General features: G+C 37.2%; 1 protein-coding gene across 5 annotated transcripts; it reads right to left on the bottom strand.

Moving 5' to 3' along the window:
- Nucleotides 1–7842: 7842 nt before the first annotated feature.
- Nucleotides 7843–21006, bottom strand: LOC102301507. 5 transcript variants are annotated; one of them, XM_042213284.1, is made up of 11 exons: nucleotides 20755–21006; nucleotides 17870–18166; nucleotides 11976–12290; nucleotides 11469–11762; nucleotides 11073–11387; nucleotides 10674–10958; nucleotides 10177–10509; nucleotides 9766–10083; nucleotides 9365–9652; nucleotides 9048–9196; nucleotides 7843–8088 (listed from the first exon to the last, which is right to left on the bottom strand). In XM_042213284.1, the coding sequence occupies exons 2-11, from the start codon at nucleotides 18105–18107 to the stop codon at nucleotides 8077–8079; spliced, it is 2547 nt and encodes an 848-aa protein (XP_042069218.1). In that variant the 5' UTR covers nucleotides 18108–18166; nucleotides 20755–21006; the 3' UTR covers nucleotides 7843–8076. The 5 variants fall into 5 exon arrangements, with proteins under 5 accessions (XP_042069218.1, XP_042069214.1, XP_042069215.1 ...); XM_042213280.1 differs by lacking the exon at nucleotides 20755–21006 and adding an exon at nucleotides 20580–20748; XM_042213281.1 differs by lacking the exon at nucleotides 20755–21006 and adding an exon at nucleotides 20374–20568.
- Nucleotides 21007–55805: the final 34799 nt, after the last annotated feature.

The following is a 55805-nucleotide window of genomic DNA, read 5'->3' as shown; positions in this document are numbered from 1 at the left end:
ACACAGAGTGATTTCATCTTCAGGCTAAAATTGGTCAGTGTGCAGCTGTGAGAGGATGTGGATTGTCACCGCTGGCTCTGTCCCATCAGGAATTGATACTCAGCTAAACAGGGAGATTTTGTATAAGTTTAAAGTCAAGACATGAGATACAATTATGTATATATGACGACATATGTATGTGTACGCATGTGTGTGTATTGTAACGTACTGTTTTTCAGATCTGTGGTTGTGGAAAAATCTGATGAGGAGAAAAAAAAATTATGTATTATGTGTTGTACCTCAATTTATTGGCTATTAGTTCTCGTCAAACTTTATCTTTATTTTTTTTTTTTTATTATTTTTAAATTCCTCCAAAAGTTGAAGCTGTTGAAATGACTAGCACTTTCATATCAGTACATTAGAAGTTAAAGAAACTACTCAAAACAAATTCTATATGACTTAGCATAAGGCTTACCTGGTTTTATGGTTTTATTTTGATTTATTACAAAATCATAGAGCAAAAAAACATTTTTTGGTTTTTTTTCTCACCTAGTGTGTTGTCTATCTCGCTTTTATTCAAAGATCTACTTTGCCCTCCTGTAAACACAAGTGAATTCAGTATCTTCATTCACATCACTGGAATTTACTGTGTGAAAACTTGCTGTGTTGTACACTTGATTCAGAAACTGTAGTGATCAGATCTATTTTGCTGGTGACGTCTGCTCCATTTTTCAGCCATTTGATATCATGTTTCTTTGGTGCAAACTCTTTGGCAAAGCAGGAGGCAGAATAGGTACTGTCCTCATCAGGAGAGGAAATCACTTTATGAGTTGGATTCCTCTTAAACAGCACTGAAAAAAAAAGATGTACACAAATGTATGTATGCAAAAGCATTGAATTATTAATTTCAATGAACATACTATTCATAAATATAGAAATCCATCCATCCATTTTCTTGCGCTGGGTCAACACAGTGGGTCGACTTGAAGTGGCTAAGAAAGGGGAAACAATAATAATTAATATACCACAATGGCAAAACAATAATAAAGCACACATTTTCACCTAAGATTAGTTAAAGATAGATAATAATTAGACATAGATAGATAAAGATAGACTTTAGCCTTTAAATGTTTATCATTTCAAATGCCCCGAATCCCAATTTGTTCATCAGCCTCTGTCAGTGCTATTATATATATTACTGTTGTTATAAGTTCCAGATTTTGTTAGTGTATAGATCATTTTTCTAAATTATTTTAAATGCAGAATGTGGACAAAAAAACAATAAAAAAAAATGAAATAAATAAAAGAATAACATAAAGTTAGTAAACTTCGTTTCACAGTGTTGATGGCAAACTCTTTTAAGAACACATTAAATTTGATTCCACTTCAGCATTGATATTTGGCTGAAATGGTTTACTTACCTGATGAAACAGTGACTGTTGTCCCCTTTCCCCAATAGTCTACAGCACCGTATCATAATACTGAATATACTTAGTACTGATGATACACAGAAGCAATTACTTCTGGGACTAATTAATTATTATATTATATTAATTATAATATATTATAAAATCCTATCAAATCACCCAAAATACGCTATCTGTTAATAATAATGGATTTCGAGACCCTTAAAGCACTTTACAATTCCACTATTCATTCACTTTCACATTTACAGACTGGTGGAGGCAGCCACAGTTGTAGCCACAGCTGCGCTGGAGCAGACTGACAGAAGCAGGGTTGCCATATCGCACCATCGGCCACTCTGGCCAACACCAGTAGACGGTGAAGTAGGTAGGTGAAGTAACACAATGACCAAGACAGACAGAGCTGGGGATCGAACCAGCAACCTTCCAGTTACAAGATGAGCTTCCCAACCCCCTGAACCACGGTCACCCCACAAGACCATTTCGACGATATCGCATTTTTATAGCAAATGTATATGAACACAATTCACATTTGAAGTGACACTGACAAAAGGTCTGTGAAGGTTCTCAGTCATCCAGGTCATCGTAATGTAAGGAACTTGGAAAGAAAAGTGTCTGGACTTCTTTATGTTGCTTGAACTTGAACAAAAGTAACTTGAACAAGAAATTTTTCGCTTTTCTTTCCAAGCTCCTTAGACCACACTGACAAAAAGTAAAATTAGAACTTGCATCCAATGGAGACATATCTTAACTGATGACGCTGTAACTGGAGAGCCATTTTATAAGTCTTAAAGCCATTTGAAATAGTTAATGGATACTTTTCTTACTTCTCACAAAATTGGTCTGAAATTCTTTTTTTTTTTAACATATTCTGTAACAAACTACAACAATTGTTGAAATAAGTACTTAATTTATCAAATTTATCATTATAGTTGTAAACAAATGAAAATGAATACATTGTATCGTACCGGGGGATCAGGAATTTCTCTCTTTAGCAAGAAAGATAACAATTCATACCTGATGTGACAGTGACTGTCGTGCCCTTTCCCCAGGAGTCATAAGCGTAGTCACAGTCTAACAACTTACTGACAACTGCATACAAAAACCTTACGCCCCATCTAATAAATTCTACAATCTGATATATTCTCCAGTTAATATAAAGAGATTCAAAAGACTGAACAAAACCTGATTTTCACCACCAACATTTAAACCAAGTCTGTAAATTCTAAGCCATTTATCCCTCAGTAGTCCACAAATGATGGTATTGAATTTTCTCACAACCACAACATTTCTTTAAAAAAAAAAAATCACAATTTAAATTAGAATCATGAATTAAAATGAAAGAATTAGATCACCTTACCTGATGTTACTGTAACTTTTCTCTTTATCAGATTTCATATAATTAAGCAGGAAAAAAAAGTTAGTTATAAGAATAACGTTAGAATTCATACCTGAACTGATAGTGACCATTGTGCCCTTTCCCCAGTAATCAAACGAATGGCCACAATCTAAATAATTATTTACAGCTCAAAACAAAAACCTGTTTGCACATTTCTGTGTGTTTCCATATTATTTTATGATAAGAAAATTATGTGGAATACTACTGCAAATTGAGATTTTGAATTGTTAAAAACAACAACACAGTCTTTAAATTTAAATCTTAACATTAAGGAAAAAAAACTGACTCATTTTCCCTGATCTAACCGTAACCATTGTGCCTTTCCCCCAGGGGTCAAAAGCGTTGTCATACAGGGAGTGCAGAATTATTAGGCAAGTTGTAATTTTGAGGAATAATTTTATTATTGAACAACAACCATGTTCTCAATGAACCCAAAAAACTCATTAATATCAAAGCTTTTGGAAGTATTGTTAGTTTGTTTTTAGTTTTAGCTTTTTTAGGGGGATATCTGTGTGTGCAGGTGACTATTACTGTGCATAATTATTAGGCAACTTAACAAAAAACAAATATATACCCATTTCAATTATTTATTTTTACCAGTGAAACCAATATAACATCTCCACATTCACAAATATACATTTCTGACATTCAAAAACAAAACAAAAACAAACCAGCGACCAATATAGCCACCTTTCTTTGCAAGGACACTCAAAAGCCTGCGATCCATGGATTCTGTCTCATTACAGAGATGCACATCACCTAATATGCTTAATTGGTAGTAGGCTTTCGAGCCTATAGAGCTTGGAGTAAGACAACATGCATGAAGAGGATGATGTGGACAAAATACTCATTTGCCTAATAATTCTGCACTCCCTGTAGTGTAATATTTCAACATATCCAATGTACAAAAATAACTAGCTCCAAGTTCTAAATATGCCCAATTATACAGTGAAAGTTCACTTCAATTCACTGACAGACTGTCTTCAGTTTTTCTTGAGCCTTGTGTTGACCTTGTTGCCACCTTCTTAGACTCATGATGCACCTTCATGTCTAATTCTGTCTCAGATTGGTGTCCTGGGGTGCCTGATGTGCTCACTGGATCACGGATTTAAAGTGAGAACAAAGTTAGCTAGGTAGTTAGCTTTCAGCAAGCCAAAATATATGTCAAAGATATACATAAAAAGTAATAATTTTAAAACCAAACCAGTTAATATTTTGTTTAATATTTTGTTTTCTCCTGGCATTTTTTCTATTCAAGGTTGAAATGTTATTTCTAGAAAATAAAAGTTCAGCTAAAGGATTATTAATGCTTTTCATCACCACAACAATCTGGCATTTTTCTTTTTCTTTTTCATTTTAATTTTTTTTTAATTTTCTTTTTTGGTCTGCGGGTCAAGTCTGTGCCCTCCAGCAATAACTTTTAACTATTATTTATAATTTTCCCAAATAAAAGGATCTGGCTTGCATTAGTCACATGATGACCATTAGCCAATGCTCACCCTTGACAGCAGAGCGTTCTTGTTACAAGCTCGCAATGAGCACATGCATGTTTTTTTGCTGCCTGGACGGTGTGGAGCTGTAGGGGAAACACACAAATTAACATGGAGACGCAGATGCAACCAAATCCAGTAGGAAGGGTGTACAGCATATATACCCTATAGCTCACAGGAGTATTAGTTTATTATGTACACAAGGCAACAGCCATTAAGATACCATAATAGAAATACAATATATCAGACATTTTCACTTAGAACTGATTAAAGTGAATACAATAGAAAAGACATTTCAAGTGCCCAAATCATTCCCTGCAAAATTTTTTTAGAGGCAGTTTGCCCATCAGCCTCCTCCAATATAAGTTTACTCTTCTGTTAGTCGACACATACATCAGAACATTATTTTAAATGAGGAACATGAACAAAAGTCATTGCATGTAAACAATAGTGTAAAGTTGTTGAATGTCCTTTCACAGAGTTGAGGGCAAATTCTTACAAAAACACAATACATTTCATCCAACTTAAGTAGTGATCTCTGAAATGAAATTGTATTCTTACCTGATGAAACAGCAACTGCTGTCTCCTTTCCTTCTCAAAGGTAATGCCATCTAAGGTAAGTATCTGATTAGACATGATGTTTCTAAGATTTTTATGTCAGCAGGTCTTCAAAAGATTTTTGTGGTTTAACTAGTTCACCTGTGTCATCTTACTTCATAGATGAATAGAGCTGGGTATCATCTGCATAACAATAAAAATGTTTGCGCTCTTTTCTAATAATATTAACTTAATAAAGTTTAGGAAAGCATAATAATGTGTGCATGATGTGAAAAATTATTGAATCATTGCACAGACCTGGAGGAAATCCATGAAAAACTTTTGTGTCTGAGAAAGACTCCTCATTATCATGCTAAAACTGGAATCTATCAGATAGGTATGATTCAAATCACAGCAGCAGAGTGCCTTTAATACTTACATTGTGTTCTAATTTCTGGAGTAAAATATTGTGGTCAGTGTTATGGACTGCTGCACAAAAGTCTAGCAGGACAAGCATAAAGATGAGTCCACAGTCAGAGCATATAAGAAGATCATTCATAATTTGCTGTTGCGATGAATTCTGAATCCTGACTTAAACTTTTCAAATAAATCCTGATGATTAGTTTTCTGTTTTACAACTACTCTTTCAAGATTTTCTTCTTCTTCTTCTTCTTTTTTTTTTTTTTTACATAAAAGGAAGGTTGGAGATTGGCCTGTAATTAGATAAGACAGTTGAATCAAGTAAGAGCTTTTTAAGTAATGGTTTAGTTACCACCACTTTAAAAGCCTGTGGTATCTACTCTTTTAATACAGACAGATTATTCCCATTTAAACATTATTAATCATCAATTTATTTGAGCAGTCTTGTAGGAATGGAGTCTAAATGGCATAATCATGGTTTCGAGGTAGAAATGATTGAAGTTAACTCAGAATGATTAATACGAGAGAAATAGTCTAAACTTCAGAAGTCATTAAAGAAAACATGAAACACTACAACTATAAAAGCTAATTAATTCACACCAGGGAGCCCTGCTGTCAAAAAACGGACATAGATTTAACACTGTCTGTGAAGCTCAAGTTAAGAGATAAGTGTTAAAAGTTTTTAGAACATATTTAGCGCCATCTTGTGTCAGTGTAGAACATTACATCACTGTGTTGGTCGGTTGCTGGTTATAGACTTACATTAGTTTATGTTAGCTAACTCATAATATAACAAATAACTATTAAATAGAAAAGGAGACTAAAACTAAAAATCTGTTTTTGTTCTTCATATTTGGATGAACACTCATTCAAGAAATTCATGAAATCCTTGCAAGTTAAAGTTAAAGACATATGTGACCTGGAACTTTGACTCTTTGTCAGCGTGACTACAGCGGTCAAGATAAACCTGTTGTTGTTTCTGTTTTCTATGACCAGTGTTTAATAGTGCTAGCTTTTAGGAAGGCATTTTTTAAATTCTTTTTTTAGACTAAAAAGGTATTTTCTCCCTTTTGGACACTGGGACCTTCACACATGTTACTACGATTTGATAATAACTGTGACTTAAACAGATACCTGGAAACTCTCAGCAATTAGTAATTTGTTCCTACATGACCTTAAAAAACTGAAATGCAAAAATCAGAAGCAGACTTGATTATGAGGCAAAGCCATGTTGAATATCAGTTTGAAGTGGAAAATGTCCTGTGATATGATTTTTATTTCATTTATTTATTTATTGTGTTTCTAAACCCCAATCATCCGTACTAACCACTTTTCTGTGCAGACAATGGGACTCATTGTGATGTCTTATTTTGCAGTATATTTTTTCCCATGTCATAATTACTACATCCACTAGAGTGCAGTGGTACACTGTTGTTAGACCCTCATTTCTGCTTCCTCCAGTAAATGATCCAGTCATGTTTTAATGGGAGAAAGGTCCCTGGCATGATGCAGTTTTCATGGTTGGATTGTGTTTGCCTCTGAATTCATAATTTTTGTCACTGTGATGTTTTGAGGTATGAAATTACTTTATTTACTGTAGTTCATCATTTGTTTTCATAAGAGAAAACACTCAGTGGGATTTCTTGAATAAAGACAAAGCTGTAGCATCAATAACAAGGGCAGATAAAATACTGAGACACAGAGACTTCAGGATAAAGGGAAGTGGTTTGGGTAATATTGGGGGTACATTCCCTCACAGCGTCTGCAAATTGGCGCTTTAAGAATCCATCCTACAATCCAATTTAATATATACATGTATACATTGTACTGGTGGATTATTAGCTCACGTAGGATGTTTGGTTTAAATTCATCATTGGTATGTAAGGAAACAGGGAAGGGTTCAGGTAAGCACCTGGGGGGAGGGTGTTTGGTGGGGGTGTCAGACATGGAGACACTGTCAGGCATTCTGCTGGGCATGGTGCCCTGCTTCCTTGCTGCTGGGCCCTTGCCACTTAGACTGGCAGCAGCATGTTGTTCATTAGCAACAGCTTCAAAGATTAGGGCTGGCTGCCACAGGGTCTTCAGCCAATTGGGGCAACACACTGCCAGATCATTTCAGAGGCAGCCAATAGTAAGGCTTAATTTGTTTTGTGTCATCCCTCCCAAATGTGAATTCCTCCAAACCCACAAGGTACACAAATGCACATGGAAACACACTCTAAGCTTTTACTTAAAGACAGAGTTCACAGATTTACACTGACTCTGTGTATGTCTGGAAAGAGGAAGAGTTACATAAACATTCTTTGTGGTTGGAAATGAATGCACCTCTTCATAGCACAACTGCCTTCCCATGCCTTTCTGTCAGTATTTTTAAATTATGATCAGCATAGGTTTTCACATAGAGGCTGCACCCACATTGCTGCTACTGCACATGGAGCTTTGTCTCACTCTTGTGGAAAATCAAAGTAATACAACATGATGGTGCACAACACAATTTTTCAAAAGATAAACAGTTTTATATTAGTATGTGTCATTACTTGTATTCTGTAAGGCAAGTTAGCATTTTTCTTAATTCAAGAAGAACTGAAGATAGTTAGTTATTTGTTTTCTTTATTGATTTTTAATGCATTTTCTCACTTGTCTTACATACATGTCGCATCTAGCACAAAACTAAAACACAAATGCCAAAAATTGTAAAGCATAAACAATGTCATCAATAACAATGGAAAAACAAAGCATTACATGTTCAAACTAGTCAGGACAGGTGCTGTTCAACCCCCCAGAACTTAGACATTTCAGTCATAATACATGAACCGTCCTGTGAACATCATGGTTTAGTCTGAAAGAAAAAATGAGAGAGAAAATGTAATCCTTTAGTGACAACTTTGTATTGTTTTCTCTTGAAATAAAAAGTGTATTAAAGTGTAATAGAAACAACAACATTTTATTATTGTTATAATATACATTTATATATTTGTCATATTTGAAAGTTCAACTAAGCACCCAATGGAATGTCATAATACAGACTTAGAAGCTGAGAAAGAAAGTAACTGGACTCCTTTAGGTTTTGTGAAGATGTTTCACCTCTCCTTCAAATGACTTCTTGAGTTCTTAAACTAGATGGTGGGGAGTTCCAGGTCCTTAAACACTAGTGAGTGTTGTCTCTTAAAGGGGTCATTGACTGATATTAGCCATGTGCTTCATCATTTGATCCAATGAATGAAAAAAGTAATTATCACCATAGCTTTTTGATAAACCACTGTGAGACCTCACCCAGTCATATGACCTATTGAGGTCACCTGAGGGAAGATGTGAGTGGGGGTTTAGGCACTTGGTGTGATCCCAACACTGCCAAGAGTGATCTTTATCCTTTAGGTGTTGATTTAAAGCTAACTCTTGCAATGCTGGTAAAGGACAACCTGTGCTAAGGTTTAAATACCGGGGACTCTCCATCGTTTGGTTTTAGAACTGAAAAAACGTCTTGGATGACAGGCGAAACCTCTTCATATAACTTAAAAAAAGTCAAGCTGCTTTCTTTCCAATCTCCTTAGACTATCATGACATGGATGACTGGAAGCCTACATAGACATAATACAGACTGGAATGTCAGATTAGAATGGTGTGTCACAATATAAATCATCACAACATCATACTGTAATGACAGTGCATGTACATATTTTTATGCTCCCTGTCTCCCTTGTACAGATAATAATAACAATAATTATAATAATCTTCATGGTTCAAATGAGAAGCTAGACGTGAATCTTACTTTTAAACAATCAAATGACAAGTGCTTACCTTAAATAATGTAACTATGATACCATATATGGTGGCGATGATGAAAAAACCAGTGAGGGTGAAAGCCACATTCCAGCTTTCCTCAGCTGTGTCTTCATTCACATCAGCATGCACAATGTTGTCAAATAAATTACAATATTTCATCGTATCTGTGAATAATGTATACATTTGGTTATTTATCACTTACTTGACATTATTATACTAACAAAGAAGCTGAAAAGAGATTGGAAAAATAATGGACTTTACATGTCCTTCACATTACTTAATAGGACCTTATATGTGCAAGAAAAAAAATCAATCAGTGAATGATGCAGTACCTGGTTTCGATATATTCCGGGACAGGGTGGTGTTGGCATGGATCACCCGGCAGGTGAAGACCACCCCAGGTAAGAATATTTCTTGGGACAGGTAAAGGTGGCTCTTGACACTGAACTTTCCATCTGGGCCTCTGTGGGGCTCACTAGTGTTGTAGTTCAGCGGTTCTGTGCCTCCATTTTGAAACCAAGTGATGTTAATGGATACAGGGCTGAAGCCAAAGACCAGGCACACAAGTTCATTAGAGCCCTGAAACAAGTAGACTGATGGCTGGCTGTAGATCACTGAGGCTGGAAAGATGTGCATTACCGTTTTAGTAATCAGTCAATCAATTTTAATCAGTTTGTTAAAATGAATATAATGGAAATAATAGGTAAATATTAAATGCTAAATGGCAGCTCACCAAACACATCAGTTATATTGTCTTTAACAGGCGCTTCAGATGACTCATGTGTGACAACACAGGAATACGTAGACCTTTTGGCTTCAGTTTTGGATATGTTTAGCCAGCTGCTCATAGAGTAAGAGCTGCTCCCTGAGTATTTCCATGGAGGACTGTTTACGTAATGTGAGGGTGGGAGAGTCTGGCCATCTTCTTCCCAGTGCACTATGATGTTAGCAGGGAAATATTCAGACACTAGGCAAACAAGCGTTAGGTTGTCAGACTTAGAAAGTTCAGAGGCAGTTGGTTGTATTATCTTCACTGTTGGCTCAAGGAAGACTTGAAAAACACAAAAGGAAGAGAACCATAAAAATACAGTCACAACCAGAGGAACATGAAGTTTAGAAAGATTTGTTACATTTCTAATATTACCTTTGCTTTTGCTTATATGGTCTTCATTCCCATGATTGGAACATGGACGTTTTCCTTCACAAGAAATGTTTGTATGTGCATCCCAATCCACTGCTGACATATTAAGGAAGCTCTGTCGAGTCTCTGTTCCATTGTTATGACTCACTGGGGGATTAGTTAGGACATCATAACTCTCGGGAATATTGCTGCCACCTACTCTCCAGGTGATGGCGAAATCATTAAGATTAGGGCCGACCAGAAGACAGGTAATAGTCACATATCCTTTGTTCTCAGTCAGCTGTGGCGGTGGTCCCTGGACATAAACCTCAACTAGCTGTGATGATGATGGAGTTTCTATAAAAAATAAAATTAATTTAAAAAATGAATATATAAATAAATAAAAATAATATGCAACAACCATGGAGCAGTTATAAAATGTCTCATATCCAAATTTCTAATTTAAAAATAGTTTTATTGCATTCTTAATGATTATCACAATAAGAGAATTTTCACTGTACCTGAACAGAGATTGATTGTTTTTGTGATATGTGAGTTCAGAGACCTGTCAGACACTTCACAGGTGAAATTATTCCCTTTTTTCCACTCAGATTGATCAATTACAAGTTGACTCGTTACTCTAACACGTCCATCTACACTCATGCTGATATTAGTGGAATTTGGAGACCTTTCCTGAGACTCAGACAACCATTTAATGTGAGGGTTGAAGCTCCATCCAGAGCATGAAAGAGTCTGTGATTCTGAACCTTTACTGGGAACCAGAAGAAGCTCCATGGATGGGTCCACTAAAGGGGCATAAATCAATGCATCTATTAGTCTATTTAATAGAAACCATGTAACTATAAAACAACAAAGATAAATCAGCTTCTACAAAGGGAAAAAAAGGGAAATCTCCTCACCAAAAATATTGCTGATGGAGTTTGAGTGAAAGGTTTTAGAAGAGCCTTGAATCACTTTGCAGGTAAAGGTTTGGTCTGTCTTCCAGTACTTCTGAGGGACAATGAATTGACTACTGATTGAAAGTTTGGCTACTGAGCCTTCAGCAAAATTATAATGTTTTTTTTCAAGAATTTCACCACGATTGACTTCTAAGGCGATGAAGAGGTCACATGAGGACAGTTGTTTGATGTCACACTCGAACACTGCACTGTCTCTCTTCGGCAGATCTGTGAGAGATCGCCTGATCTCCACCAAAGGAGTATTAACTGGACAACCTGGATGATCATGCAAAAACATTATTTTAATTGCTCTTTGGTCATAACATGTCTGATTTTCCTATTGTCGTATCATCTTACCTGCAATATTTATGGTCTTCTCAGCAGATGTGAAGCACTTATGCTCTGCTTTGCATGTTACATACTTCATGTTCTCCCATTGAGTCGAGGAAACTGAAAGATTGCTGATTATATGAGTTGCGTTTTTCTCTCGGGTCGCTGTTTTAGTCACGGCTTTGCCATCAATCAGCCAGGTGATCGTGGCATCAAAATAAGTGTGGACCAAACACGTTGCTTGCATGTCAGTATTTGAGGTAATTACAGTCTTGAAGCTGGGAATCTCCACTTGAATGAAGGGAGAGGACCTTGGAAGAGCTGTTAATAGGAAAGTAAAAAACAAACAAACAAACAGAGTCTGACATTGTTACAATAAAGGTGAATTTCTGTGGATTATAAGAAAAATTGCTTATTAATATGGCAAGCTAATAAAACAAACTTTTAACTAAAGACTGATCTTAATTTGTTTCACATACTAAGAATTTGTGCATGATAAATGTGTTCTTTGAGTCAGTAACTCTACATACTTACTGTGACAAATGTTTATTGTTCTGTTATATTGATCACCATTGGTCTTGCAGGTAAAAGTTGAGCCTTTTGCCCACAATGTCATATTTGGCCTAAGCTCACTGCTCAGGCTGAAGGTTGTCTTTTCTCCCCCTGCACTTTGTAGCTTCCTTGTGCTTGCCTCATTGATTTGACCCTGTTGGTCATCCAGGATCCACCCCAAACTCAGGTTGTCTGGATAGAAGCCACTCAATGTGCAGATGAGCCTTACTGTTGAGATTCCAACTTCCCCATCCCAGACTGAGTACAATGTGATGTTTGCTGAGACAATCCGAGGCACTGAGAAAGAGCAAATATTAGTTTGACTTTACATGCATAATTATAAATTCTATGTGTTAACGCAGCAAGAAAAAAAAGTTAATGTCATCTCAGTTATACATACCTTCAGATTTTGGTAAATGAGGAACTGTTTCAGTTTTAAGTGTAGTGTGTTTGTCTTTAGGCTAGATGGCAGAGTTATAATTTGACATTGTTTGGTGTTACTGTGTCAGGTGAAGATAGGGCAGGAAGTCTGTTGCACAGTTGTTATGCATGATAGGGCAGAGTGGTCAGGGCAAGCAGCAAGCAGAAGCATTGAGTAACACCCAGGTCTCAAAAAAGTACCAAAATACAGAAGTGAGAGAATGCAAAGAGCAACGGAGCATCACAAACAGCAGGTGTGAGGTGTGGTTATGCCAGTAAGAGAAACAATTTGCACATTTACATTTCTCATGTCAGTTTGCATGTGTACCACATGTATTTTATTTCACATCTCATGACTTTGCCAAAGGTTTTAGTTCTCAAATCCTCTAATAATAGAGTAAAACGCAACCGACTGTAAAATCTACCACTTTGCATATTTGGTATAGCATGGGCTGCTGATTCCAGATGCTGTGGATGTGATGAACAGAACTGTATATTAGAGTTTAAAAAAAGGACAAAATATTAAATACATATAAATAATCTTTAAAATGCATTAAACTTTTACAGATCAACCTTCAAATAATGTAAACAATTTCAAAATAAAGCAAGAGAAAGACAAAATTTAATCTTAATTAAAACATTTATTTTTAAAGACAGATAAAGCTTTTGCAGTTTAAAAAAGGCAGTTGTGATTACTTACATGATAGTATGAGATTATATGAAAAAAAAATGTTTGAGAAATATTTTTTTCACCACACTCAAAGGTCCTTTCACAGTCCATTTGTTTTATTTGACCTGTTAAAAGAATAAAAAAATAGTGAACTTGGAGCAAAAGGATTTATTTCATACTGCTCACCACTACTTCATTATAAATAGTGTTTATGCATGAAGTTACGTTGCTACACATATATCAAAAAATGTATCAATACACAGGAAACTTATAATGCTGTGCGTTTCTTTTGTAGTTGGTTAAATATAGTTGCTGAATAAACTTAGAAGGAACACTACTTTAATATCAGCTGAAATTCACTTAGGAGGTCAAACTAACAGTTGCAGACAAAGCTGCTTATAAGAGATTGTTACACAGTATTAAGACAATTTCTAAATTAATTTACTTTCAATAATACGCATTCAATAGATTAAGGCATTCAGAAACTTGCCATCTGGACATAAAGCACTGGGATATACATGCTACACTGGGATATAAAGAAAAATGAATTCAAATAGTAACATTATGTAGTGTAATTATCTTTTAACTTACACATATAAAATTGGTTTAAATCAGCGATATGAACATATTTTTATTTTTGCCATTGGCATAGATTATTCCACACAATATCACACAATTTAATGAGTTTGATAATCACTTTTGTCACCATATCTTAATTATTGTAATCAACCACACATGCCACACTGATTTTGAAAGAGCTTCATTTTGATCTGACACGATTTTGTCTTTATGGTCTTCCAACATGCAGTGTAATAGAAATTACACTTGCTGCTTCTGACTTAAAACCCTTGTCTTTGTCCATACAGCTAGATCTTTGAGTAGGGCGATATCAGTATGATATCAGTTGGCCCTTGAACATTCAACTATTAAATTATGTTTTTATACAATTTCAGCACTCTAAGTGAATTTTAGCTGATTAATATTGTTTATATGATATTAGCAATAACTGTATAAAGATAATTAAATTCACAACAACAGCTGAATTGTGAAGTAGGTAATCCCTCACTGGGATAACGTGAACCTTTTTCTTCCTTTTTTAATTGTATTAACTAAATATTACATTGGTTTATTAAACTGACATAATCCTAAATGCTTCGAATGTGCATAGATACAATTTTTTCTGTAATCTGCATTTTTTTTGTTGTTTTTACAATAATTGAGTTATTCTGACTCATGGTTAAAATGCAGAATGCTAAATGAGTTTTAGTTTTTTCTATCATGGCTACGTGCTTGATGAATGTAATCTGTCATATTGCTCATTGCTGAGTTAAATCTACACACAATGTCAGCACATTAATTTCTGATTACCTTGATAACAGTTGTTCCAAAGATTAACAGCAGAGTGATGAGGAAGAGAAGGATGAAGACGATGGCTACGCTTGCTATGTTATCGTCTCCAGATAGTCCAGGGTGATCAAGCTCCAGATAGTCACCGATGAGAAGACCTAGATGAACAAACGTTATTGTGTCAAATAACTGGACATTTCACAACCCACTTTGAAACACACATTGTACGATGGGAACTTATAGATTTTATTTATTTCTGTTGTGGGTTAAATACATATGTTTTGACTCTATATGCTATAGCAGATTCATAGTCAGTCAACTCAGCTGGAAGTTATAATGACAGAAAAGAAAAAAAAATAAGCTGACAGATGTCGAGTGAGTGTCCCATGAAGATGAATAGAATTTCATGCCCTTTCAGACCTACAATCCTGACTTCTGACTTGCTTTAGAAAGACTCCAGTATTGTTTATTTGCCTGGGAGATTTAAAGGGTTGTATTGAGCAGTCATCTGTTTTTAAGGGGTGCAAGACTCAGTAGATGACACACAGGCACACAAAGACAAGTCACAGAAGCAGTGTTACTGAACTATCTGCATATTAAATAAACATAGACTGTTCCCTAAATACCTCATTTAGTACTGTTGTATTATTCTAGTAGAAATTAGATATTACATTTTTTTTATATTATTATTTTGTATTATTTTATAATTATTGTGTAAATAACCCAAACATGCTACTGTCTACATTAGGATAGCACTGTGACTGTACAATAAACATAAAGCTCAAAATATGATTTAAATGAAGACATGAACTGCATACAATAAACATCAACAGAGTTGCAAACTGTTTTTTTTTTTATTTTGAATCTGCATTGAAACACACAAACACAATGTCATATCACAAGCAACAGACATTAAACAACAAACAGCAGACGACAGAGACATGAGAAACATCTACTGGGCCGAGCACTTTGAGTCTTGGTTGATGTTCATGTTGAGGTCAATGCGGTTTTTGTCAAATGTTCTGTACCCAATGGACCTGACAATAGCTCTAGTTGTGTTAACCACAGATTCGTGGTACACTACACAGCTATAGACAGCTTCATTGTTTTTCCACTCGTGAAGGTTGACAAACAACTGGCCATACGCAGAATAGAATCCATTGTTTTCAATGGGTTCTGTGGTATTAAAAGCATAACTTGAGTCTGCTTCCTCGTCATCCACAAGCCAAGACACAAAAACTTCCTTAGGGAGGAAGTCTTTCACAAAGCAAGTCAGGGTCACCTCTGCTTTGTTAGTTTGTTCTAAAGGAGGGAGCATAAACACTGACGGACGCTGAGGGCTTCCTCCTGTAAGCATGAAACAACATGAGACTTTGTACCACACATACATTAACCAAAATAATACAGGAAGTCAAATCCACACACACACACACACACACACACAGGCATACACACACACATACAGACTGAAAAGCAACAGTTATGATGTCTTTGATATCAAGATGTCAATAAGGACTAAACACTGTTTCAGAGTATTTTTCTTACCGAATTCCCTTTCATAAGGTTCCCTCGAAGGTGTGAGTAAATCTGAGTGGTGAACAACACAATAGCGCTTTACCCCCCTGCTCCATTCGTCATAGGTGATGTCAAGTTTAGACAAGTATGTCATCCCATTTTCTTTAATCATTGGTTTACTTGCTATCTCCTCTTTATTCTCATCCTCCCACATTATTTGAGGTTTATCTTTTTGTACTGTGACTCGACATGTTAGAGTTCCTTTTTTATGTAAAAGCATGTCCTCAGTTGCGGGGCCAGTGATTTCTACTTTCACATTAGATGTAACACAATCAGGACCTGAGTAATGAAGCAAAAAACAGTTAGTGAGCAAAATTATTACAGAACCATATTTAAAAAAATAAATGTATATTTTTTTAAAAGAAAACAAATCTGTTACTCACACTGTGGTTTTACTTTGTAAGGCACAGTTTTATTCAAAGATCCATCTTCTCCTCCAGTAAACAGACATGTAAATGTAGTCTTATCATTCAGGTCACTGGAATTTACTGTGAGAAAACTTGTTGCAGAGTACAGTATTTTTCCAGCTGCATTTTTTGAGTCACAAACTGTTTCGGTCAGATCTATTTGGCTGGTGATATCTGCTCCGTTTTTCAGCCATTTTATGCCATGTTTCTTTGGTGCAAACTCTTTGGCAAAGCAGGAGGCAGTATAGGTACCGTCCTCATCAGGAGAGGAGGAAAACACTTTAAGAGTTGGATTCTGCTTAAACACCGCTGAAAAACAAAGATATACACAAATATGTGTATGCAGAAGCAGGGAATAATATATATATATACGTATTTATATATATGCAGAAGCTGAGATAAATAATTTGCTACACTGTTCATACTATATTGTTTTTCTATATAAACAAGTTAGTTATGCTAACTTTTTTTTTAGCACTTTCACTTTGCACAGTGTCCAAAAGAAAACTGGATTTGTGTAGTCACCAATAACTGAACTGCAGAGCTTCACTGCTCACTTCTGCATATACATTGACTGGCAAGCAAACACAGATTTAATATTAATGTTAATTATGTTAATTATCAATGCACAGTGAAAGTGGAGGGAGACAGGCAGAGATCAGAAAGGATGAGGATTATTTAGACAGATGGAAAGAAGCACAACATGCTGCAATACTGTTTTTCAGACGGGCGCAGAGCACATGAGTATATGAGTGAAGAATTAAAAAAAGACAATGTACCAAAACTTAATACTGCTTGGATATATTCTTTTTCTCATTCCACCTTACAATGTGTGTGTGTGTGTGTGTGTGTGTGTGTGTGTGTGTGTGTGTGTGTGTGTGTGTGTGTGTTTCCACAAAGTCCATTAAGAAATTATGAATTTTGAAATATTTCATGTTATTTAATGAGGTGAAATATTTGCTTCTATGTTGATTATGATTTTTTTTTAAAAATGAATAAGTTCCCGTTTTTGTTGTAAGTTGTGTGTTCAGATTAATTGTAAACATAAGCAGCTTGGGGCGCATTTACGATAAAGTCAGCCTCTACTATATTTCTTCAGTAAACAAAAACTGGAGATTAACTCGATAACTGACTCTTATCCTTATTAGAAGTAACAATCACTAGATGTGGCCCAGTAATAGTTTATAAGAAATATTGCCTCAGAAAATGTGCACTGAAGTTTACTGTAGCAATGTATTATGTATGTGATGTATCAAGAGTTCAAATAACCTAAGAAAAGGAAATTAAATGACTTAACAAAAATCTTACAGACTATAACAATATCAGCCTGTGCATTTATGTGCAAATTCATTCAAATTGTTTAGTTTTGTATATATTCACAGAGCTTTCATGTAAACTTGTTATAAGTCAAATAGAATAAGATAAACTGATTAAATGTGAATTAGCATAAGGCTTACGTGTAGGTATGACAGGAGTCTGTGCATTCCCAGCAGCATGATTCACAACACATTGGAAATTCTGTTGTGTATCCCAGTCCTGTTTCCTCACTCGGACTTGACTGACTCCAGTATAAACATCGCCTTTCTGTACTGCAGGGTACTGGATGAAGTCTGTCAAGGCAGTGCTGCCTTTGTTCCACGAGAAAGTCACTGCAGGAGGGTTAAAACCGGTGGCAAGGCAGCCAAGAGTGATCATATCTCCGCTCTCAGTGCCACATGGTACCAGAGGAAACACAGTGGGTGGACTTGAAGTGGCTAAGAAAGGGGAGACAACAGTAATTAAGATACCAGAATAGAAATACAATAATATACCACACGTTTTCACTTAGAATTGTTTAAAGAAAAAACGAGATGATTGTGATGTATAATAAAGTCCATTGTGAAAGACCTTACATTTTAAATGTTTAGCATTTCAAATGCCCCGAATCCTATTTTGTTAAATACTCTCCATTAGTGTTATATAACAATATTATATATTAATAAGTGTCACTTCTTTAGTAGTCTACACCACACCTTTTTGTAAATTATTTTAAATGCATAATATGGACAAAAATCAATCACAAGAAAACAGAAATAAAATAAAAGAATAACATAAAGTCGGTAAACTTCCTTTCACAGTGCTGATGGCAAATTATTTTAAGAACACATTAAATTTGATTCCACTTTAGCATTGATGTTTGAGATGAAATGGTTTACTTACCTGATGAAACAGTGACTGTTGTCCCCTTTCCCCAATAGTCAAAAGCACCGTAGCACAGTACTGAATATACTTAGTTCTTAGTATAAAAAGGCTAAACTATTAATGATACACAAAAGGTCTACTTCAACAGTCATTAAGAAGAAGATTATAAAATCCTATCAAATCACCCAAAATACGCTATCTGTTAAAGCCAATTTTGACAATATCACATTTTTTTTTAGCAAATGTATATGAACACAATTCACTGAGAAAATATTACGTTAAATTATAACTTGTATCCAATGGAGACATATCTTAATTGATGATGCTGTAACTGGAGAGCCATTTTCTAAGTCTAAAAACCATTTGAAATACTTAATAGATAGTTTTCATACTTCACACAAAACATTTGATACTCTTACTTAAGGATTTTTATTACTCACAATTGGTCTGAAATTCTTTTTTTTACATATTCTGTAACAAACTACAAAATTTTTTTGATGTAAGTACTTATTTTATCAAATTTATCATTATAGTTGTAAACAAATGAAAATGAATACATTGTATTGTAACGGGGGATCAGGAATTTCTCTCTTTAGCAAGAAATATAACAATTCGTACCTGATGTGACGGTGACTGTCGTGCCTTTTCCCCAGTAGTCAAAAGCGTAGTCACAGTTTAACAACTTACTGACAACTGCATACAAAAACCTCACACTCCATCTTATAACAATCTACAATCTGATATATTTTCCTTATAGTTAATATAAAGAGATTCAAAAGACTGTACAAAACCTGATTTTCACCACCATTTAAACCAAGTCTGTAAACTATAAGACATTTGTCTCTCAGTCTACAAATGACGGTATTGAATTTTCTCACAACCACAACATTTCTTTAAAAAAAATCAAAATTTAAATGAAAATCTTAAAATTAAACTGAAAGAATTAGATCACCTTACCTGATGTTACTGTAACCATTGTACCTTTCCCCCAGTAGTCAAAAGCCCAGTTATCACAGTTAACAGAGTCTTTTTACACCTCTCACAAAAACTAACTTCTGTGATATGGCATTACTTGGTGACATAATTTAACTTTGGAAATAATTTGAATCACTCTCAACTAAATAACTGCTTATATAATTATTTTCTAATCAAATTAAAGAGAAAGAAATACAAGGTTCTTTCTTTTTGTGCCAATTCTTTGTCAGATTTTATATAATTAAGAAGGAAAAACAAGTTAGTTATAAGAATAATGTTAAAATTCATACCTGAACCGACAGTGACCATTGTGCCGTTTCCCCAGTAGTCAAAAGAATGGCAACAATCTAAATAATTATTTACCACTCAATACAAAAACCTGTTCACATTTTTCTGCGTTTTTCCATATTATTTTACGATAACCAAAAAATCTGGAATACTCTCATTTTTTGCAAATTGAGATTCTGAATTCTTAAAAATAATACCATCAAAGATTAAACTGAGAGTACAAATTATAGGCTTGTAATACTATAGAAATTAGTTTGAAAAACATTTTTTCTTTGAAAGAACAACAACACAGTCTTTAAATTTAAATCTTAACATTATGAGAAAGAAATGAATCATTTTACCTGATGTAACCGTGACCATTGTGCCTTTCCCCCAGTAGTCAAAAGCGTGGTCACAGTGTAAAATTTCATCATATCCGACATACAAAAACAACCACCTACAAGTTCTAAATATGCCAAATTAACAGTGAAAGTTTTGTATTTTTAGTATTAGAATTAAGTCAGAAAGCTCATCTTACCTGTTGTGACAGTGACCATTGTGCCTTTTCCCCAGTAGTCAAAAGCATTGTCACAGTATAAGACATTAACACATTGAACATACAAAAACAAGCACCTTAAAGACTCTCATGGTCCCACTAATGTCGAAAAACCAACCAAACAAAAAAACCCAAAAATGCCTCTAAAAGAACCACATTTATAATATGAAGACAAAAGCCTTTTTTACCTGTTGTGACAGTGACCGTGGTTCCTTTTCCCCAGTAATCAAAAGCAGCGTTCACAGTATAATAACTCAACATATCCAACATACAAAAACATGTGCCTCTAAAACCCTAAATACAACGATTTAAAAAGTGTTATTAAATTTTTCATAGAACGGAAAAAATACATATATTTTTTACCTGTTGTGACAGTCACAGTTGTTCCTTTTCCCCAGTAGTCAAAGTAGTCATCACAGTGACAGATTTCAATTGCACTTTAGTGCAAAAAATATTTTGCCAGCTACTTGTGTCATTTCAAAGGTGATTACACTAAACCGAGAAACTATTACCTATCATTTACACAGATATTACACTATAACATTAGATGCAAAATATAACCAAGATTTTATTTAATACTCTAAATAATCAGCTAAATATAGGATTTCACTAACTCAAACTACATGATATGATCACTTACCAGAAGTTACTGTGACTTGTGTTCCTTTCCCCCAGTAGTCAAAGTAGCCATAGCTGTCACAGTGATCTGTTAGAGTCTGTTTCCAATACACATACTTATTTAATTTAAACCAAAGGAATCAGGTTTCACAGACAAACCAATTCCCAGTGTACTCTTTATTAGCAGTTTCCGTTGAGACATCCATTTCCTGTGGTCTAGGTTATATAAAATTAGGTATCCTGCCAACAGTTTGTAAACACTTCCTCTTTATCAGACCCTTTGGCAGCTCCTGCTTTTACAGCAACCAACCAGCACAAAGTCAGAAGGAGTTAATGTTACTGATAGAGCTTTGTTGGCCTAAAGGCCTTGTATATATGTTAATACTGAACAGTCAGTGCTTGTTTTTGGTTCAACTCAAACATGATTGATGTAGGTAAACATTCTCCACTGCAATAGTGAAGAAATTTGAATAACAGAATTTAGCTTTCAATGTTGAGTTAGGTGATTGTTTTTTTATTTACTGTTTCATAGCAGAAATGGCAAATAAGTTTGCCTCAAGGTGTCATCAAAATAAAGAACTATGTGTCTTGAAGAAGTTCGAAGAAACTTGTGGGCACCCTGGACAGGTGTTGATGAGATGTCCATGTTGCCCACAGTAAAACCACTCACTCCTTCTTTCCTCTGAAGTCAGCTCGGTCCTGCTGATCTGCATCGGCTACAACTCCAGTTTGCTCTCATCACTTCCTGTTTCCTCTTTTGCCCCCCTGAAGTTTTGCACCTGAAGTGGAGTGAGAGTTTAGTTTTAGTTGACAAGAGAGTCAAGTAAGTGTTTAACAGCCAAGTCTTTCTTCATATAAATAACTGAACTGTTAAAAAAAACCTTGATGCTACACCATTGGTCCCCAGCCAGTCTCCTTCACTAGGATCCAAATATCCAAAAATCAACTGAATAGTCAGCCACACTCCACACCCCCTGTTACACATTAAACATATTTTGAGCTGCTGTGTCTCAATTGGACTCTTTGACAAAAACACAAACTAGTAAACAAACTCTGCATCATTTCCATTTATCACAGCTTGTCCCTATTTTAAGACCCTGCCCCGAGGAAGTTTAACTAACCTTGACATGATCTGAAAAATATGTATGCAGAGTAGTTTGACATTGAGTTAAAAATAATCATGGACATACCATGAAAAGCTTCACGACAAGGACGTGTTCTTTCATGGAGATTGTGTTGAGTTTTGATTGTGGATCAAGAGTTGAAGTTACTGTGGAATGGGCTTTGGTTTTTAAGCATATAACTTTAATCTTAACTTCTGACATCAAGAGCCGGACACAGGGAGAAAGTGTTACAAGTTTTATCAACAGCAAATACTTAAGAGAATGGAGGCTTAGAGCGACAGGTGGTTAGCAGGCTGGTCTGGCATAGAAAAACACAGAGAGTTTAGTGAATCCACAGACAAGGTGAGCTGGGTTGCCTAAGAGAAATGTCCAGGGACCTAGAACTGTCTGCACGGAGGGAAACCGAACATGTAATTTGTAGGAGACCACAAAGGTGTTCCTGCAGACAGTGGGCAGCATGTGGTTTGGAGATGACTGCATGTCCTAAGAAACATAACATAACATGATAATTTTTTCATCTGGTTGGTTAGGGGCTGCAACACAAAAATTAACCACAACAATAAAGAAACACATTTTTGTCCTACTGAAAAAAATAAATGGAAAAATGCTACTGATGTCAACTCTGCACAGCAACACACCTGTAGGCACAAGGGAGGACAAGAAAGTTCAGGGAATATTGGATTTTTATTTACACTGTTAGCTCCAGTTTGGGGATAAGTTTCTTTGGACCCAAATAGAATGTTCACTTTTGACTGGGAACACAAAAGTTGTAACTTTATCTGACAGTATTTATGAGAGTTCAGAAAAAGAAGAATGACTTTCAAACCCTTGCTTAAATATCACTCTCTATCACCGGGTGTCTCAAGACAAAGACAGTGAGTGTTTTCACATTATGCAGTAGTGTAAATCATCTAATATGCTGTGTCTTTTGATATATATGCATATATATGTATTCATTGAACAAAAACATTCTGAGTAGTCATGAATTATCAATGAATGAGTGACTGGTTAGTACAAAATCACTATAAGATAAGATAAGATAAGATAATTCAATTCAATTCAATTCAATTTTATTTATATAGCGCCAAATCACAACATAAGTCGCCTCAAGGCGCTTCATAGATACAGAGAAAAAACCCAACAATCATATGACCCCCTATGAGCAAGCACTTTGGCAACAGTGGGAAGGAAAAACTCCCTTTTAACAGGAAGAAACCTCCGGCAGAACCAGGCTCAGGGAGGGGCGGCCATCTGCTGCGACCGGTTGGGGTGAGAGAAGGAAGACAGGATAAAAGACATGCTGTGGAAGAGAGACAGAGGTTAATAACAGATATGATTTAATGCAGAGAGGTCTGTTAATACATAGTGAGTGAGAAAGGTGACTGGAAAGGAAAAACTCAATGCATCATGGGAATCCCCCGGCAGCCTATGTCTATTGCAGCATAACTAAGGGAGGATTCAGGGTCACCTGGTCCAGCCCTAACTATATGCTTTAGCAAAAAGGAAAGTTTTAAGCCTAATCTTAAAAGTAGAGATAGTGTCTGTCTCCCGAATCCAAACTGGAAGCTGGTTCCATAGAAGAGGGGCCTGAAAACTGAAGGCTCTCCCTCCCATTCTACTTTTAAATACTCTAGGAACAACAAGTAGGCCTGCAGAGCAAGAGCGAAGTGCTCTAATAGGGTGATATGGTACTACAAGGTCATTGAGATAAGATGGGGCCTGATTATTTAAGACCTTGTATGTGAGGAGCAGGATTTTGAATTCAATTCTGGATTTAACAGGAAGCCAATGAAGGGAAGCCAAAACAGGAGAAATATGCTCTCTCTTTCTAGTCCCTGTCAGTACTCTTGCTGCAGCGTTTTGGATTAGCTGAAGGCTTTTCAGTGAGTTTTTTGGACATCCTGATAATAATGAATTACAGTAGTCCAGCCTGGAAGTAATAAATGCATGAACTAGTTTTTCAGCGTCACTCTGAGACAGGATATTTCTAATTTTAGAGATGTTGCGCAAATGGAAGAACGCAGTCTTACATATTTGTTTAATATGTGCATTGAAGGACATGTCCTGGTCAAAAATGACTCCAAGGTTCCTCACAGCGTTACTGGAGGCCAAGGTAATGCCATCCAGAGTAAGAATCTGGTTAGATACCATATTTCTAGGCTTTTCAGGGCCGAGTACAATAACCTCAGTTTTATCTGAATTAAGAAGCAGAAAGTTAGCGGCCATCCAGGTCTTTATGTCTTTAAGACATTCCTGCAGTTTAACTAATTGGTGTGTGTTATCTGGCTTCATGGACAGATAGAGCTGGGTGTCATCTGCATAGCAGTGAAAATGTATGCTATGTCTTCTAATGATACTGCCTAAGGGAAGCATGTATAATGTAAACAGAATTGGTCCTAGCACTGAACCCTGTGGAACTCCATAATTAACCTCAGTGTGTGAAGAGGACTCTCCATTTACATGCACAAACTGGAGTCTATTAGATAGATATGATACAAACCACTGCAGTGCAGTACCTGTAATACCTACAGCATGTTCTAATCGCTCTAATAGGATATTATGGTGACAGTATCGAATGCTGCACTAGGTCTAGCAGGACAAGCAAGAGATGACATGTAGAGATAAGATGATACCTTTACTAGTCCCACACGTGGGAAATTTGTTTTGTCATAGCAGGAAGTGGACAGTGCAAAGGTTATTAGCAAAAATTAGAATATAACTAGAAAAAGGTGCATTTCCTGCAGAAATGCAGTGTGAGTGCTGTATTTGAAAGACTACACTGAAGAGTGTCATGAAAGCAGATTACATGCAAGCAGGGAAGATGTGCAGCATCTGTCCCATGTAGTACTTGAACCCTTGCCATGGGATCTCACAGCAGCTGCGCATCCCACTGCGCCAAACCAGTTCCAGTACCAAACAGAGATATGATGAGAGCACTGTGCAGAAGAAGCTAATTTGTGCTGAAAAGAGGTGAAAAGGCTGAAAACTGTGCTGATAAGAGCAGAAGAGGATGAAAATTGTGCTAAGAAGAGGTGAAAAAGCTGAAAATTGTACTGAAAAGAGGTGAATCAGCAGACTTTCTGCTGAAAAGAGGAAAATAAACTGAAGTTTGTGCTAAAAACAGCTTAACCCTTTAAGACCTACCATAGAACCAAGTCCGCCAGAGCTTATATTATATTTTTACATGCTGTGGAGCCATTTTTGGGAGCATTTCAAGTTGCTATACATCAATACAACCATTATAGCCCAGATTTTAATAATATGTATTCATTAAGTGCATAGTAATTACATAAATTGCAAAAAAGTGCAATAAACTACAAAAAAATTGAAAATCGTTTTTGCTTTTTTAACATATATTTCGTAGTTAGAGAAATTTAAGAGGCTTATACTCGGAGCCCCCCAGGGGACATGGGAGAAAAAAAAATTAGGGAGGAAAAAAAAAAAAATTAGGGAGGAAAAAAAAAATTAGGAGAAAAAAAAATAAGACGGACTTTTGCGAGATCTCGCAAAAGTATTGCGAGCGCTCGCAAAAGTATTGCGAGATCTCGCAAAAGTATTGCGAGCGCTCGCAAAAGTATTGCGAGATCTCGCAATAAGTATTGCGAGCGCTCGCAAAAGTATTGCGAGATCTCGCAAAAGTTTTAGCCGCATTCTTCGGAGGCCGCCAGCTCGAAGCCGACCGGGAGGTCGAGGCACGATGTGCCGGGAAAGCGGTGTTCCTCCCGGCTGTAGTAGGTCTCGACTTCCCGTTAGCTTCGAGCTAGTGGCCGCCAGCTCGAAGCCGACCGGGAGGTCGAGGCACGATGTGCCGGGAAAGCGGTGTTCCTCCCGGCTGTAGTAGGTCTCGACCTCCCGTTAGCTTCGAGCTAGTGGGTGTCAGATCTCCAAAAACCTCGGAGCTCTTTTGCAAATATGTGATGTCTTGTAAACCGAGCAGGTATCTGACGTTTACACAACTACATTCACGCCTCAAAATATCTTAAAAGTGTATTTTGTGACCCAGAAAGAGTAATATTACAACTAAGTAGCTGCCGCCATTGTTGGAGTTTTGCGAGATCTCGCAATACTTTTGCGAGATCTCGCAAAAGTCCGTCTTATTTTTTTTTTTCCTCCCTAATTTTTTTTTTTTCCTCCCAATATTTTTTTTTCCCCCAATTTTTTTTTCTCCCATGTCCCCTGGGGGGCTCCGTTTATCCCTCAAAACTTTAAATACAAAAAAGTTGCACAAAATAGTTTCCCACCACAGGAAATTTATTTTGAGTGTCTTCATAGTTTTATTTTTGAAATACACCAATTTTTATAACTGCAGGAAAAACGAAAATAAATATTATACTGCAAATTTGCAAAAAAGCAGCATATGCATCAAAATAAACTATTTCCAGCAGTGCAATATGAGTCCTAAGCATCCCAGAAACGACACAGAAAGTCATAAAGTCAAAGATAACTTTTAAAAAGACGAGTATAGGCCCTGAGGCCCTGATAGTAAAAAAGACTACATTTCCGCGAAAATGACGTCACTTCCGGTTTCGGGCAGGTAATGGCGGAAATGCAAAAGTTCGCGCTGACGTCTATTCCAACGTAGGAAGTGTTATGAACAGCTGATGGATCGGTAAAGCGTGTTTCTGGAATATTATGTTTTTGTTCCTGCAAGCGCTTTTTATGCAGTTTTTGCAAAGCTTTATGTGGAAGGAAACCGTGACCTAGGACAAGCTGATGGCATAAGATGTAAGTACAACTCCTCCGGTTTCATATGCAAAAAAATTTTTGCGCTAGCTTACGTGGTTGCAGTGCTACTGGGATTTAAAAATAGTTACGCAAAACAGAGCGTGCCCGCTCCGATCGGCTGTAAAGGGTTAAGAAGCTGGAATTTGTGCTGAAAAGTAGTGAAAAACAGAAATTTTGCTAAAAAGAGGTGAAAAAGCTGAAATTTGTGTGGAAAAGAGTTTAAACAGTTAACTGAAGAAAATGTTGCCATAAGCGGGATTCGAACCCCAGCCTCCTGGTCTGAGAACGGATGCTCATCTCACTGAGCTAAAACATGGCTCAGTCCAGCAAGCAAAACTGGTGATCACACTGATAATGTGGTCCTGCAGCAAAATGGGCCAAAAAATGGCATAAAAAGTTGAATACTCTAAAAAGTACAAAAGTTATCATCACCAAAAGATATAGCAGAAATAGCAGAACAGTTTAAAGTTTGAACAGTGAAAATCGACTGAAAACTGAGGGAGTAGTTAAGCGGCAAAAATGGAGCAACTAGAATAATAAAGGATAAAGAATAAAGAGAAACAGGATCTCAATAGTGTGAATGCCTGTGAGGCATTCACACAATAAGAATAAATACGTAGACAACTGTACAGAATAGAATAAAATAAAATACTATATACAGTAGAATAAAATAGAATAAAATATACAATAGGTAAAAATAGAATACAAATTCTATATACAACTGAGTAAAAATACAACTTTGTCAGAAAAGAGTATTGCACTTAGTCTTATTGCACATGTGTGGGTTTTTGTGTGTTTGATCAGTTGAAGTTTTTGTTGTAGAGTCTGACAGCAGTGGGGAGGAAAGACCTGCGAAATCTCTCCGTCCCACACCGTGGGTGCCGCAGCCTGCCACTGAAGGAGCTGCTCAGTGCTGTCAGAGTCTCCTGCATGGGGTGGGAGATGTTGTCCAACAGGGATGACAGCTTAGCCACCATTCTCCTGTCACTCACCACCTCCACTGGGTCCAGAGGGCATCCTAGAACAGAGCTGGCCCTTCGGATCAGCCTGTTCAGTCTCTTCCTGTCCCCAGCAGAGATGTTGCCACCCCAGCAGACCACACCATAAAAGATGGCTGAGGCCACCACAGAGTCATAGAAGGTCTTCAGGAGTGGGCCCTCCACTCCAAAAGACCTGAGTCTCCGCAGCAGGTACAGCCTGCTCTGCCCTTTCCTGTAGAGGGCGTCTGAATTATGAGTCCAGTCCAGTTTGTTGTTCAGATGAACACCAAGGTACCTGTAGCTGTCCACAGCCTCAATGTCCATACCTTGGATGTTCAGTGGTTGCAGTGGAGGATGTTTGTGCCTGCGGAACTCTACCACCAGCTCCTTGGGCTTACTGGTGTTAATCTGGAGGTAGTTCAGCTGGCACCAGTCCACAAAGTTTTGTGTCAGTTCTCTGTACTCCTTGTCGTCCCCATCAGTGATGAGGCCAACTATTGCAGAGTCATCAGAGAACTTCTGCAGGAAGCACTGGGTGGAGTTGTTGGAAAAGTCTGCAGTGTATCTACACTGCAGACTTTTCCCCACAAGTGGAACGGAGCCAGAACCATTCCCTGTGGGGCCCCAGTACTGCAGACGACCCTGTCCGACACACAGCCCTGAGTTCTCACATACTGTGGTCGATGGTCGATACTATGGCGATGAAAGTGGTAATAGACTGACTCACAAGTAAGTTTATTTATATAATAGCTTCAAGATGAAATCACTGGATGTGATTTTATCTTGAAGCTATCATATAAATAGCAACAAATACGAAACAGAAAATAAGACAAAAAAAAAAACCCAACAACAAAATGAATATGAAACTAATGCAAGCTTAAAAAAAATTAGCTTTCAGCTTTTTAGAGGGCACAATTCCAAAGCACTTTTTCTATGAAGTAGTGCTTTCAATCCCCCAATCATACACACATTCATAACCCAGTGGAGCAGCCAGGGATTCAACCACCGACCTTCAGTTCAGTAGATCCCCTGCTCTACCTCCTGAGCTACAGTCACCCTATGTTTTGCAAAACTTTGGAGGATCCAGTAGGGAACCTAACAGCATTGTGTACTAGTGACTAGCTAGTTTTCAGTTGGCCAAACACAAAACTATACTGCAGATTAACTGGTGCTTCCAATACACTTAGTTAGTTAGTGCACTTCAGTACACTTTAGTTTAAGTGAAAAAAAAAATTCAATTACTGCAATGATTTTTTTTTCTTAAATAACATGCCTGAGACTTAGTATCTGATTACATGCCTCATAGTCAGCTATACTCTTATTGGTACTCATACTCTTTTTGAATTGGTATTAATTATAATTTTTCTTTACTCAGGCATTATTCAGTTCAGATGTGCTATTCTGTAAGGAAATGCCATAACTGAAATATTTATTTTGAGGCTGAAAACATACAAACACTGTCTCTCTCCTGCTTTGTCCAATATATTAACAAGAACTATCAGTGCTGAGCTTTTTGCTGTCAGTCCAAAGTTTCAGTTTGTTAACTGCATGTGGAAACACCTGTTGTTGTGGTGAAGACTGCTTCCTGTGTGTTATAATAATATAAACCCGAAATGATGTCCTTTGAAAGTTTGAAAATACCCCTGACTGTATATAGGTTTAATACTTTAACTTTTGGAAAGAAATACATTTGAAGTGAAATTAACTATAAATAAAGTGTAATATATAACATTTAAAATACGTTTGGTGCATTTTAATTTGTAAAGATCCACATATTATTCTTATTTCTATCAAAATAAGGGCTAAAAAACTATAACTTTTTAGCTGGTGTTGTTCTAACATAAGTACTGGTGTAAGAAAACATGACTACCAACATATAAATATTTTTGCTTTCCCTAAGAAACATACCAGTCTTACACTTTCCACATACAGGATTATATGAGGACTTGCTTGTGTTTGAATTATATAAATTGGGTCATTCTAGGGTATATACGAGGCTCCAACTTGTTATAACAGTTCACACTATTTTATGTGCCCTCCCAGCTCCAAGCGGATCAGAAAATTGTATAATGAGAACAACTACCACCGGTACTACTACTTGTGTGCACAGCTGACCATGTGCAGGAGGGAAAAGGGCCGTGATCTTGGCCATTGTTTTTGCCATAGGATATACCACTGTGGTTATTATAGTGCACTGTTGTTGAACCCTGTACAAAAACTTCCCCATGTACATTGGCTATCATGACACTTCACACTGGTTCCAACTTTAATGCTTCTTATATTAGTTTAACACTATTTTACTTTGTCTGTCTGTCAGTTTATGAACTATGTTAACTATGATTAATCAGAAGCAAATAAGGAAAACTGTTAAATTGCCATATTTTTCAAGATGAAACTACTTTCATAACCTATATTTTTATGGAAATTAACTGAATTCTTTTGTTTGTTTGTTTTTACAGATATAGTAACCTTTGGTATTTACTAGAGAGGTTTTTGTATTGCCTTCTAACACTGTGAGCCCCAGCCACTACCATACACAGTGAGGAATACCCATTCAAAAACCTTTGTCTGATAGTGTGCACAAGTCAGTGTTTTTCACTTTTTTTCACAGTGTTTTTCACTTTTGCTGCAATTAATTTCAAATGTTACTCTTGGAACTTTAAGTTTTGAGTTTTAGTTATTAACATCGCAAATAGCATTTACTCTAATAATATTTTAAATTATTGATAAATAACTATTTAAACACATGCTAAAGATGATGTATTAGTTTAAAGCTCATTGTGTTCTAAAAGGATTCTTATTGTAAATATGACTTATCAAACATTCTTGGTTTTTGTATAGTGTTGTGAGGCACATACGGGAAAGAAAAGCCATCTCTTTACCCACTCACTGTTGTTTGTTTATTTGTTTGTCATTTTGTTTCAATCAGGTCTGGAATCAGGTTTTTGTCATAGAAGGTGTTACAGTGGTAGCCACTGTTATCCACTGTGGCACAACCCAATACAAAAACTTTACAGCACACTGGCTGTCATGCACTCCTTTAAGATTTTTATATTACTTTAACAAATAATTGTAATTTTATTTCAATATCATTTGTTTCACTACATTTACATTTGTTTGTGACTATGCATAATATATGGACTGAAATAATCAAAAAAAGTTACAAAAAAAAGTTTAAAAGTACAAGTATTACAATTTTTCAAGACAAAAGTGAAAAAAAAAAATCTATTCCTTCATATATTTTGTTGAATATTACTTTTCATGAAAATTGCAAGGATTGACCCTCAAGGCATCCGTTGCATTTCCTCCAGTAAACGTTGAAATTTTAGTTGAAGAAAACGTTTATCTAAAAGATTATTCATGCTCTGCTTTCACATAATCTGCTCTTGACGACAAAAGTGTCAAAATTTGCTGGTGTTGGCTGAGCTTTGATTTCATGCTGGATTAAAGCCAAATGTTTTGTCAGTTTTGACCACCCCTTTAATGATATATCAGTACAGCTCAAAGCTCAAAGATTCACAGATTATAATGAGCGAGATGTTGTACCAGTTTGAGAAGATGAGACTTTCTGGGAAAAAACAACAAAAAACAAACAAACAATGAAGACAAAAACAGCACTAATGCGAAGGCTTTGTCTAGCCAATGGCAAACTAATTTACCAGCTTGATCAGTCATTAAAGTTCTGATTATCTCAGTTGACACTCAAGACAATTATTTTACTAGGGTTAGCCAACCTACCTACTGTGACTTTTTGGAGTCATTCTAAATTCTGAAAATATGCCTGTTAGTCTAGTTTTTGTACAACGTTAGAATACTGATTCTAGTATTTGAGTTAGTATTGAATATTCCCAGTTGTGTAAATAGAAATGGATTACATTCCATGCTACATGTAAGAAAGGTATAAAAAGTTGTGTATAAAAAGTTCTGCTATCTCAAGTACTTGTTTTATGTATCAGCATCATATCTTTCTGAGTGGAAGGATTTTGTCTCAGTGTGTATCACTGTGGTCGTAATAGTGCACTGTAGTACAACCCTATACAAAAATGGTCAAGCTAAATGACTAGCTCAAACCTACTGCCTAGTTAACACAAGCCCTTTTTTGGTAATTAAAAAAGCCATTCCAATATTCAGACAGACAAACATTAGAGTTAATGAAATTGTGGCATTTGTGAGAATTTGAAGCATTTTTTTTAATTTTCTTGTTGTATTGATCTAATCTGAGAGACCTCAATATTTTTGTGCTTAATATGTAAACATATTGTGTTTTATGGATAGAAGAAAAATGAATCATAATGAAATTATGGTGCTTGGAATTTATAAGTCAAAAAAACTAATTTCACTACTTTCTATAATGAATATTTGTGCTTTTAGAAACATAAACAAAATTGCTTTTTACTCCTTTTTAAATGTGCCAGTGAATTTTCTCTTTTCAGAACAACATGTGCCATAGTTCAGTACAAGATGTGTTTTTGTATTATCATTTAACAGTGTGGGTTCCACCACACAGTGACACATACTCATACAAAAACATTTCCTGAAGTGGCTCCTGAAATGTTCAGTTCAATGCTCCATTTTTCTGTTACATAAACAGAAATTGAAGTTTAACTAATGACTTTTACTATTTCAGTGCATTATCACCATACACAATGTCCCTTTCTTTGTGGAATGAAGTTTTTGTCATAGGATGTGTCACTGTGGCCGCTATAGTACACTGTGGTTCAACCCCGAACAAAAACATCAGCCCACACACTCACACAACGTTACTTTGAGTAAAGTAACTTTCTGCATAAATCCTGCTCAGGACAGGTTTTTGTATTGTCACATATCACTGTGGTCCCAGTTATACACTCTGGCACGCAGCCATACAAAAACCTCTGATACATATTTTGTTTACTGTTTTTACTATTCCATGTATAAGATGACGTTATATGTATATATATATAATATGTGTATATATATATATATATAATATTATATATATATATAATATATATATATATATATATATATATATATATATATAGTACAGTATATAGTACAGTATAACTGTAGAGCACATTTCATATGCATAATTCCATAATTTTACTCTGTGTGTAAATTCTCAATATTCAGTGGCACAGGACATGCTAAAGAGCTGCCTGTATATTAATGAAGGTCCCCTTGTAATATGTACATATATATCTTTTTTACAGCAAAAATGCCTTTTCTCTCTTTAGGAGGTTTTTGTAACTATGTGAATCACTGTGGCTGCCCCAGTTATATACACAGTGACACATAGTGATGCAAGAACCTGTGCCATAGTGTAGTTGCCACTGTGGCTTATGTTCTACTTATATGTTTACCAATTAGTGGTAAAACAAATATTTTTTGTTGTTTAAAACGTTCAATGAAAAATAAAATATATAATGATTTTCAGTTTAGCTCAGTTCAGTCATTTTATTGTCCTCACTTAGACACTTGGCTTACAGTTACAGACAGGCTGTCAAAAAATCATCCACAGAAACAATATAAAAAGAGCAATATAAAGTGTATGACTTTGATAATGCAAATTATTCCTCTTGTTTGTATTACCTGTCAAGAGTGAAACAAAAGTAAATACTTATAATTAATTAAATTGTAATTATAGTAAAACTAAAAAAAAATAGTGACTGCAATTACACCTTTTCTAAAAGCTCAAGCTCTGTCAGATTAGATGCAGCACATGTTAGTTCTTTTCAATTTATTTTAATAATAGTAATTTGTGTGCTTGTACATATACTATATTTCATAGTTATATGCTGTGCTATGTGGATAAAGCTTAAATCGTATTATTTAAAAATAGCTCAGTCTTTCAATAGCTTCTCTGTTACAGTTATATATGCCCTTGCTTACATCAATAACATGTTATTATGTTTTTATGGTTTTGCATGTATGATTTACAACATGACCACTCATGTCGCACACTACTAAAATTATCATGAAAGGATTTCATAAAGAAAGACTTTGCGTCGCTTAAGGAGGTTTTTGAAACTGTGTGAATCACTGTGGCCACCCCACACTGTGACACACAACACTTCAAAAACCTATGCCATAGTATGGATAAGCAGGAAAACAAATATTATTTCCTTTATTTGGAATCTTTAAAGTTATCTTAAATCTTTTTTAAAGACATAACATCTTTTTTATTACTTTACATTTTTCGTATGAATGTTTTGTATGTTAACATTTTTTTAATAGCTGCTTAAATAAATGCATAGGAAGTGCTATCAGTCGAAAGCTCATAGTGTCTTCAAAATTGCTGTTCCTTTTATATATTTTTGTAAAACACACACAAAAAGCAAATGTCGTTAACCACTAGTGCTTATTTCTTTATCTATTTTCTGTTCTCAGTGTTTTGTTTTCAGTTGAATGAGGTTTTTGTCATAGACTGTGTTACAGTGGTTCCCACCATACACTGTGGCTCAAATCCATACAAAAACCTTTCATTGCACGATGACTATAATGCATTCATTATTTCTTCATATTTATAATAATTTAACAAGTAATTTTACATCGGTTTATGACTATGCAAAGAATATTTGGCTTTCCTGACAATAATTAATCTAAACGCAGGGATTGATCTTCATGAATTTGTTGTTTGATCTGTATTTTCTTTAGTGATGGTTGAAATTGTAGTTCAAGAAAATAATTGTACACCTCTTACTGCTCTCCATCCCAACTACCATGCTTACATGCTTCTGCACATTCTAGTTGGAGCTCTTTTGTCATCCTCAGCAAAGAATTTAGCTTTCAACGTTTCTGCCAAAATGCCATTTGTTTGTTTAGCTCATAGAGTAATTAGCCAGCTGCAAACTTTGTCAGCCATTAAATCAGCCATTAGACTTCTGACTATTTCAGCTGGTATTGAAGACAGTTGCTAGCCAGCTTATTTAATGTGACTTTTTGGAGCCGTCGTAAATTATGAAAATATGTCTTTAGCTTCAGCTACTGCCAAGTTAACTTAAAACTAGCATTGATGATACCAAAACTTTTTTCTTTTCCTTTTTTCCCCAATCAGCTTAAACATGACGTTTTTGACAATTTTTTAAATTAAATTCTCATCTCTGCAAGAACTTGAATTCTCTTTAAATTTCTGCCCAATTAAAACGCAAATACCAGTGAAAAACATCTTTACAAAAAATATTTGTGTACAATTAAACTTTTGCAAAACATTGCAGCTCTGCCTGCACATACAATGCCTTTCTATCTACATGAGACTTCATGTTTATTTAAAGAAAAAATAGCAAAATTGCTATTTTTTTGAAAGTCATTATTTATTGAGTTTGGTATATATTTCACAATGACTTCACTTTTACACGTTATATAATTTTGTATAATATTTATTTACTTATTTCATTTTATAGCCTCATGACACAACAGTAAAATAGCTGAGTTGACAAATGCCATTTACCTTATCTGAATGAGAGAAGAGTTTAAAGCAAAGCATAACAGGGTTTTTTCTTAACCGTTTCTAATGTTTATTTATTTGCTTCTTGTGCGAATATATATTGTATTTCATTGGTATATACTAGGTCATGGATAAGATATAATTTCTAGTGTTTGGATTTTATTAGTCAAAAAGTTATTTCTTTTAATATATTTTATATAAAGAATAATTGCCCCGCATATTCTCTCCTTTCAAAAAAGAACGTTTTTGTATTGCCATTTAACAGTGTGGGTTCCACCCCACAGTGTCACATACTCTTACAAAAACTTTGCCTGTTAGGGTCCATGTTCAGCATTTTCTGCATGTTGCACTGTTTACACTAAGCAGGGATGCCTATATATATTTACTTGCCACTTTATGGACACTTTATTAGTTACACCTTGCTAGTACTGGGTTGGTTTTATTTTATGTATTTATATACAGTAGAAGAAGGACACTAAAACACTTTTTGTCTCACCTAATGACTTGTTTTGCTCTATCACCATCAAATATAGTCACTTTCTTAGTGCTGTGAGGTTTTTGCCTCAGGATGCATCACTGTGGCTGTTATAGTACACTGTGGTTCAGCCCCATACAAAAACAACAGCTCACAAACTACCCATTGTAATGACTAAACGCCTGCACTTCAAGTACGGATTTTTTCCTTAGTTTAACCAAATCCATAAGGCCTGCAGTGGTACTGTAATATTCCTTGTTTTTCATATTACAATACATATATAAATAAATACATACTAACCTAAACAACATTTTCTAGAATCTTCCTTGACTGGTGACAATAGCCCTTTTGTTCACACTGAACCAGTTTCATGTTTTATGAAGTACACTGACTTTCTGCATAAATTCAACTTATGTCAAGTTTTTGTATTGCCAGATAAAGTATCACTGTGGTCCCAATGATTGAGCTCATTTGAGCTTTGTGACATGGCACATCATCCTACTAGAAGCAGCCATCAGAAGATGAGTACACTGTGGTCATAAAAGGATGGACATGGTCAGCATCATACTTAGGTAGCTGGCCTTTAAGTTATGCTCAGTTCATGTCCAAAGTGTGCCAAGAAAACATTCCCTAACCCATGACACCAATGATACAGGGCAGGATAGGATCCCAACCATCCGCATTTCACAGCAAAAATCAAACGCCATCAGATAAAGGTAATAACTGTCATCTTACTTATAAATTGCAGACAGATTGCTAACAGTACAGTATTCTGATGAATATAACCTTTCTTCTGAAATGTGGCAGAGTAACACAATTTCTCATTTTTGAGGCTTAGCGACTTTCTGTATAAGTTTAGGACAGGTTTTTGTATTGCCAGATATCACTGTGGCTCCCACCATATCCACTGTTGCAACTAGTGATACGAAAACCTCTGCTACTTTGCAACTGCGCTATCAGTTTTTTTTAAAGATTTTTTTAAGATTCAGTTTCATGAAAGTGTGGTCTATTATTTTTTCAGTTTTATACATCTCTTTTATTAGTGTTATTATTTTATTTTAAACCTTGAATCCTAACTATTATATGTCTTGAAACCTAGTTATTAACTAAATAGTAACACGCATTTAGATACCTTAGTCAGGTATAACACTGTGTGGTTTGTATAGTTAAGAACAAGTTCAAACAAAGGCCAAATATCCCACAGAAGAGAAATAAGCCCAATATGTTAGCGTTGAATATTAAACAAAAAGAGGTGAATGATCTTTTTCTTTGTCTTCTTGGGTCTTTTTGTGCAAAGAAATACTTTTTTGATGCAGTGTAATTTATAATACATGCTGCGTATGTAGTCAGTAACCCTTTTGTTCATACAGGGAGAATTCATCATATTAGTTTCATAAACAGAACTTTGGCAAATATTTTTTTTGCTGCCATTTAGAATATGCTCATGCTTTCTTCAGACACAATGTAATGATGTCATGTTTTTGTTTTTGTCAATGACAGGTTTTTGTCACAGTACGTGCCACTGTGGCTGCTATACTGCACTGTGATGAAGTCCTATACAAAAACTCCACCCTGCGAACTGTCTGTCTGTATATATACCTTTACTTGTTCAGTTCAAGTTTGAAATATGATTAGGATACATCAAACACAATAAAAAATATACCCCTGGTAGCGAAACAGTCACTGCAGTTGTAAACATCTAATATGCATTATTGTGGGAATAATAATTATCTTATTAGACTCTTGTTTTTTTCATTTGCATTTTATGTGAATTCTCATTTTTCAGTAGCAGGAATGATAATTTGGTTTTGATTTCACAATAATGATATTAACAAAATCTTCTTTAACAAAAAAATGTTGTTTTTTTTCTAAAAAAATATATAATTTTAGGATATGCTAAAGAGCTGACTGCATATTGATGAAGGCTCTACTTACACGTCACACATTTATACCTTCTATTAATTAGGACTGAAAAAGGCAAAATTCAATTTAATGATCGTCATAAATGTTTTTTGTTTCCATTTAAAATATGCTCATGATTTCTACAGAAACAATGTTTTGATCCCCCAGGTTTCACAATGACAGGAGGTTTTTGTCACAGTCTGTCTCACTGTGGCCGTAATTTTGCACTGTAATACAACCCTTTACAAAAACTCCACCCTTGAAACTGGAAATCATATCTGCACATATTCATTAATCATAAACTCCATGAAAGAATATGAAAATATTTACTTTTTGTAAAGTAAATGTGCTTCACAAACTGCTAGTCTGTATTTTAAATGCAGGGAAAAAAAACTAACAAGTACATAGACCGAGTACATACATGTTTTTAAGTCTATCATCCAAAGTCTTCAACTCATTTTTAATATTTGTAACTGGTTAGGTTAATGGTTAATGAAAAGTGTTTCTTCAGAGGTTTTGTATCTGTGGCCCTTTTTTAACATACAGTCTAACTGTCATACACATCTAATAAACATAATTAATTTTGGAACTAATAATTATTTCATTATTATATGTTTTTGTTTGCACAGCATGGATCAACAATTGAATCATTAAATCTTCCTTTTTGGTAATAAAAAGCTTATTTCCATCAGAATTTTAGGATATGCAAAAGAACTAACTATATTAATGAAGTTTGTGCTTACAGTATGCATCACACAGTCTAGTTGCAGCAGAAAGACATTGCCTCTCAAGGAGGTTTTTGTAACTGTGTGAATCAGTGTGGCCGCTCCACACTGTGACACATGTTTGCTCAAAAACCTCTGCCACCGTGTAGCTGTCACCCATTATGGAATATAAGCAATAAGACAAATATTCTGCCAAAATATTGTGGCCATTCTATATAAATATGCCCCCCTTTTATGAATATAAATTCAGGATTTAATAATTTGAATTAAAAAAAACCAGCATCATGTAATAGCTTTATTATAAGAATTACTATTGATTAGTTATTACTATTGTGTGCTTCTTAGCAGTTATAGAAAACACATTTATTTATTTTTTTTACGTAGTGTATTCTAATAATTAGAAATGTTTTATTATTGCTGTACCTATTTCCTCATTTTAACTGTGTGTTACAAAAGCCTAAGTTAGTACTTAATGGATAATAATTAATGATGACTAAATATACTTACAAATAAAATATACCTTTTTTTATTAGTTTTACCTGATCAGTACTGTGCTTCAAAATTTACAGGACAGAGGAAGAGGAGAGGGGTTTCACAACATAGTTTTTGTTATGGGGTATAACACTGTAGTAGCTCCCATAGTGTCATATACTAGTGTATATATTTGTGTCTACATAAATACCTGTAGATGGCAGCAGAAGCAAGGCTTGAATTTGTACAGGTTACCTCTCTGTACAGAATACACAAAGGAGGCAGCCGATAGTTATAGTTCCTTCTTTTGCTGCTGCAGTTTCTAAGCCACACAGCAGCATTATCTGAATGCAAATACAGATAAAGAAAAAATAAATAATAAACACCTTTTAATTTTTGCATGAAGTAAGTAAATTCTTGCATTTCCAAGCACTGCTTCTATTCAGTGCATCAACATTAACATCAACATTAGCCTGGAAAACAGGCTAACCCACTAGGTGGTGGTATTTCATCATGCTTCCCACTTCAGTTATTCACTGGGTATAGCAGGGGTAGGCAACTCGAGTGCCAGTATCCTGCAGGTTTTACATGTGTCCTTGATCCAGCACAGCTGATTCAAATGGCTAAATTACTTCCCAACATGATTTCTCCAGAGGCCTGGGAATGAACTAATGCTTCAGGTGTGTTGACACAGGGTGAGATCTAAAACCTGCAGGACACCGGCACTCAAGGTCTGGAGTTGCCTACCCCTGGTGTATAGTGTAAAGCATACATATTTAATAAACTTTATTTATAAAGCACACTTAAAACCAAGGGTATACCAAGATGCTTAACAAGTAATATAGAGAATAAAAGAAAGGTAAATAGAAATAGGACCAAAGCAAATACTAGGTATGCAAGCAGATCACTGTCACTAATACATAGGAAAAGCAGCAGATTAATAACAAACAAGGAATTAATATTAGCATAAAAGTACATAATGTAAAATCATAAGTGAAATGTTAACTAGAAGGAAAGGCAAGATTGAATAAGTGGGTCTTTAGTCATGATTTAAACAGTGCAATAGAATGAGAGGCGCGGATAGTGAGAGGGAGGTTATTCCACACTACTGGGGCAGCCAGAGCAAACGCACGGTCACCCCGAGAGTTCAACTAAGATCTAGGTTGCGTCAGAAGTAGTTGAGTAGCAGATCTAAGTGTTCTAGCAGGAGTATGTGATCTAAGAAGTTCACTTACATAACTCGGCGCCGCCACCAGGCCTGGCACTGGTGCCGGTGCCTCTGGGCGGTCCATTCCTCCGGCCCGCAGGCTCGCCTCTAATGATGGTCAGGGGGTCCACACTGCAAAGATTACCCATCTTAAAATAAGTTAAAAAATAATAGATTATAGTCTAAATCTTTTTAAATTTAGTGAAATAATCTGCCAGTGCAGTAAGAGAATTACACTTGGTAAGAATATTCATGCCATTGAAAAATGTAATAAATTCTGCCTCGTCACCGTTAGGATTATGTCTTTACACACTTTAGGAAATGAAAAAGATACTGCACCTGTGATAGTTAGATATGTAATTATTTCCAATTTCTGTTTTTAATTTTTTTTATGATTTTCTTTATTATTTTTATTGAAATTTTTTGATCTATCACTGTTTGTGCCATTTCAGATTTCTGCACACTTTTCCAAATATAAACTACATTATTGGAGGACTTGGCAATAAACTGTTAAAGTGAAGGCTTTAGAGGCATAGTTTGATAACAAATATGAAGAAACCCAGACCTGAAGGACATGAATCAGTGCTTCAGTGGCATGTCCCACCTTCTTGGGTGGTGCAGCTGGTGATGGGAAGAGAGTTGGTAGTGCCCTGAACAGGGCTATGTTGTTTTCCACTTGAACCAGAAAAAAAAGAGGAAGAAGAACTAAATCAACTTTCAGTTCAATATTAATATTATTGCCAGAATTGTAATGTTTCACTTATAACTGTTGTCACTAGAACTGCTCCTTGGTGGCAAAAGCATGTTTGATCCACCACTTGAATCTGCATCATAATCTTCTCCCTTGTCACATGGTGAGATGTCCATGAGACGCCTTTTCTTTAGACGGCCCCTCTCTGGTGTGGGCCCCTGGCTCTTTTGAGGGGACTTTACATTTAGGATCCTCTTCTGGACACAGAAACAAACCATGGTTTGTTTCTGTGTCCGGAGAGCCCCGCCCTGGTCGACAGGGCTCAGTAGCCCCAAGTGAGCGAGCACGCACGCAGTGGGGGCAATCTTCCAATCGATTTCTCATATGTTTTAGAATGTAATGATTGTCCTGTTTTATGTTTCTGGTATTTTTATCCACCATTTTGTCATGATACATTGTGTTCAGGAGTAAAACAGCCATTCCTTTCTTGCTTAACTTACAAGATCTTTATCTTCTAGCTTTGTGATGCACAAACAAGCCTATACAAGTGGAAGAAATCCACTTGTGCAGATGTGTCCCCAAACATGCAGAGAAGCAGCTCTCTAGATTAGAAACTTAAAAACATCAGGCCTTAATTGACAACAGAGTTTTTAACTGTGACTCAAATGAGCTATGGAGATGCAAATATACAGTAAGCTGCCAGATGAGTATGTTGTTTCAGGGAAATTCATTCACGGTTGTAATCGTTGGTGCACAGTTGTAGTTGTGCAGGTGTGGTCCCATGGGTGCCCCAGGAAACTCAAAACCTCCAGGCTCTAACTGATAACAGAGGTTCACGGTACATTGACTTCAGATGTTGTTGTGTTATTCTTAGAAACCGTGAGAAATGATAGAGCGACATCAAAAATGCTTTCAATGTTTATTACATGCTCACGTTCATACTCTCTTTAAATTTTAAGGTGCCAAATACTATTTACTGAATCTTATTAACTGAACTAAAATTAATAATGAAGTATTTACAGAAGTGAAATGACCAGACGGTACTGTGTTTCTTTTCTTTTTTTTATTTTCTAGGGCAGTTCATTTAGTTATTTACTAACAATTAAAATAACAACAGAACCCAGAGCAGAAATGTAGTCATATTAATATCAGGATGCAGTATAATATGCAGTTTCATTTTATTTATTCATTTTCCACAGTTTACATGTCTGTTAATTGATTATTTATATATGACAGCCATTTAATATACCAAATAAATGATTATGTGCATAAAAAGAAAATGAAAAATAGATTTTAAAAATAGATTAGAAATGAAGCACACCCATTCCACCCCAATTGTTATCATCTCTTTATCTTTAAAAATAAAACATCAGACAGTTAAAAAATATATTGTAATAATAACCATTTAATTACTATTACTAGTAAACCTTAATATACTCTAAATTTGCATCTTCATTTAACTTATTCCTGAAGATAGTCCTTTAACAAGGTAAATTAATGGTATAATTTACATTAAACAACGTGCTTTTCAAGTGCAAACAGAACATTAAAATATCCTAATTCCTAATATATATAAAAAAATATCTTTTGCACACTCTTTTGAGTTTTCATGTAGTGCATTTTCTTGTAACTGTAAGAGTCTCCATGCAATGTACATTTCAAACAGAGAGCACACATATCAAGCAATTAGACACTGTGGCTCAGACAGGTTGAAAAACAACATGATGACAAAAAAATCATCATAAACCTTGTATTTTATTTGGCATTATAAATTCAGTTCTTAACCCACCCACTATCAATCCCCATACAGTAGCGAATATAACATCTTCTGAAATTCTTTGTTAACAAAATTGCAGACATCAGGTCACACATTATTTTTCCTACTATTGACCCATCTATTCACTCTCCAACTTTTGCTGTTTTTGATCATTTTGAGCCAGTGTCCTTTTCATTACTTAATGAAATAGTTAATAACTTGAAGCCTTCAAAATGTTCCTTGGATATCATTCCATCTAGATTGCTGAAAGATGTGTTTGACACTGTTGGTATATGTTTGCTTTCCTTTGTAAATAGCAGTCTTCAGTCTGAGTCTGTTCCCCTTGACTTTAAACATGCAGTGGGTGAACCTATCCTTAAAAAGCAGAACCTGGACCCAACAGTTCTATCAAATTATAGACCAATCTCCAAATTGCCTTTTCTGTCAAAAGTTCTGGAGAAAGTTGTTCTCCTCCAGCTCCAGACCTTTTTAGATAATCACGGCATTGGTGAAGTATTCCAGTCTGTTTTTTGAAATGCATCATAGCACTGAAACGGCTCTTTTAAAAGTTTCTAATGACCTTTTAACTGTTACAGACTCGGGAGATTCCGCCATTTTAATATTACTAGATCTTAGTGCTGCTTTTGATATGGTGGATCATAGGATTCTTAACTCTCAGCTGGAACAATATGCCGGTATTAAAGGGACTGCATTGAAATGGTTTAAATCTTACCTATCTAATCGATCCTTTTCTGTTAGTTTCAGAGACACATTATCCCCAAGGACCTCGCTCTTTTGTGGGGTCCCTCAGTGATCTATGGCTTCAGACCTAGTGACGACCTTGGCCCCTTAGAAAATTATAAAAAAAAAACAGTTTGCGATAAATTTAGGTGCGATTTTTTTTATAGTGACTTAACATTCAATAAACAAATAATGTGATCAAGACCAGCTTCTTTTACCTCCGCTTACTTGCAAAGGTGAAGACATTTCTCTGCTTCAGAGACTTTGAGAAAGCAATCCATGACTTTATTTCATCTCGCCTCGACTTCTGCAACGGCCTCTACTCTGCTGTTACCTCGTTATCTTTTGGTTGACTACAGCTGGTTCAAAATGCTGTGGCAAGACTTGTGACTGGCAAGCAGAAGCGAGAGCACATATCCCCTATACTCGCCTCGCTACACTGGCTGCAAGTAAGTTTTCTAATTGTTTTTAAGAGCTTGACACTTGTTTTTAAAACATTGCATGGACTAGCTCCTATATATCTTTCTGATCTTTTAAATGGGTATACTCCGGCGTGATCTTTGAGGTCTGTGGACTAAATGCTTCTAGTTGTCCCTAGTTCTAGATTAAAACACAGAGGAGATCAGGCTTTTGGTGTGACTGCTCTAAAATAGTGGAATAAACTGCCTTTACATATCAGGACCTCTCCAACACTGGATACTTTTAAAACTCATTTAAAGACCCATTTTTACTCTTTGGATTTTAATTCTGTATGAGTCTGTTATTATTTTATTCTTATTATTTTCTTATCTTTTATTTTACTTTCCTTTTAAATTTTATCTGATTATTTTATTTTACAGTTCTTTGGTCAACAGTTGTTGTTTTTAGAAGTGTTATATAAATAAAATTGATTTGATTATTAAATATGTGCAAACAGCAGCATTTCTTTCATTCTCTTTCCACATCTGTAAAGACAGTAACACCATTTAAAAAAAAGCTTGTGCTTCAGTAACTCATTAATCAGTAACTATGGATTAAACTGTAGAACTGAAAAAATGTAAGAGAAGAACTTCAGATTCTGAGTGTGTGAAGACAGAGAAGGATCAGTTTTGTTTTAAATTGAAGAGATAAACTTTGTATTTGAGTTTGTGATGGTTCTGTTCTCTCTGTGATTACAGAAGCTGCCCTCAGATTCAGGCCTCAGCACCACCCAGTGACAGCAGACAGATCATCCAATATGTTCACGTTAACTGAACAAATTAACTGATGAAAACAGCACAAAGATTAAAGTACCACATGTGCTGTCAGTGAAATCTGCATCTGTTTTATTGATAAAGTTAAAGACAAAAAGATTAATCACCCATGTAACTGTGCCACTATATATCAGCATTAACAGCACCTCAGTTTGGTGTTTCAGAAAGTTGCTGATCTCAGACCTGCAGAATTTCTGTTTTAACCACTGATTGTACTCCGCTGCATGAAGAGCACATGAGATTTTCTCTGACACAATTAAATAAAACCTGATGAAGGTCAAAGGTTGTCACTTGTATGTTGAACTACACACTGGTGATCTGGAATTCTTTCATAGTTTTCTGCTGATAGTGTGTTATTTACCATAATGTAATTCAGAGTTTTTCATACTAGAGTAACCAGAGAGGATAATAAATTATTTAAATATAAGTCCAGAGCCTCTGAGGATTATCCAAGTATTTCTAACATTACACAAAGTAAAAGTCTCGATCACAGTGTTCATGAAATAATGGGTTTATCCGTCTTCTGGAGTAGACCTACGGTGGAGCTCTGAAGATTTCCCCCTGAGAGGGATCAATGCCATGAGCTTCAGTCTTTCTGAAATGATGCCTCTCTCAGTGGGTCAACAGAACTTCTGGCACAGGACAGCTGTGATGAAAGAAAGGGAAGAAGTTTCTCCAAACCTCTGCACCAGGAGACCTTATGGTCTCCCTCACTAGTTTCTCCTTAGGGTGAAAGTAGCTGTTGATATAATATGGACTCTATTATTAAATGAAAAGAATAAATCACACAATCACTGTGGCATCACTGAGAGTTGAAAAACTATCTAAAGTCTTTCATCTGTAATAAAATAATCAGCGTTCTGCTCCACCAGGTGTAACAATTGAGTTTAACATTCAGGCATCCATGAAAACAAAACGGAATTTATGACAATTAACGGAGTTAGAAATTAGTAGGAAGTTAGCTCACTAGCTTCTATCTAAATTAGGGTTGCCAACTCCCTGAAAAATAAATAAGGGACACCTCGTGGCCAGAGCCGGGCGACCCAGTTGTCTTCACCCTTCCCAGTGTGGTGAATTTTCTAGCTCTTTTTTTGTGTGTGAAATTATTTTTTTAACCATTTGACTTGAAGTTGATTTAAGTAGATGCATATTCTATTCTTTGTGATATGAACACATGTGAAACAATGATCATTTAGCCATTTATTTTTAGCTCAAAATGACAACATTAACACAATAAAACAGGTCTCTTTCTTAAACAGAAGCCTGTCATGCTTAACTTTTGAGAATATAAGTAAATCTTTCTTTAAAAGAACTCTGTCCTGCTTAACTTAAAATAATAGAAAACAATAGAAAGAAAAATATTCTTGTAACAGTGCACATTTAGTGCATTTAGTACAATTGGCTTCAGTTGAGGTATTATTTCAGCTTTTCTAATGCTAATCAGCTGCTCCTGTTTGTAAACCCGCTTGTTCCCATGATTACGCATCATAACTCATCATCATTATTCATCTATGTATTACTTTTATGTATTAGTCATCATTTGTTGTAATCATCTATCCTTGCAGTTGTTTATTACACAAAATAAGTTATATTATCACACTTCTGGCCACATAGCGCTGATATTCACTGCACATGCCCATATTAACTTTTTCCAGCCAGGTGTTTTCCTTTTCCCATTCTTCCCTTTCTCTGAGGGGAACAAACATTGCTGCTCTAATGCTGGGCTACACTGTGCGGTTTTAGGCCCATTTTGAGCCGATTTTTGAGTGATCGGACCGATTTTGGCCTTCATCGTGCGTCGTGTAGTATACGTGGGGTAACGAGAAGTGATTAACACCTCACGACCAGCTCCCGATCATCAATCGCTCGTGAGGGTGTCACCACAGCCGCTCACACTGCTCACGCGCAAACACGTAAACGTCGGTGAAAAAGACGGAGCAGCACGGCTGTGCAGCGTGTGATCTGGACACAAGCGATGGAGGCACAACTTGTAGAACTTTGGAAAGCTCATCCGAGCCTTTTCGATGTGGCCTCACAAAATTATCACGACCACAACAACCGTGAAAATAGTTGGATTTACATTGCTGCTCAATCACAGCTGCCTGATCAATGTTTTTCATTAGCAATTTAGCAAAGTTGATGGTGGTGGTGTGTCTGTGTGAGTGAAAGAGAGAGAGAGCGAGCGACAGATTTTCTGTTATAACCTTCATTTTATGGACGCACAGTGTGAGCACTCAGGTCGCATCAGAGCATCGGGCCGTATAGTGTGAGACCTGCATCGTGACCTACCAACTTCTAACCCCTGCGAGTCAATCGTGCAGTTTGAGCAGGAGCTGAATAACGCGACTGAAAAAATCGCACAGTGTCTGCCCAGCTTTAGGTGTACTGTCGTCCGAGACTTGCACCGCAGTGTCGGCGTTTGTTTCCCTGTTGGCCATGCTTCTTGTTGTGGTCATCTGTTGTCTTCCGGTATTTTCTCCTGTAAGCGACCTTTCCTCGACCAATGAGATGAGCGGTAATCTGAATTGTTATACTCGAATTGTCATAAGTGTGCTGTCAGCTCATTGGTCACAAAGCAGGAGAGGGGCTGGGAATTATGTTTTCAAACAAAGTGTTAATTCCATAAAATGTTATAGACTACTTTTGATTCTCACTGTATTACGGGACAAAGTGCGTCCCTTATTAGCTCAATACGGGACGTGTACTTTTGTTTCTAAATACGGGACGATTCCGTATTTTAAGGGACGGTTGGCAACCCTAATCTAAATACAATATAGCATGTCATGACTGAGGGATTTCGGAAACAAATTCAAATGTACAGCTCTGCTATCACTTCCATCATAAATGAAGACAGAAAACTAAACAGCAGTGACGTTTGTAGGGTTACTGAAGTTTGGCTAGCTGGTATATAACGATGTGCTACGTGACCGCTAGCAACACAGCTATGTGAGCATAATATAAAAACGCTAACTTTTTTCCACTTGATAAAAGTAAACGTGAGGATTTTCGGTGGTCAGGAACAAATGTAATCTCATGGCAGGATGCTGTAAACGGGCCAAACTTCAGCCAGGAGAACAACTGAGATAATTCATCCACAAGGATGAATAGGTTAGTCATTCATATGCTGCTGCATGGGCTGGGCTGTAGCTACATCGTAAGGTTTTAAAAACTGAGCTTTAAAATGATTAGCGGTATTAAAAGCCAAGGGAGGCCAACAGTGATCAATGACTGTTTTAGGCGGTTTTTGAGATTAAATAGAAGAAAATACAAAACATTACACATGTTAACAACACAAAAGCCAAATTAAACGCAGACTACTTTAGGCCCGGAAGCAGAATTCATCACGTCATCACTTAAAGACCGGATAGCCTATTAGTTTTATTTTCGAGGCACTCTGAGGTCATAGCAAATTAGACCAAACATCCTAATGAGTGATTTTGCAGAACTACGTTCTATTTATAGAGTTGCTAATTATTTGGCATTATTGCAGGCAAACCAGCCTATGAAATGGATGAAACACATCGTGACTGGGTTCACGCACTACACAAGGGGCACTCCGAAATCCCTGCTTCAAACATACCACCATGCCAATCAGAATTCTTATTCCATGTGAGGGTGAAGAGGTGACCCTTCTGGATAAGATGGTGAAGGTTTGCTGGGTTTTGGTGAACAGTGTGGTAGTAAAACCAGGGAACAATGAAACTTGTGATTGTTAAATATTTGATATAAGTCTTGTGCTGTATAAATAGCAGTAATTTTTCAAAAGATACAGTAAATTAAGTAGTGTTAGTAGTGGGTGATATCATGAAAACACTGTCATGATTTCTTGTAAACATTTTGTCATTTGTAAACTATAAATGACATGGATTCTACATTGTAACTGATGTGATGTTCTATAAAGTGTTTTTTTTTTTTTGAAAAGGCAAAAATTAGTTTGTTTCTTTATTCAACTTTTGAACAGTGATACTCAGTAAGTATATATTCAGTAAATGCAAATTATTTACATGACAGTGCACTTCAGGCATAAATCTAGACCCCTAGATAAAACATTATGGGTCATTCCCACAACCCACAGCTTTACTGTGTTCCAGCAAAGTATCCAATAGCAGTGACAACTCCTCCACAGTAGCAGGGATTTTTCTTTTTTTGAGGACGGCTCCTTTTACCTTTCAATACGAATGGTCTGTTTATGTTTTGATTGAGAGCCTTTTTTTGGGCAGCTGAAGAGAAGTCTATCTTATGGCCAACCTCTGACTGTATCTTGGTCATATTACCAGGCAAAACCCAGTATGCAGGTTCATCTGTAACAGTCCTTGTGCCACGGATCCGCACTGTTGCTTCTACTTTAAACAGAAGAGCAGCGACATGAGTGCAGGTCTCCGCGACTCCGGCCTTACAGGTGCAGTGGGCAGCTTCAACCTTCCCTGTGATGCTCACAATGACCTATGGCTGCAATGCTGATTCATTCAGTCTTTGAGAGTGCAGTACCTGAAACATACAAAGTTAATTTAAAGACAAGGACTTTAATGAGCCAAGGCCGACATACATGTGTTTTATCTACTTTCTAATCCATTTATCATAAATGTAACAAAGTGTTTAGAAAGTTAGCACATACATGTAATTTTTTTATGTATCTATCTATAGAACGCTGCATGTTATATTCTAAATCTGCCTGTTCTCTTTCAGAAACCTGCCTGCAGAAAATGAACCTAAAGTATGTAATGCAAGGATGTAATCACTTTCAAGATGGAGAAAGCACAAAGTTCGACTTTTTTTTTTTTTCTTCGACTTTAAGTGACAATTATGGACACCTAATATGATAAGGAGATTCTGCAGGTCATTAGTCAATATATAAAACTAAAATTAAATGAATTTTTAGTGACACAGGACACAAACATGGAAGTAAGATATGTAATTAGGATTATTTATAATAAATATGAATAAATAATTGCAATTTCTTTAACCATTGAGAATAGCTAAATCCTTCAGGACAACGTCACATCAATGCACTGAACTCACTATGGCTATGTTCACACTGCAGGTCTTAATGCTCAATTCTGATTTTTTTGATCAAATCCGATTTTTTGTCTGCTTGTTCACACTTCAAATAAAATGTGACAGCAAACGGGCTCCTGTGTGAACCCTCAAAGCATGCGCACAAGCAGACGTCACACACAACACGATCTGTTCAGACCCAGACCAAACAGTATTGTTTGACTGATGGACCTTAATATAAAGACTTGTTTCGGACTTTACGTTCCCCAATTTTGCTTTAAGTTATTTTGTTATTTACATATGGCCTAATAATTATCCTTATTGCTGTTTTAGAGAGGAGCGGTGCTTCAAAGGATAGTTGCAGATTTCTGTCAGAATCTGCAGATTATACAGTATAAATAAAATGTTCACGTTGTCTTCCCAGCAGTTTCACTAACATCTACACGGGATGGACAGGAAGCGTTCGCGATGTCTTCTCGGGCGCTTCTCTGGCGCTGATAATTGGCATCTGTTTTGTGTCAGTGACGTAAAAGATGGATTTAATGCGACATGACCATCCAAATAGCAGTCGCTTTCTAAAACATCTGCTATGTATTGGATTCAGTACCACATATGAAAGTGACCCAGATCGGATTTGAAAATATCTGATTTGTGCTGTTCACACTGTCATACCATGATCGGATATGGGTCGCATAGGGTCAAAAAAGTCGGATTTGATGCGCTTTCGCGTGCAGTGTGAACGTAGCCCTATGTTATCCCTCTAACAGAGCCTCCACATGTTCTCACTGTAATGTGCCCCTCATGAATGAATTTATGCTTGTACTAATTTGAATGTTTGGGGGAAGTACTTGCAGTACTCGAGCTGACTTACCTTTGTTTGAATGACGACGTACTCACAAATCTTGTACCCAATCTTTGGTAAATTGGATGTGTCCCTCCAGAGATTTATAATTGCGAAACTGGTTCACCTTGTACGCGCTGACTCCACAGACAAGGTACGAAAATATACCAGGCTACGTCAATAGCGGTAGGTCTTCAGGGTTTCTACTCCACTGCCGTATTTCATACGGGTCCACATTTCCAATGCACGCTATTTTCTGCAAGTACCGCCTCTTTGCATCCGGACGCAATCTGTCTCTGTACCGTCCTTTTTCTTTTAAACTGCTTTTAAGTATGTCCTTCCAACACAGTGTGTTTGTTTTGATTTGTGGCCCAGATATATGGCACCACACTCCCACAATACATTGCGGCGTTACGTCAACTCCAAAGCCCTATCGTTGAGTCACTTATGGTATTTCAGACAATCCCTTTCTGCCAAGAGCCACTTGTTAACCACTTAAGTTTTGGCATCACAACGTCTGATTGGTTGAAGTGACGTGAATGTGGCGTCATTACGGTGAATCTATTGGCTCAAATGATTAAAAAGAGGTGTCAATCACGCAAATTGACCAAAAGAAACCAAAGTTACAGCCCCTCGGAGTTTAAAGGGCCAGAGGCCAATCAAACGCTCTATGCGCGCTGCAGAAAAGGGCCATTACCATGTAAATGTGTGGTTAATTCTTCAAAAATATATTTTAAAAAAAGCATTTTTAGGCCTGTTAATAACATTTATTAATTTCTGCTATTTAATACCTAAAAAAATCAACTGCCATGGTGTCCAATTGTGTGCCAAAATTGGACATTTTTGTACAACGTCTGGATATTCATGTATTGACAGGGCTGTAATTTGTCACTGTTTCACTTTAGTGTTATGACCCAGGTCATTGTTGCCGTGTGGTGCTGTTACTTGCCACACCATGCGGGGGCATTGTTTGTAGTCTGTGATGTCTGTTATGTAAGTTTCCAGGTGGAGGCTGACCATTGGTGGAAGAGGGAATGAGGCCAGCTACAAATTGGGACCTGACTGGGCCGGCAGCCTCTCCTACTACTTCCTGTTTCCAGTGAGCTGCACGTTTGGGGCCCTTCGTGGCGAGTGACAGAGCTGGGCTGCAGTAAAAACAGTTTAGAGAGTCGTATCTGGACATGGTAGCTGTAGGGGTGGGAAGCCGTTTCTTTTACAACCTTTTTCTCCTGTTTCGGGTAGGGAGACAGGTTAGAGGTTTGTATTTTCTTTTGGGGTTGATTCACTATAGGTAAGTTAGTTCTGCCCTAGCTGTCAAGTTAATAAAACGACTAGTCATTGTAAAGTTGTGGCTGTGTGATTTACTTCTTTTTATTATTTTTCTTGTGTTGCACTCCAGCCCCCCCAGGCCGGTGTGTAACATAATTGGGGGCTCGTCCTTGCTCGTTTGTGTTTTGTGAGGTTCGTGTAGGCATGTGGTGTTTTTTTGCTTTGTGTGAATTTTGTTTGGTAGCTGGTTTGTGTTGTTGGCAGCAAATGGAGTTTGATTTGGATAAGTTTGCAGTTGAACAGGTGTAGGAAGGAGGATTTACTGCTTATTGCTGGCCGTTTTGATGTGCGTGCTCCGCTGGTGGTGAAGAAGGACGAATTGCAGCAGCTTGTCGCTGTGGCCTTGGGTGAGCGGGGCCTGTTGGCGGGTGTGCCAGTTGCCAGTGAGGCAGGCGAGGCTGCTGTGGAGCCGCTAGCTCCTTTACCTGTTTTTTCCACTACTCCTCCTGTAACTCCTCCTATTCCTATGGTGAGGACGTCGGCTGAGGAGCTCCAGCTGATGCTCTGCAATAAGGAGGTGGAGTTGAGTAATCGCAAGTTGGAGGTGGAGGCGATGCACCTTCGGGTGAGAGCGCTAGAGCTAGAACGCCAGCCTCCGCCACGTAGCCCTAACCCTGCGCCACCCACACCTGGTCTCACCCAAGCTCCCCATCAAGATTTTGATGTGGGTAAGCACATTAAATTGGTGCCACCCTTTAGTGAGTCTGAGGTGGATTCATTCTTTGCTGCTTTTGAGCGTGTTGCTACTGCGTTGAAATGGCCAGAGGAGGTCTGGGCCTTGCTGCTGCAATGTCGGCTGGTGGGTAGGGCTCAGGAGGTGTGGGCTAGTCTCTCGGCAACTGAAAGTTTGGATTATGATGTTGTTAAGGCTGCTGTGTTGCGTGCTTTTGAGTTGGTGCCTGAAGTGTACCGGCAGAAATTTCGGCAGTGTGAGAGAGGGGCTAACCAGACTTATGTGGAGTTTGCGCGTGAGAAAGGTCTGCTTTTTGATAGGTGGTGTCAGGCTAGCAAGGTTAAGGAGTTTGCACAGTTGAGGGAATTGATGCTGCTGGAGGATTTTAAGGGGTGCCTGCCAGAGCGGGTGGTTGTCTATTTAAACGAACAGAAAGTTGACTCCCTTGCAAAGGCAGCAGTCCTGGCGGATGAGTTTGCCTTGACTCACAAAAGTGGTTTTTCGCCTCCGTCGCGTTGGGGCCCTAGAGTTTTGCCTGGGGTGGGGGGGGCACGATCTCCCCTGCTTTCACGGCGTAGCCCTATAGTGGCGGGTGGGGACCGCAGATGTTTCTATTGTCATGAGCTTGGTCACCTCATTGCTTTTTGTTTGCTGAGGACAAAGGAGGTATCGCAGACTAAAACCACATCTGGGGTGGGGCCAGTACAGTGTTGTTCTACTGTGGACCGCCCTGGGCCAGTGCCAGATGGAGTTTTTCCGATGGAGATAGATGAGGTGTTCAGACCATTTGTCTCTGTGGGTTCTTTGTCACTGTCTGGTGATGCAGCGGACCAGGTTCCAATTACCATATTAAGGGATACGGGGGCAAAGCATTCTGTAGCGCGGCGTGGAATTGTGCCTTTCTCTCAGCAGTCGTATTGTGGCTCTGATTTGTTGGTTTGGGGGATTAAGATGAGTATTTTGCGTATTCCGCTTCATACTGTTACCTTGACCTCGCCCTTTGTATTGGGCGCAGTGCGGGTGGGGGTGCAAGATCAGCTGCCAATTGAAGGCATTGATCTTATTCCGGGAAACGACTTGGCTGGGGGAAAGGTGTTTCCAGCCATTCCTGAAGTCACTGAATGTCCTACTCCGGATCTTTTGTGTCATACCTCTTCTGGACTTGGTGACTCCACAGTTTTTCATGTGGCATGTGGTTACACGTGCTCAGGCTCGTCTCCTGGGTGACGTGGTGGACATATCTGAGACGTTCTTGGATGGTTCTGACTCACACCATAGCCCTTCCCCGGACTTGTGTTTGGTGGTGAACAGGGAGCAGCTCGTTGAGGCTCAACAGTCTGATGATACTTTGTCTGCCTGCCGATCTGCTGCCCTGCAGCAGGTGGCTGTACCTGGTCCTGCGTCCTACCAATTTGACCACGGGGTTCTGTTGTGCAAGTGGACTCCGGTGTCTGGGTTAGAGGGTGAGGTGGTCACTCAAGTTGTGGTGCCGACGGAGTACCGACCCCAGGTTTTGAGTCTTGCCCATGAGCATCATCTGTCGGGCCACTTAGGGATTAGAAAAACGTATGACAGAGTGCTCCGCTATTTTTTTTGGCCAGGGCTTAAATCTGATGTGGCTCGTTATTGTCGGTCCTGTCATGTTTGCCAGGTGTCTGGCAAGCCCAATCACGTCATCCCTCCTGCGCCTTTACATCCTATCCCTGCAATAGGTGAGCCCTTCAAACACGTCATAGTGGACTGTGTAGGGCCCTTGCCGAAGACCAAGGCAGGTTACCAGTATGTACTTACCATAATGTGTGCGGCCACACGGTTCCCAGAAGCTATTCCACTGCGATCGCTCAGGGCAAAGGCCGTTGTGAAAGCACTAGTTCAGTTTTTTCTACATTTGGGTTACCGAAATACATTCAAACCGACCAGGTATCTAATTTCCTGTCTAGGGTTTTTGCTCAAGTTATGTCTGAACTGTCTGTTAAGCACCGGGTGTCTAGTGCTTATCACCCAGAAACTCAGGGGGCATTGGAGCGATTCCACCAGACTCTAAAGGCCATGTTGCGGAAGTACTGTGTTGAAACTGATTCAGAATGGGATGTGGGCCTGCCATTGTTGCTGTTTGCCATTCGAGAAGCCACACAAGAGTCCCTGGGTTTTAGCCCGGCAGAGTTGGTTTTTGGACACACTATGCGTGGACCCTTATGTCTGCTCCAGCAGAGGTGGCTTGCAGACCAGCCGAGACCCGCGCACAATGTACTTGATTATGTGAGTTCGTTTAGGGAGAGGTTGCACGCTGCGTGTGAGTTGGCACGTAGCTCGCTTTCTAATGCCCAGAGTAATATGAAGGAGAGGTATGATAGGAAAACCCTCAAGCGTACCTTTCTGCCTGGTGAGCATGTTTTGGTTTTCCTACCAGTCGTGGGCTCATGTCTTCAAGCTCGCTTTAGTGGTCCTTATGAGGTTGAGCGCCAAATCAGTGACACAGATTATCTGATTAAAACCCCAGATAGGCGGAAAAAGTCCCGGGTCTGTCACATCAACATGTTAAAGAAATATGTGGACCGTGAAAAGAGTCATACCGACATGGGCTCCCCTGTTCACCCTCCTACCAACCTGAGGTGGATGGGTTGCATGAGCACCAGGGACCAAGTTCTGGGGCACGCTTAGAGAATTCTAAAATCCTGGAGGATCTTGAGGCTCATTTGTTTTACTTGGATGAGCCCCTCAAGCAGGACATATATAGTCTGATCTGTGGCCATACCGTGCTTTTCAGTGACAAACCGAATCAAACCACCATGCTTGAGCATGATATAGATGTTGGTGACCACAGGCCCATTAAGCAGCATGCCTACTGGGTCAACCCAGTAAAGCGGGCTGTTATGAAAAAGGAGATGGAATACTTGCTGAAGAATGGTTTTGCGGCACCTAGCTTCAGCCCCTGGAGATCACCTACCCTTTTGGTGCCTAAATCTGACCAAACTCCACGCTTCTGTAATGATTACCGCAAAGTAAATGCCGTCACTAAACCAGACTCTTTTCCGCTCCCACGTATGGATGACTGCGTAGATAAGGTGGGTTCAGCCAGATTTGTCACAAAGCTGGATCTTTTGAAAGGTTATTGGCAGGTGCCCCTTTCACAACGGGCGGCTGAGATCTCTGCTTTTGTGACACCAGACCACTTCCTGCAATATACGGTGATGCCGTTTGGGTTAAGAAATGCTCCGGCCACGTTCCAAAGACTGATGAATACGGTGCTTTTGGGTGTCCATGGCTGTGAGGTTTACATAAATCTTTGTACAGATGATGTTTATATGTTGGTTACTGAATTTCTGGAACCAAATGTGATCTGAGGCATATTTTTCAAAGGGTTATATGCTAAAAATTAAAAAAAATAATTAGGCGAGGATAAAATCTACTTACTTTTTCTGTGTTCCAGTCTCAGTAACTTTGACACAGTAATATCTGCTTCAATATTTACACCTCTGATGAAATTTCCCAAGTGTTAGCTT

This window comes from Haplochromis burtoni, unplaced genomic scaffold, assembly GCF_018398535.1.
Source record: "Haplochromis burtoni strain Fernald_Lab_line unplaced genomic scaffold, NCSU_Asbu1 Contig_431, whole genome shotgun sequence".
NCBI classification, from domain to species: domain Eukaryota; kingdom Metazoa; phylum Chordata; class Actinopteri; order Cichliformes; family Cichlidae; genus Haplochromis; species Haplochromis burtoni.
The sequence above is the reverse complement of the archived record's forward strand: the minus strand, read 5'-3'. Positions and strand labels throughout refer to the sequence as shown.

What these genes read in the sequence shown, in the direction of transcription:
- LOC102301507 (XM_042213280.1), bottom strand. Translation starts at nt 20,661, where the DNA reads ATGTTGGATATGTTGAGTTATTATACTGTGAACGCTGCTTTTGATTAC. An exon ending in CACGGTCACTGTCACAACAG is followed by an intron (nt 18,167 to 20,579) that starts GTAAAAAAGGCT and finishes CCCCTTTCTTAG; the next exon opens with CCACTTCAAGTCCACCCACT. An exon ending in CCATATAAGCAAAAGCAAAG is followed by an intron (nt 10,084 to 10,176) that starts GTAATATTAGAA and finishes GTGTTTTTCAAG; the next exon opens with TCTTCCTTGAGCCAACAGTG.